This window comes from Gracilinanus agilis, chromosome 2, assembly GCF_016433145.1.
Source record: "Gracilinanus agilis isolate LMUSP501 chromosome 2, AgileGrace, whole genome shotgun sequence".
NCBI lineage: Eukaryota > Metazoa > Chordata > Mammalia > Didelphimorphia > Didelphidae > Gracilinanus > Gracilinanus agilis.
In genome coordinates, this window is record NC_058131.1 from 165,756,029 (window position 1) to 165,817,109 (window position 61,081).

Consider the following 61,081-nt stretch of genomic DNA (forward strand, 5'->3'; position numbering starts at 1 on the left):
ATAGGAGGTCCTAGGTTCAAATCTAGCCTCAGACACTTCCCAGCTGTGTGACTCTGGGCAAGTCACTTAACCCCCATTGCCTACCCTTACCAATCTTCCACCTATAAGTCAATACACAGAAGTTAAGGGTTTAAAATTAAAAAAAAAAATCATAAAAAAAAGCCATTGAATTAATAAATAAGAAAAGGCTGGAAAGTTCTATGTGAACTGGTGCAGAGCAAAATAAGCAGAACCAAAAGACTACATATAGTAACAGCAATATTGTGTAATGATCAACTGTGAAAGACTTGACCGCTCTCAGCAATGCAATGATCTGGGACAGTTCTGAAGGACTTATGATGAGAAATGCTATCCAGATTAAAGCATACTATATTTTGTGAACATCAGTGTATCTTTGGTTTTATTTTGGGGTTTTGGTTGTGTATGAGTGAGGTCTTATAACAATGACCAATATGGAAGTGTGTTTTGCATGATAGTATGGATATGGCCCAGATGAAATTGTGGACCATCTCCCAGTGGGGGAAGGAGGGAGCAAACTGATTTGGATCTATAACTGTGGAAAGCACATGTTGAAAATTATTATTACATGTAATTGGGAAAATAAAATGTCTTTGAATTAAAAAACAAACAAACAAACATGTTCTGTGATTTCAGAAGCTCTTGGTCAGAAATTAAGAATTGCCTCTGGAATTGTGACCCTTGAGCCCTGGTCCCATTTTAGGCCACAAGGTGGAGCAAGGAAATAAGAAAAGACAAACAAAAATCATAAGTGCAGAGTGTCAACTCCTGCCTCAGACATGGGAAAATACCCTGGCCTTACTTTATCAAAATGTAGGTGAATGTTAGGTGGTAGGTTTTTGTTTTTGTTTGCAGAGGGGATTAAGTGGGAATATAAGATGGGCTAGGATCAGACTTGTAATTTCAGTGGTCTAGGGAACTCCCGATGTGGAAATTCCTTCTTCCTATGTGATCAGCCATTTATTCCCTTATAATTTATAGTCAAAGAGTTGCCTAAGAGGCATTGAGAGTTTAAGAAACTTATCCACATCATACAAAAGTATGTATATGTTAAGGTAGTACTTGACCTGGTCTTTTGTCTACCATAATACAGTGATGCCTTTCTTAATTGTAACACCTTCCCCGGGTTTCCCTTTCTGATTTACCCTTTGTAAGAGAGTTTTCTTACATAATACATCATCTCTCACATCTTCGATTGTATTTAAGAAAGTTATCATAGTTGTATTTTTGTCCAGTGGGTTTACCTGCCAAGTTGAGATATGCTTTTGTAGTTGAATTAAGAAGGTTATGTTTTCTATTAGGCAGAAAACTGTTTTTTTTTTGTTTTGTTTTTGTTTCTTTGTCTTAAATCATGGAATATGAGAGGGGGCCCTAAGACTAATAGGTAAAATGTCCTAGTTGCTAAAATGGGAAAGGTGAATTCTCAGATAATTGGGCAAATTGGCTTTGGTTTTTGGCAAAATTTTGGAAAGCATTATTAAAGCCATGGTTTGTGTATACTCTGAGAGTAAAGTAATCACTTGATCATGTTGGGCCTGGATAGATTTTATTTTTTTATTTTTATTTTTTGAAAAAAAAAGTTTTTTTAGAAAAATTTTTTACATGGTTCCATGATTCATGTTTTTACTCTCTCCCCGCCAACACCTCCCCCATCCCCCTGTAGCCAACACGCATTTCTACTGGTTTCTTCATGTGTCATTGATCAAGACCTATTTCCATATTATTGATAGTTGTACTAGGGTGGTTATTTAGAGTTTACTTCCCAAATCATGTCTGCATCAACCCATGTGTTCAAGCATTTGCTTTTCTTCTGTGTTTCCATTCCTGTAGTTCTTCCTCTAAATGTGGGTAGAGTTCTTTTCCATAAATCCCTCAGAATTGTCCTGGGTCATTGCATCGCTGCTAGTACAGAAGTCCATTACATTCAATTTTACTACAGTGTATCACTCTCTATGTACAATGTTCTTCTGGCTCTGCTCCTTTCACTCTGCATCAATTCCTGGAGGTCATTCCAGTTCACATGTAATTCCTCCAGTTTATTATTCCTTTGAGCACAATAGTATTCCATCACCATTAGATAACACAATTTGTTCAGCCATTCCCCATTTGATAGGCATACCCTCGTTTTCCAGTTTTTTGCTACCACAAAGAGCACAGCTATAAATATTTTTGTACAAGTCTTTTTCCCTATGATCTCTTTAGGGTACAAACCCAGCAGTGGTATGGCTAGATCAAAGGGCAGGCAATATTTTAGTGCTCTTTGGGCATAGTCCCAAATTGCCATCCAGAATGGTTGAATCAATTCACAACTCCACCAGCAATGCATTAATGTCACAATTTTGCCACATCTCCTCCATCATTCATTATCCCCTGCTGTCATTTTAGCCAATCTGCTAGGTGTGAGGTGTTTTGATTTGCATTTCTATAATTATTAGAGATTTAGAACACTTTCTCATGTGTTTATTGATAGTTTTTATTTCTTTACCTGAAAATTGCCTATTCATGTCCCTTGCCCATTTATCGATTGGGGAATGACTTGATTTTTTGTACAATTGATTTAGCTCCTTGTATATTTGAGTAATTAGACCTTTGTCAGAGTTTGTTTTTTGTTATAAAGATTTTTTCCCAGTTTTTTATTTCCCTTCTGATTTTGATTGCATTGTTTTTGTTTGTACAAAACCTTTTTAATTTAATGTAATCAAAATTATTTATTTTACATTTTGTAATTTTTTCTAACTCTTGCTTGATTTTAAATTCTTTCCTTTCCCAGAGATCTGACAAGTATACTATTCTGTGTTCGCCTAATTTACTTATAATTTCCTTCTTTATATTCAAGTCATTCACCTATTCTGAATTTATCTTGGTATAGGGCAGGGGTCGGCAACGTATGGCTCTTTCTGCAGGAGCCATAAAGTAAATTTTTTTTCAGGCACTATTACAGGAGCGCGCACTGTTACAGGAGTACGCACTGTGAGCACTGTACGGCTCTCACGAAATTACATTTTAAAAAATATGGCGTTTATGGCTCTCATGGCCAAAAAGGTTGCTGACCCCTGGTGTAGGGTGTGAGATGTTAATCTAAACCTAATCTCTTCCATATTGTTTTCCAATTTTCCTAGCAGGTTTTGTCAAATAGTGGAAAGTTAGGCTCTTTGGGTTTATCATGGTTTGTCTTGCTGATGTCACTTATCCCAAATCTATTCCACTGATCCTCCCTTCTGTCTCTTAGCCAGTACCATACCATTTTGATGACCACTGCTTTATAGTATAGTTTAATATCTGGAACTGCTAGGCCACCTTCATGTTTTTTTTTTCATTATTTCCCTTGATATTCTTGATCTTTTGTTCTTCCAAATGAACTTTGTTATAGTTTTTTCTAATTCAGTAAAAAAGTTTTTTGGTAGTTTGATAGGTATGGCATTAAATAGGTAAATTAATTTGAGTAGAATGGTCATTTTTATTATGTTAGCTCGTCCTACCCATGAGCAATCAATGTTTTTCCAGTTATTTAGATCTAGTTTTAATTGTTTGGAAAGTGTTTTGTAGTTGTGTTCATATAATTCCTGTGTTTGTTTTGGTAGATAGATTCCTAAGCATTTTATATTGTCTAGGGTGATTTTAAATGGTGTTTCTAACTCTTGCTGCTGCAATGTGTTGGAAATATACGGAAATGCTGATTACTTATGTGCATTCATTTTGTATCCTGCAACTTTGTTAAGTTGTTGATTATTTATTTCTATTAGCTTTTTTTTTTAAACCCTTAACTTCTATGTATTGTCTCCTACGTGGAAGAGTGGTAAGGGTGGGCAATGGGGGACAAGTGACTTGCCCAGGGTCACACAGCTGGGAAGTGTCTGAGACCAGATTTGAACCCAGGACCTCCTGTCTCTAGGCCTGACTCTCAATCCACTGAGCTACCCAGCTGTCCCCTTTCTACTAGCTTTTTAGTTGATTTTCTAGGATTTTTTTAAGTAGACCATCATATCATCTGCAAAGAGTGATAGCTTAGTCTCCTCATTGCCTATTTTAATACCTTTAATTTATTATTTCTGCTCTTTTGCATTTGTTTGCCATGTTTCTATACCCTAGTACATGGTCAGTCTTTGTGAATGTACCATGTGCAGCTGAAAAGAAGGTATATTCCTTTTTGTCCCTATTTATTTTTCTCCACATATCTATTAACTCTAATTTTTCTAGGATTTCATTCACCTTATCTCTTTCTTATTTATTTTTTGGTTTGATTTATCTAGATCTGATAGGGGAAGGTTGAGGTCCCCCACTAGTATGGTTTTGCTATCTATTTCCTCCTTGAGCTCTTCCAGTTTCTCCTTTAGAAATTTGGATGCTCTATCATTTGGTGCATACATATTGAGTACTGATATTTCTTCATTGTTTATACTGCCTTTTATCAGGATGTAATTACCTTCCCTATCTCTTTTAACCAGATCTCTTTTTACTTTGGCTCTGTCAGAAATCATGATTGCAACCCTGCCTTCTTTTTCTCAGTTGAAGCTCAATAGATTTTGCTCCATCTTTTCATTTTTTACTCTATGTATGTCTACCTGTCTCATGTGTGTTTCTTGTAGACAACATATGGTAGGATTTTGGCTTCTAATCCTCTCTGCTATTTGCTTCTGTTTTATGGGTGAGTTCATCCCATTCACATTCAGAGTTATAATTATCAACTGTGTATTCCCAGACATTTTGATTCTCTCTCCTTGTCCTGCTCTTTCTTCTTTCACTATTTCCTTCTTTACCAGCGTTTTGTTTTTAATGATGTTTCTCTGATCCCCTCCCTTATTGTACACCTCTTTCTCCCCTCCCCCTTCTTATTCCCCTCTTTTTCTTCTTTAGGGCCTTTTTAAGCTACCCCCCTCCTTGCCCTCTCCCTCCCTAGTGTTGTTTCCTTCCCCACTAGTCCTTTAGTTACCCTTCTACTTCTCTATAGGGTGCAAATCAATTCTCTGCCCCAGTGGATCGGATTGTTCTTCCCTCTTTAAGTTAATTTCAATGCACTTAAGTCTTAAGTATTTCCTCTCTCCAACCTCTTTACCCTTCTAGTGTATCAATCTTCTCCCCTGTTCACCCCATGCACTTCTTTATGGAATATAAATTTACTCCATTTTGTCTGTTTTCCCATTTTTCTTAATATCATCTCCTTTTTTCCCCCTCTAGTTTTATATATATTTATACACATATACATACATACATATTCATATATATCTTGACATTTCATCCTATACAGTTTGTCACTGTTCCCTCTAAGTAAACTTCTTCTATTTACCCTGTTGATAATCACAATTTTTAATATTTACCAATATCTTCTTTTCTTCTAGGGATACAAATCGATTAAATTTATTGGGTCCCTTAAAGAAAAGATTTTTTTTTCTTTCCCTCCCCACCGGCTCTCTTAATTACCTTATTGTGGTTCTCTTGAGTTCTATGTTTGGGCAGCAAACTCTCTGTTTAAGTCCATTTTTTTCTTTATGAATGTTTGGAAGTGTTCATTTTTATTGAATGACCATATTTTCCCTTGCAAAAATATAGTCAGTTTTGCTGGATAGTTGATTCTTGGTTGTAGACCCAGTTCTCTTGCTTTCCAGAATATTGTATTCCATGCCTTCAATGTAGATGCAACCAGATCCTTTGTTAGCCTAACTGTGGTTCCCTGATATCTGAATGACTTCTTCTTAGCAGCTTGTAATATTTTTTTCTTAGTCTGGTAGTTTTAGAATTTGGCTATAATATTCTTGGAAGTTGTCAGTTGTGGATTAAATGTAGGAGGTGATCTGTGGATTCTTTCAATTTCCACTTCTTCCTCTCGTTCGAGAATGTCAGGGCAGTTTTCTTGGATAATTTCCTGTAGGATGATGTCTAGGCTTTTCCATTTGTCATAATCTTCCGGTAGTCTAATAATTCTCAAACGGTCTCTCCTGGATCTATTTTCTAGATCTGAGGTTTTGTCAATGAGGTGTTTCATATTCTCCTCAACTTTTTTACTCTTTTGATTTTGTTTTATAGATTCTTGCTGCCCTGTGAAGTCATTTGCTTCTAGTTGTTGGATTCTGATTTTTAAAGATTAAATTTCATCCCTGGCTTTTTGGTTATCCTTCTCCTTCTGGTCTGATTTTCTTTGTAGATCATCTTTTGCCTTCTGTGCTTTGTTTTCAAGCTGGTCAATTTCGGCTTTTAAGACTTTATTTTCTTGTTTTAGTTCATGTATTTCCTTTTTCAAACTGTCTTCAGTGTCTCTTGATTGCTTTTTGAGTTCCTGAAGTTCTTGAGTTAATTGAATTTTGAGATCTTCCAAAGCCTGTGTCCAATTTGCTGAAGCTTCTTGATCTTCTTCTATTTCATTTGCTGTTTTTTCACTTCCTGGAAAGAAGATGTCAATTGTAATTTCTTTTCTCATTTTTTGTTGTTTACTCATATTTTTTCCTTTTCTATTCTGCTAGTTTAAGCAGATGGATTTAATGAGCTTTGGTGAAAGATCTTCCCCCAGCTGGCAATGGAGGTTTGTAGTTATGTTCTCTGCAGCCTATGGGGGAAGGGTGTTGGAGTTTCCCTGCCCTCTGAAGACTTCTTCTTGTCTAATTGATGGGATTAAGCCTGGATTAGTCTGTATTGCTTAATGTGCCCTGAGGCTAAAATCTGGAGAGAAAAAAAAGTGGAGGGGGACAAGATAGTGTTTTTACTAAGCTGTCCAGCAGTAGGGTCCCCCTGCTCTGTGCTGCTGTTAGAACTGGTTTTCTTTCCTCCCTAAGTGCTCTGTTCTTTATCTCAGTGTGGTAAAGCCAGTAGGTTTGAAGTTTTGCTCCATCCAAGCCGCCATCTTCCGAGCATTTTTGCTGTGTTTCTCTGGCTTTCTCCTCTAGCCACCTCCCTGGTGCCTGTGTTCAACTCCCCAAGTCCAGCGCCAGCAAGGCCCTCTCTCTAGGCCAGTGCGCCCACCGGCCCAGAGATTTCAGGGGTTGCTGGAGACTCCACCCAGCTTGTGGAGGAGGGGTCCTAGGATTCCCTTTCTCTACCCTCAGACTCAACAGTTCAAGAATTCAAGCCTTTTTCTTGGTGTACCTCTTGAGCTGTCCAATAGTAGGATCCCCCTGCTCTGTTCTATTATTAGATTTGGTCCTCTTTCTTCTTGAAGCACATTGTTTTCCATCTCGGTGTGGAAAGAGTGCAGAGATTTTAAAATTTGCTCCGTCTAAGCCGCCATCTTCCCAGAATCCCCCCTGGATAGATTTTAAAGAACAAGGGATGCCAGATCAACTTCACAGAGTTTTTGACCAGGTTTACTTACTGGAATGATTATAGATCACAAGAAGGACACAGATGTCAAATACCTAAGTAGAAGTGAGACTTTCAACCAAGTTTCTTATCATATCCTTGAAAACTAGATGAGCTGTGATAGTATTGATAGTGGCCCAGAATTAACTGGATGCCTGGGTTCAAAGAATGGTGATTAAGAAATCACTCTCAACCATGGGGAATCTCTAGGGAGGCTGTTACAGAGCTTTGTCTTTGGCCTGTTAATAATAGTTAATCACATTTATATAGTATTTTAAGGTTAACAAAGCATTATCTTTTCTGCTTGTTATTTTTATTCATGACTTGATTCATGTTTATCAAATCTGTGAAGACACAAAGCTGGGAAAAGTCACTAACATAGGATAACAAAAATGAAAGCCCCAAAGATCTTGAAAAGCTAAAATAATTGGATAAATTTACATGAAACAAGTATGGAAACGATATTCAAGTCCAAAAGATCAGTTGTACAAATACCAGAAAAGGGAGATGTGAAGTGTTTGTGTGAAACAGACTTTGACATTTCAGTGTCAATTTAGGTAAATGGCATTAGATGATGGCTCTCCCTAGCAGGAGGATGCAGTCTTAGCCTGCATTAATGTAGATATAATGCCTAAAATGAGGGAGGTAAAGTAGTGTTATACTTCACTCTTCTCAAAACAGTTGTGGAGTAGTACTTTGTACCTCTGTGGAAGGACAATGACCGTGGATTCACATAGCCTCTAAGGATAAAGATCTGAACTGTGACAGGACTTAAAACTATGCTCTTCAGTGTGAGTCAGTTTCCCCATAGAAAGGCCACATCTCTGGGATACCCCAGAGGTGTTGGGGGGACAGGATTCTTTCTCTGATGCTATCAACTCAAGTATCCATGTTGGTGTTTTCTCCCCAGTGTCAATGCCCAGCAATTAATTCCCCAATTTCATTAAACTTTATTTAGATTAAAAAAACAAACAAACTTACCTTCCATCTTAGAATCAATATTACGTATTAGTTTCAAGGCAGAAGAATGGTAAGGGCTAAGCAATGGGGGTTAAGTGACTTGCCCAGGGTCACACAGCTAGGAAGTGTCTGAGGCCAGGTTTGAACCCAAGAACTCCAATCGCTAGCTCTGGTTCTTGGTTCACTGAGCCACCTAGATGCCCTCTCATTTAGCTTTTACAAAGAGATATTTAAGCAAGAACAGAAGTACAAACTTCTTCCTAATATCCAGGGCCATGTACCAGGCTCTGCTACCTTCATCCTTGGTGGGGAATGGGCTCAAACTTAAAAGAACTGATATATTAGCATTTGCCCCCACTGAATTCCCTCCCTAATACAGCATAGCTAATGAGGAAGTCTCCAGCACTCCTTTTTTTTATGCTGAATCTAGCAGGTAGATTGACCCTTTGACCCTCATCCAGGACTCAGCCTTCTGCAAAATCTGGCAGGGAGTCCGGCTTCTGCCTCTGGGGACTTCTAGAATGTGGAAAGCTCCTGGCCCAGGGCTACCCAGCCTTCATGAAATAAGCCTAAAGAGTCAAAGTCCAAAGGGCTGTCAGGATGCAGGGCCATACGGGGCTATGTGGGAGGAAGCTAAGGCGTGAGGCCTCTCTTCCTGCCAGGATGGCTGGAGCATGTTTTGTCTCCTTCAGAGCCCAAGAAGAAGGAGGAAGCCCCCTGGAAGGCCAGGGCGGACTGACTCAGCAGAGCATGTGGGAGGTGCTCACTGGCAGGCCCCATGAGAGAACAATCAAAGAAGGTGAGGCGAGCCCCTGGCCCTGCTGAGGTGTGTCTGCAGTGGCCCGGCTCCCTAACTAGTCAGCCTTCTCTGAGAACCAGATCAAACCTAAATCCGTTTGAGCCGCAGGCTTCAAGCAAAGAGTGGGAGGAAGAAAATGAAGCATTCTGCTCTGCAGGAGAAGGGGCCAAAGAGAACAAACTATTCCTTCCCTCTTCTACCTTCTAAATGAGGACCAACCTAGTGCAGAAGCAAAATAAATTATTAAGATGATTTAAAGGTTATAGAAAAGGTATTTCCATCCCCAGAATTCCACTGTGATCTGATTATATGGTTGTACCCCTAAAATGAGATCTTTGGAGAGGAAAGGATGAAAAATTAAGATAAGAAATGTGTTTTATGCTGCATATATTTCATATTCTATATATTATTATACCACATATTTTTATTGTTATATTCTAAATATTTTATTTTTTTTAGGAAAAATTTCCATAGTTACATAATTCATGTTCTTACTTTCCCCTTCACCCCCTCTTCACCCCCACCATAGCCGACACACATTTCCACTGGTTTTAACATGTCATTAATCAAGACTTATTTCCATATTATTGATAGTTGCATTGGTGTATACCACATATTTTTAAATATATACAGCATCAAATATATTTATTATAAAAAGTTCTTCTTCAGCATTCCTTCCAAGGGAAAGAAAATTTATTTATTTTTATCGGCACCACTCTCTTTTTCTACAGTTATTCTAGGTGGCATGGTAGAGTGTTGGATTTTGAATAAGGGAGACAGAGATGAAAATCTCTCTCGGTTTCAGTTTCCTCTCTGTAAAATGGGGATGATAATAGAACCTACCACACAGAGGATCCAACGAGATAATGTATATGAGATTTCAAAGGACTCATGATGAAAAAATCCATCTCCAGAGAAAGAACTGATGGAATCTGACTGCAGATCAAAGCTTACTATTTATCACTTTATTTTCTTCATTGACATATATGTTTAATATGTTAATAGATATTATATCAGTATAAATATATTTATATATTCCTACACTGGTCATGTTATAGAAGAAATATATGTGTATATATGTGTGTGTATATATACATGTGCACATATTATATATATAACTTCTCAAGGGCAATTCAGCCCACTTTCCTCCTCTTGTTTAATTCTGTGCCTTTGTTTCTTCTTTCTTTTCCTTCTCTTCCAGGACCTTATTCTAATAATCATTCCCCATATCTCATTTATTCTGCTCTCCCTCTATGCTACTGCCTTTCCCCAAGCCTACAAATATGGTCCAGATGCCTCTGTGCAAGACAAGCTTCCTTCTACTCCAGGGGTTAGCATGCTATATCTCTCTTCCCAAAACTTCTGGAAAGAGTAATGTCTGCTGCCTCCCTTTCATCATGTCCCTTTCCCTCCTTCCAATCTTGCAGCCCCTTTTCAGTCCGACCTCATTTCCCAGCACGCTTTAAAATGGATCTATCCCAAATCAAACACTGAACTCAGACGTCATTTCATGGGATTCTTCCTCCTGACCCTGTGGGCTTGCCCCTTCTTGATTCAGCCAGCTGTGGTCCCTGCTCTCTGACCATCTCTGTGACGACCCCTTCCCTGCCTTCTCTGCTGTGCCTCGTCTTCCTCTCGCACACACAACAGAGATTCCCCACCATTCTTTCCTAAGCTCTCTTCCTTCACCTTCTTGTCTCTTTCCAAGGTTTCAGTTATTATTTCAGTGCGGATAACTCAAATCTTATCTCCACCCTTGACTTCCCTCCCAGGCTCCAGAGCTTTATTTCTAGTTGCCTTTTGGGCACTTCCACTTGGGTGGCCTCTTCATTACAAACTTGTATTCAAAGCGGAACTGATCTACTATTCTTCTGGTTATTATTATTAATAATGGCAATATCATTTTCCTAGTCACTGAGGTTCAAAATTCTAATGTGTCTTTGAGTCCTTCCATTTCCTTTTATCTGCTACAGCCAGTTAATCACCAAGTCCTACCGCATTATGTTTTTGTTTTTGTTTTTTTAAACTCTCATCTTCCTTCTTTGAATCAGTACTGTGTATTAGTTCCAAGGCAGATGAGCCATAAAGGCTAGGCAATGGGGGTAAGTGACTTGGCCAGGGTCAACCAGCTAGGAAGTGTGTCTGAGGTCAAATTTGAACCCAGGACCTCTCTCTGGGCCTGGCTCTCAATCCACTGAGCCACCCAACTGCCCTCAGTCTTATGTTTTGACTCTGTCCTTGCCTTTCTATTCCCATTCCCATCACCTGAGTGCAGGCTCTTACTACTTCTTTCCTGAACTATTGTAGTAGCCCCAGTTTGGTGTCCCTTTAATCAGAATCTCCCTGTTCCAATCTATCCTTCATTCTGCTCCCCAAGAAATCTTCCTAGTAGACTGCTCAAAATAGATCCATTCTGTGCTGCAAATCCCACAGTGGCAATGGACTCTCTATCTTCCTTTTCAAAACTTGACAATCTGATTTCAGCCTATTTTCCCAGGTTTACTTCACACTACCTCCTTCACACACTGTATACTCTAATCAATTACTTGCCATTTCCTGACTATATCTCCCCTTTGCTTCGGTATTTTCCTATATCTGGAATGTCCTTTCCTATCTTTTTTTTCCACCTTTAATTCAATCCTCTCCCTCCTCTACTTCTTCCCAACCCATTAAGAAAACAAGATATACAAAGTGCATTACAAATATGAAGTCAAGCAAAGCAAATTTCCATATTAGTCATGGTCTGAAAAGAAAGGAAGAAGGAAAAAAGTATGCTTCAGTCTCTACTCTGAGCCCATCGCTTTCCCATGTGGAGATGGACAGTGTTTTTCATCCTGGCACTGTGCATTACAATTATCATCTCATTTAATCCTCACAACAACCCTAGGAAATAGATGCTATTATAGAAGAAGAAACTAAGGCAAACATAAGTGACTTTTCTGGGTAACACAACTAATAAGTCTGAGGCTGTATTTGAACTTGGGTCTTCCTGACTCCAGGCCTGGTCCTCATACCACTGAATTACCTTCTCTACTTTGTTTAGACATTCCCCAGTTGATGGGCATCCCCTATGTTTCCAATTCTTTGCCCCTCCAAAAAGAGTTATTACAAATATTTTTGCCCATTTGGATCTTTTTTCTCTTTCTTTGCTCTCACAGGGATTTAGTATTGTTATTACTGGGTCAAATGGGTATGCACAGCTTTCTAGCCCTTTAGATAGAGTTACTAATTGTTTTCCAGACTGACTGGACTAGCTCACAGATCCTCCAGCAATGCATTAGTGTACTTCTTTTCCCACATCCCCTCTAGCATTTGCCCTTTTTTCTTTTCCATCCTGTTAGCCAATCTGATGGCTATGAGGTAGTACTCTAGATTTATTTAATTTGCATTTCTCTTATTATTAGTGAACCAGAGCATTTTTTCATGAGTATTGGTAGCTTATATTTCTTCTTCTAAAAACTGCCCATTCATATCCTTTGAAAATTTATCAATTGGAGAATGTTTCTTATTTTTACAAATTTGGCTCCATTCCCTATATATTTGAGAAATTAGATCTTTATAAGAGAAACTTGCTGCCAAGATTTTTCTTCCAATTTCCAGCTTTTATTCTAATGTTAGCTACATTGGTTTTGCTTACACAAAATTTTTACTTTTTTATAATTAATAAATTTGTCCATTAATTATAAATTAATAAATTATCCATTTTATATCCTGTGAATCTATCTTTTGTTTGGTCATGGACTCTTTCCCTATTAACAGATCTAGCAGGTAATTTCTTCTCTGCTCCATCCCATTTTGAGCTTTTTTCTTATTATATATAGTGTAAGATGTTGGTCTTTGCCTAATATTTTTCAAACTGCCTCCCAATTTTCCTAACTGTTTTCCTCAAATAGTGAGATCTTACTACAATAAGTAAAATCTTTGAGACTTTCAGAACTAGATTACTAGGTTCATTTGCTTTTGTATATGTGTGCCTAATCTGTTCCATTGATCAACCACTCTATTTCCTAACCTCTGCCAATTATTGTGATGATTACATTTTTAGTTTATAATTTGAGATCTGTTAGGTTCCCTTCCTTTGAATTTTTTCATTAATTTCTGTGATATTATTGAAATTTTATTCTTCCAGGTGAATTTTATTGTTTTTTCTAGCTCTATAAAGTAATTTTTTGATAGCTTGATTACTTTGACACTGATTAAGTAAAGGGATTTAGGTAGTAATATCATTTTTATTATATTGGCTTGGCCTACCCATGAGCAATTAAAATTTCTCCAATTATTCAGATCTCTATTGGTGTAATTGTGTTCATATAGTTCCTGTGTCTTTGAAGATAGTCTCCAAAATATTTTCTCTTTCCCATCTCTACTTGTTTCTACCCACTTTCAAAGCTCAGCTCAAATGCCTTTCCTTAATGTAGAGGGTTTTTTTATTCTCCCAGCTGAAAGCATTGTCTTCCCTCTAAATTCACATAGCACTTTGGTTTCCCAGGAAGGATGTGATCTGGTGAGTTTTCTAGATCTCTGGAGGAGTTTTTTTTTTGGTGGGAACTTTCCTTATTTCTTCCTGCTGCTTCATCATCTTTTGCTCCATCTCCCCATGTAGCTCTCGGTACCCTGCTTCTATATTTGTCACCTTCTCCTCTCAATTAGAGTAAGTTCTTGTTAGCTCTCTCTCTCTGTCCCTCTCTCTGTCCCTGTCCCTCTTCCTCTCCCTCTCTCTCTCTCTCTCCCTCTCCCTCTCCTTCCCTCTCCCCCCCTACTTCTCTGTTTTTCTTTCTCTGTCTCTATGTATATACAGATAGTAAGACTGCCATAAGCACCCTTCCCTCCCTTCTCCTTGTTGCGCTCTCATGATTCTGGTTTTTCTTAGACTGTGCCGGTAAAGTGCTGCGGAATGATATGGAGATATATTTGTCAGCAATTTAGGTGTAAATTCATTTCCCTGCCCAAAGGCAGGAGAGTGAAGAGCAAGAACTAATAAAAGCCTGTGCGTTATGGCTAGAATGTTGTGTGAAGAAGAGTCTAATGAAATAAGTAGAGAGGCAGCATGTTGTCATGTAAAGAATACTGGCCTTGAAATGAACAGAGATCTGCATTCAAGTCTTGCTTCAGATGCTTAATAGCTACATGACTTTGGCCAAGTCAATTAGCCTCTCTGAGCCCCTGTTTCTTCATCTATAAAATGGGGACGAAAATCCTCATAGCAGGATTGAGGCCATGTTTGTAAAGTGTTTGGAGAACGAAATATGGCCAGAAATGTAAGTAGCTATATATTCAGAAGTTCATATCTGCAAAAGGATCAAACTAGAAGGCAGCTGGTTTCTGAAGTTGCTCCCGAACTGGAATCCCAACAAAACAACAATAATAGCTAGCATTTCTATAGCCCTTTAAAGTTTGCAACGCACTTTACAAGCATCTCATTTGGTTCTCACAACTCCAGGAGATAGGGGCTGATATTGCTCCCATTTTATAGATGAGAAAGCTGAGGCAGACAGTTTAAGTACGCACAACCTAGCCGGAAGGCTATTCCCCAGTGTAGCCCCCTCCCCCATTTCCACGACGGCTAAACCTCCCTTAAGCAGTCTGAAACTACCCCCACCCCCAACCCCAGCCCTTCCTCCTTTTTAGGCTCGGCTGCCCCTTGCCTGCGCCGCCGCATTCCCGAAGCCCGCAGGCGCGGCGCCCCGCCCCCAGTCTGGAATCTGGTACCTCTCCATCCAGTCCTGACCTGGGTAAGCCGGCAGCCGCGTCCCGTCTGCTCCCGTCGGGTGACGCGCCGTGCCTTTTCATCTTTTTCCCTTCACTCGTCAGTTCTTGTGAGATTCTGCCAGGCGGTGACTTCCCCTGGTTTCTTTGATGTTTTTTTTTTTTCTTTAGAGAAAAGTAAAGTTTATTACAAATAAACAGATTTCTACACAGGAGCTCTAACAAAATGAAAATCTCCGTCCCTAAGCGAACCATAAATCACCCGTCTGACTCTGCTTTTGACGTAAGTGATAGCAGCTGTAGTTCTGCGGGCTACACGTGTACAGCTCCCGAGTCTGTCGGGGACTCTGCCCTGCGAGCAGGCTGACTCCAGGAACCCGGGGAAAGGGGAGCCGCCCAAAGACCATCGGGACGGCCAGGTTCCCGCACTCCTTCGGCCTTCCTGCACAGACCTGAGGGACTCTGGAGGATACACCGGCCCGGACTCAGAGTCCTTGCCGGGACGTGGCCGGTCATTGTGTGTGTGTGGGGGGAGGGTTGGGGGAATGGGGGGGGAGGCCTCGGGGCATGGGAGCTGCTAAACCTCATTTAAGCAGTCTGAAACGTAGGGCTCGCCAGCGTGGAAAGCTGTTGGGAGAGGGAGCCATGAACTTTAGTAGCCTCAAACTATTCCCTCCTTTCTAGCAGAAATGAGCATTTGGAAACCTTTCACAATTTCCCTCGGGTTCTTTCCTCTCTTCTCCCCCCCTAATCCTCTAGTAACTGACGTCCCAGATTGAGTGTCAGGGGGCTTCTTTAGGTAGGAATAGTGACCTACTATGTGCAGGGCATCAACAGAGCATACCAGAGGAAATCATCCCCCTTATTCCAAAAGAAGTTTTCCTAGAAGCATTTTGTGGAATGCCTTCTTTTCAAAATAGCTTTTAAAATTATTATTCCATGTAATTGGGAAAATAAAATATCTTTGAATAAAAAATAAAAATAACCTTTTCTTATTAGGAGACTAAAACAGATAAAGGGCTTAACAATATTTTGTTTTTTTAAAAAATGAGATCATTCATGTAGGTCCATTTGAAGGGTAAATTAGAGAAAGAGGAAAGAGCTATACTTTGGATTAAAAAGTGGCTGACATGGTGGGGGGTGGAGCTGGGTGGCTCAGTGGATTGAGAGCCAGGCCCAGAGATGGGAGGTCCTGGGTTCAAAGCTATCCTCAGCTACTTCCTAGCTGTGTGACCCTGGGCAAGTCACTAAACTTCCATTGTAGCCTTTAATCACTCTTCTGTCTTGGACCCAATATACAGTATTGATTCTAAGATGAAGGTAAAGATTTTTTTTTTAAATGTGGCTGATTTGCTGATTGCATTCTTAGCACACATTTATTAAATACCTATTAGTTGGGGTTATTTCCTCATGTGGGAGTTCATTATGCCAGTGACATCATGGGTCTGGTCCTTATCTCTATTCCTACTGTATGTGGAACATTGTGTTAGGATCTGGAGAGATATAAGAATTAAGGAACTCACAATATAGTATAACAGGAATAGATGAGCTATGACTCTGTGTTAAGAGCATTGGGCCTGGAGTCAGGAAGACCTGAATTCAAATCCAACTTCAGCTACTTCCTAGCTGTGTGACTTTATTCTTAGTCACTTAACCTCTCTATGCCTAGGAGGCAGTTAAGTACCTCAGTAGATGCTGGGCTGCAATCAGGAAGACCTGAGCTCAGATCTAGGCTCAATCAGTTCTAAGTTGTGTGGCCCTGGACAAGTCACTTAACTTCTGATTGCCTGACAACAGGATCTGCTGGAGAAGAAAATGACAAGAAACCGTCTGGAGAGCTATGGTGCTCAGGATCACAGAGAGTCAGACACAACTGAACAACACTCTAAAGTGGCATATAACTCTAATGAAAAATGACATGTGGTAAATACATAGGAGAAAGGTAGATGCATTTTTTTTAAACCCTGACCTTCCATTTTAGAATCAATATTGTGCATTGGTTCCAAGGCAGAAGAGCAGTAAGGGCTAGGCAATGGGGGTCAAGTGACTAGCCCAGGCTCATAGAGCTGGGGAGTGTCTGAGGTCAGATTTGAACCCAGGACCTCCCATCTCTAGGCCTGACTCTCCATCCAATGAGCTGTCCAGCTGCCCCTGTAAATGTATTTTTGAGGCGAGAGGTTGAAAGGGATCATTATTGCCTGGAATGGAATTGTCAAAAAATGCCTCTTGGAGGAGGTGGCATTTAAGGAGGATAGAATAGGATTTCAACCAGTAGAGATAGAAGTGGGAAGAGTATTACTGGTGCAGGGAACTTTTCATTCAGAGGCACAGTGTGGGGGGCTCCAGCTCAGTAGTTCATAGAACATGGAATAAATACATAGAGGAGAGAGTCATGAAACAAGGCTAGAAATGCAGAGTGGCACGAGGTTGAGGAAGATCTTCAATACCAGGCTAAGGAATCTGAATTTGACTCAAATCATCTTTGAGCCGAGGAGGCCTGTTCTCAGGCTTCTTAGGGACAGGAAAACAAAACTGTTTCTGCTTCTGGAAAGCACCACAAATAAAAGAATCTCGGGCTTCTGCTTCTCCAGTAGAGATCAATCAATGAGACTCAGTCAATAAACATTTATTAAGTCCCTACTGTGTGCCAGGCACTGGGGATACAAAGAAGGCAAAAGGCAAGCCTGCCTTCCAGGAGCTCCCCATCTAACGGGGGCAGGAAATACAGACAAAAGAGTCTGAAAAGGGAAAGGAGGCCCAGGGAAAGGGATCCGGAGGCATTCCTACCGCCAGGCAGGAAACCACCTGAGAGGTGTGTAGGATAGGACTGATTTTATCTGGCAGAATGATAAGTTTCTGGAGATCACGAAATCCACAACAGTCACGTAGGAATGTTCAAATCCTTGCTATCTGATAAGGTGAAATGTAGAGCATGGTTCAGAAAGTGACAAATGTTCCTGTCCTCTGAGCAAGAGACCCTCCTACTATTCTATGAAGGTAATTCTGTGAAGGTAAAAGATAGAAATAAGGGCAGCGATCAGACATAGACACCAAAATATTTAAAGCAACACTTTGTGGTAGCCAAAAAAAAATGGAATCCAAAGCTCATTGATTGGAAGGTAAAAGATAGAAATAAGAGCAGCTATCAGACCTAGACATCAAAATATTTAAAGCAACACTTTGTGGTAGAAAAAAAAAATGGAATCCAAAGCTCATTGATTGGAAGGTAAAAGAAATAAGAGCAGATAAAAGACATAGACACCAAAATATTTAAAGTATTTAAAGCAACACTTCATGGTAGCAAAAAAAAAAAAAAAAAAAAAAAAAAAAAGGAATCTAAAGCTCATTGATTGGAAGGTAAAAGATAGAAATAATGGCAGATATCAGACATAGACACCAAAATATTTAAAGCAACACTTCATGGTAGCAAAAAATTGGAATTTAAAACTCATTGACTAGAAAATAGCTAAATAAATTGTGCTACATGAATGTGATGGAATATATTGGTGTGAATTTTATATAAATTTGTGCTCCTCTTTCCTTTTAGAAAGTTTTGAAAATCCATTTTGGCCTCTGACCCTGCTGGAAGAGACCCAGAAGTCTCAGGATGATAAGCAGTGAGGGTCTGGGCTTGGGGCAGGGCCCGGTGGGGCAGCTCATACTGGCTATCCCTTGGTTCTGAAGCAGAAGAATGAAAGGAATGAAAAGAATGAAAGGAGAAGAGATGTGAGCAGAGAACTCAGAGGAGCTAGGCCAGGTGGTTATGTGCCTTTACTCTCTCCAATGGGCTTTCCCTTTCTAATAAATAATTATAAATTAATAGGCAGCCTCCAGAGAATTTTAATCCTGTTACTGGACAACAAGACGTGACAAATATGAAGAATACAGAGAAGCCAAGGAAAACATACGGACAGATGCAAAATAAACATTTATTAAATGCTTGCTATGTGCCAGGCACTCAGTGATAAATGGTAAAACCATAAACCAGGCCAGAAATGGTCTATACTCTCGCAGAGCTGTCAGGGTCTGTGGAGGCCAGGAGGGAAGACAGCTTCCATAAAGCATTGGGGGACATTTGAATGGAATCTGGGAGCTGGGAGACAGCTGAGGGAGGAGAGAGAAGAGGGTACAGGACCTAAATACATGCAGAGATCCCCACCTATGTATGGGTCTACACACAGACAAGAAATATCAAAAAGGAGCTCCATGCAAGGCTCTTGGGGGGGGAGTTGAGACGAGTGCCATATAGGAAAGGGGGCTTGCACTGAGTTTTGAAAGCCGAGAGGGATTCTAGGAGGCAGAAGGAGAACAGCATGGACAAAGGCACGGAGAGGAGAAGAGGAAGGGTTGTCTGTGTGGATCAGAGGGCCGACCAGGAAGTGCCTGGGAGGAGAGTCCAGTGACACTGGACACAGAGGTCAAGGCCGGGTCCTAAAGGGCTTTAAAGGCTAAACAGGGAAGTGTCTGGTGAGGATCATCTGTTGGAGAGGGGAACAGCGGGCTGTGGGGGACTTGGAGGAACAGCAAGAGGACCCCCATTGGCCGGCAGGGAAAAACCAGGAAAGCAGCAGGAGGATCCTGGAAATAGGAGAGATGTAGACGGGGCAGTGACCGGAGAGCTACTGGCCAAAGAGCAAGGAGGCTTCAGGGGGACGTCTGACCTGGAAGAGCAGACATTCCATATTGGGGTCCCACTCAGAGTACTATTATAATTTAAAAAGATCATATCAGGGGTGGCTAGGTGGCTCAGTGGATGGAGAGCCAGGCCTAGAGGCCGGAGGTCCTGGGGTCAAATGTGGCCTCAGACACATCCTAGCTGTGTGACCCTGGGCAAGTCACTTAACCCCCATTGCCCACCCTTACCACTCTTCTGCCTTAGAACCAATACACAGCATTGATTCCAAGATGGAAGGTAAAGGTTTAAAAAACAAAAAGATCACATCCATCTCTGGGGTAGGATAACTCACTGGGAATCCCATGCTTCTTTATGGGCTTGGCTAGAAATCCTTTATTATTTGTCCTTTAATGGGCGAACAAAAGTATCCCATATTTTAAGGCCTGGTGAGCTTGAGTATATGTAAGAAGAGCCCTGACGCTGAAGTTTCCCTGGTCTACCCAGGAGGTGGCAATGAGCCAGAGAATCTATCTCCAAATCATACTCAGGCTCTTCATCTCAGAATCTCTCCTGAGGCTCCTACCTTTGATACAAGGGCTTTATGAACGGGTGTGCTGATAAATGTTTAACAATCAGCTTTAAAAAAAAAAAAGGTCCTGACATACTTTTAAGTTTAATCTGTATTATTAACATTTTCTCCATCACTTAATTCTATACAATCAACAGAACAATAAATCAAACCTCAATTTCCAAGGTATAAATGCTGACACTGAAAATTTAATAATTGGTTTGTGCAAGTTCAAGCTGGCTGCGGCATATCCTGGTAATGATACCATCCTACTAATCATCTAGGCTCCAAAAATGTCATTTTAGAAAAAATTCCTCCCTCTCCCTAGGTTACTGCTAACTCCATTTAATTTTTTTAAAAACATTTTTATTTCATCAACTTCTATTTCTCAATTACATACAATTTTTCAAACATTTGTTTTTTTAAATTTTGAGTTCCAAATTCTCTCCTTCTCTTACTCCTCAAGAAGGCAAGCAATATATCAATTATACATGTAAAATCATACAAAACATATTTCTATATTAACCATATTGTGAAAGAAAACAAGAAAAATGAAATTTAAAAAAGTATGCTTCAATCTGCACTCAGAATTCATCAGTTTTCTCTTTGGAGATGGCTAGTATTTTTTTTGTCATGGATTCTTTGGAATGGGCTTTGACTTGCTGGAGTAATTAAGTCTTTCGCAGTTGATCCACCTTACAATATTGCTGTTACCGTGCACCATGTTCTCCTGGTTCTGCTCACTTTACTTGGTATCCCTTCATATAAATCTTGGGTTTTTCTGGAACCATCTTGCTCATCATTTCTTATCGCACAATAGAATTCCATCACAAACATATACTACAACTCATTCAGCTATTCCCCAATTGCCCATCTAATTATTTGCCAGTTTCTGTTGATTAAACCATAGCATTCCTTGCATCCTTAGAACTAGAAATGTACAAATTGTTGGGTTAACCTTTGGAAACCCAGATGTCCTCCAGGCCAGGAGAAAGCTTTATTTATTTTTTTTTTAAACCTTAACTTCTGGGTATTGGCTTATAGGTGGAAGAGTGGTAAGGGTGGGCAATGGGGGTCAAGTGACTTGCCCAGGGTCACACAGCTAGGAAGTGGCTGAGGCTAGATTTGAACCTAGGACCTCCTGCCTCTAGGCCTGACTTTCAATCCACTGAGCTATCCAGATGCCCCCCAGGAGGATGCTTTAAGGAGAATTGTACACTTGTTTGTACCGGTATGTGATTTGGGGTTTTGGTTTTAAAGGATTGCTCTTTTACAAAAATGAATAATATGGAAATGGGTTTGAGCAATAATATATGTGTCACCCAGTGGAATTGTTTGTCAACTCCGGGAATGGGGAGGGATGAGGGGAGGGAGAGAACATGAATCATTATCCATGGAAAACATTTAATAAAAAACAAACAAAAAAAGGATAACTTTAGAATTGGAATTGTAGAACGACTTTAGTCCTGAAATTTTAGAGATTATCTAAACCAGTGGTTCCCAAACTTTTTTGGCCTACCGCCCCCTTTCCAGAAAAAATATTACTTAGTCTCCATGGAAATTAATTTTTTAAAGATTTTAACAGCAATTAATAGGAAAGATAAATGTACCTGTGGCCATCACCGCTCTCCTGGATTGCTGTAGCACCCACCAGGGGGTGGTGGCGCCCACTTTGGGAATCACTGATTAATCCAAACTGATTTTTTACTTGGGAAAATGGAAGCCCAGAGAAGTATCTTTTATTTCTAGTCATTGCCACTAACCAGATATGACTTTAAGCAAGCCACTTAATTTTCTTAATCTACAGTTTCTTCATCCATAAAAAGGAGTGTTGGATTACATGAATTTTAAGGTCTTTGGGCTCCTTCTGTGATTCTTTAATGCATGGCTTATTGGGGGCAGACATGTGACTAGATCCCATCTCCTGACTCCCTGGCCAGTGCTCTATATATCTCTTTGCCTCCATGGACCCTGATCTTGGCCTCCTTGTTTCCTTTTTTTTTTTTTTTTCTATTTTTATTGCCAGCATCTTAGTCCAATCTGTCATTACTTCTGGGCTTGAGCGACTGCAATAAACCTCCTCACCAGTTCCCCTACGTCTAGTGTTTCCCACAACCAGTTCATCCTTTACTCTATGGCCTGATCGCCTGACTTTCCTGCTCAAAAACTTTCGATGACTTTCTTATTAATGGCTAAATTTAAACACTAACTCTGTTGGTGACTACCCGTGCCATCTTGGGCAAATAAAAGTATCTCTGGGCCTTTGTTTCTAGGACTAATTCTGTGACCCTCTCTTTGTTGTGGGAGAAAAACCCATGTTTGTAGCAGAGGCTCTTTCCAAGAATGGGAGACTCAAACTCCCTTCATTCCAGAAATAAGAAGAGAGTTTTATTTGAAGAAGAGGTTTGTGTTGGTATTATAGCCTCAGGGCTGATGGATTAGCCCAGGGATTCCTAGAGTGGCCTCTCCAGAGCTGATAGAATAGCAACTATCCAGGTGTGGAGTGGCAGCTCTGAGTGTGGAGAAATAGCTCAGAGCTCTGTGCATCAGGGTTGGGCGTATTTATTAGGGCGTGAGGGCTGGTCATCTCCCATTCCAGAAACCCTGGAAAATGGACATGGCCAAATTCAGGTGGGTTTGACATGTACATCACAGGGAATGAGGAGCATGAGTAGGTCTGGGAGATTCTTCTGGAATTCTAAGGTTCTCTGTGCACAGGTCCTTTGTTCCCTGCTGTCCACTTTGTCATCATTGGTCAGTGTGGGAGAGGTCTCTCTGCCTTTCTGCAATGAGAATATGGGGATGGTGGTGGCACGCTGGAGGACCGCCATAGATAATTAACTTTAATAAATATTATTAATTATTATTAATAAATTACTAATAAATAATTTATTAACTATTAAATTGACTAAAATTAAAATAATTAAATTAAATGATTTAAATTGTAAAATAAATAAAAATTTCTTATTTTAATAAATAAAGTAAATATAGGAGTAATTAATAAAACAGATTAGGCACAAAGCCAATGGCCAGTCTAGAACATCACAGATCCAAAACAGAATGGGTAACTGATTCGTCTACCATTCAGGCTTGACTCATGCTGAAACTACAGTTGATGTTTAACCAGTGCTAACTGGTGAGGACTACAAGATTTTATATTATGATGATCTTGTTCCTGTTAGTACCCTTCACTGCCTCCATCATCTTGGTTTTCAAGGCCCCTCCCAATCTGGATCTAACCCACCCTATCTTGGACTGACCAGCTATCTACGGCATCCCACCTAACCCTGACTATTGACTGTTGTCTAACAGAGGCAGTGCTTTCTTTCCTCCATGCCTTTTCAATGTTTTACATATCCAGAGATATTCCTTCATCTCTCTGAGATTCCTCCCAAAGGCTTCTTCTTCCATGAAGCCTTCCCTTTTCCCCCCATTCCGATAATATTTACATTTTTAAGCTACTTTTTACACTCTACTTGGTACCATGTTTTTTTCCATACATCTCATCTTTCCTTTTAACATCAACCCTTTGGCCAAAGGGACTCTTGTTATTTATCTCTAAGGCCACATACTTGCTATCTTATTAAAGTGCATTTTCTCCAGTGAGAGGGAAAAATGAGCAAAAATGGCTACCATTACACTTTATAAGCAGTAAATAGTCTGGTAAGGCTATGGAAGGGAAGAAAGAATCTTACAGTAAAAACTTGGATCTTGCGTAATCCGTGTAACTCATTTTATGTTGGTTATCATCTATGGTTGGTTTCAAAATGGAGAGATCTCATATTTGTCAAGGAAGATTTAGATAAATTCCAAAGACAATGATACACGTATAACCCAGTGGAACTGCTTGTTGGCTTTTGGAGGGGGAAGGAAAGAGGCAGGGAGGGGGATCATAAATCATGTAAAATGGAAAAATATTCTAAATAAAAAAAGGGAAAAATGAAAAAAAAAAGGGGGTAAATTCCAATGTATTGATATATTGTGATAGCATCTGGAAACTCGATAAGCCACAAATGAAAATGTGATCACAGTTGAAGTCAGTTAGAAACACCTCACATCTGAAATCCTGGAATGAGTTTAAACTGAAAAACGATGACAATGAAGAGGGAAAGGAGCAATTACTTTGACCTCTCTTGAGGCTCCAATTTTAAAGTACTTAAGATATGTCCAGCTACCTGACTTCTTGACTGTGCTGATGGAAAAAACAATTGGATAGGAAGGAGCTGGAGCTGGAGTAAAGCAATTTCTAATTAAGAAGCTTGGAAATGGGTCAAGATAGTTCTGAAATCAGCCAGTACAAGGAGTCTGCTTCCATTTAATTCGAAAGAATGTGATATAAATTACATCACATATAAAATAAACCAATAGCCTTCTGTTAGTTCTTTCAAAAGCGGTTATATAACTCAGTAAAAAATGGGCTTTTTGCTACCATCTATAACATCAAAAAGAGATTTTGATTTTTTAATGGATCTCATCTTTTTCTGAATTAATTAACCTTAACTTCAAACAATTTTGTTTCATTTTAAGGTACATCGCAGCTTCTTTCCAAATTGATATTTAGTTGGAACAGGTGTTATTTTGGCAGTTGCTTTTAAGCTGGTAGGATTTTTACATCTGGATCCCAGAGCTAATCAGAAGGTGTTTTCTACCTTTTTCACTATCTGAGGCAGTTTAAAGGTTCTCAGTATATTTTGTAACTCATTAATTTTTGGCATCCTCTCTTGCATAGAGGCCAATATGAATCATTCTTTCTTTGAGCACAATTAGCTGTGAAAACAGATCTTAGACTTTCTTTCTTTCTTTTTTTTTTGCAAAGGATTATTGAAGGTAGGAAATGCAGGTGATTATCAGAGTTTGCCTTTGATACAGACATCCTGCTCCTCTTGGAGCCCTTTGAACTCACTTTGATATGCAATAATTAGGAGGGATTCAGCCCCAGGAGGAGAAGAGGCTGCTGCTGCCCGGCCTCCTCTCTCACTCTATTGAGTCCTTGTTTTGAACTATTGATCAAACAGATTTGAAGGGATTTGTTGAAGCCTGTGTGGGCTGAAGAGGAAGGAAATGTTGGGAGGGGGGGAGAGGATGAGAGAAATGGGCACATCTGGCTATAAATACTTCAGGAAGGAGCCTACTGGTCAGGTTTCATTCATCACATTTCACACACATTACTTAGCCTTGAAATTGTCTTCTGCTGCAGAAAAAACTCTGTGAGGCTTTATATTCTTAAGTCTTGGCAAACCCAATCCCAGTTTGTAGAAGCCCCTGTGCAGAGAGGCAGAGAGTGAGGGAAAACTGTAGCCTCCTGAGAACAGCAAACCTGGGATCTGGACACCTGAAGAATGGTGGTAGTTTTCTTGCTGGGACTAAGCTATCTGTGCTCTCCCCTGGGAGCCTTGGTTCTGGATTCGAACATCATCAAGAGTTCTGCTGAAGTGCAAGACCCTCGCAAGGTAAAGCTTGGTCTGGGCTGGGGTTAAATGCTTGGCATCTGGCATGCTGGATCCGGATCACTGTTGAAGTCGCAGGTTTTAGAACAAAATCGTTAAAATGGATAGTTGTCTCCATCTGAGCCAGGGCACTGACATAGGCAATAGGAATCTAGTAAAATATGGTGCCTTGGCTCTGGTGTCCATTTGTTGATTTACACGATGAGATTTGTCTTTTTCCATACATAAAGTGAGCCTAATATTCTGGGCCCTCAACAATGAGATGCTGAGACTCATTCTTTATTTTTTTAAACCCTTAATGTGTATTAGGTCCAAGGCAGAAGAGTGATAAGGGCTAGGCAATTGGGGTCAAGTGACTTGCCCAGGGTCACACAGCTAGGAAATGTCTGAGGCCAGATTTGAACCCTTCTTTAAGTCTGGCTCTCCATCCACTGAGCCACCCAGCTGTTCCCCCTAAGATTCATTCTAAAATTAAACCTACAGTATATTGAGGCTCATAGAAAGAAAAGAGCTGAACATGGGGCACTCTAGAAAAGCCATTTTAAGGATAAAGAGCCTAACAAATTCATTTTGTTCCTTGGCATCCTTTACTATATGCCAAAGCACTGCATTTTTTGGAAGGTTCACAAAGAGCAATGGCAATTCCATGAATGGTGTAAAGACAAATACAACTGCATGACATTCCAGGATCTTCAGAAGCCCGGCCTCTTGGATGAAGGTGGCATAGAGTAGATAATAAATGCTTGTTGGAGGGAATTTTAAAGTGCAGCCATATAACTCATCCTGGCTTTGCTTCTCTACACCTCAGGTCCTTAAGGAAAAATGAGGAAGGTGGATTAGACAGATAACCTTTAAGGTTTCCTCTACTCGAAGCCCTTTGAGATATTTAAAATATTGATTCTCTTAGTCTGTATTTTGTATTCAATGGAAATATTTTTTACTCCACAGGGTTCTTCACAGTGTTTGAATGACAGAGACTGTGGTGCCAAAAAATTCTGCCTCAGATCCAGAGATGAAAAGCCAATCTGTGCCATGTGCCGGGGGTTGCGGAGACGGTGCCATCGTAATGGCATGTGCTGCCCAGGGTCTCTCTGTGTCAATGGTAAGCAGGCATGAATCCATGCAAAGGCAGTGCATTCGGTGGTATAGACAGCCTTTCTGACCCTGTACATGAACCATGTATAAAAGAGCTAGACGGTTCCTTGTCGTTTTCACTTTAACTTATGCTTCCTTAACTCAAATAATGCTTAATGAGTCATTCTTAGTTGTATCAGTGTTGACAATTTGTCACTTAAAAGTTAATGATCTGAAATTTAATGCTGTATCTTAAAATTAGTCCACGTACTTCATACATTCCTCTCTTAATGACAAGAGGACTTGCACTGTCTAGATCAGTGATGGGCAAACTACGGCCTGTGGGCCAGATGTGGCCCCCTGAAATGTCCTATCTGGCTGTGTGACATTATTCCTAATCTGACGAATATGATGAGTAGGATACAATACAATGAAACTTCTAAAGAGTTGCCTTAGAAACAGACTGACAGATGAGTATTTCCTTTCTTTTGGCCCCCTCTTTAAGAAGTTTGCCCATCACTGCTCTAGGACATATATAAAAAAATCTTCCACCGAAGTCACCCTCTATGTCTCATCATAGTGCATTAGTGACCCGTGCGGGTTATGCCAATGGACCACAAGTAGAACCTTTACCAACCTGGAATAGCTTGAAGCGTATACTGTATAGATGTGTGTGTGTGTGTGAATTTAATAAACATTTATTAAAAGTTACTGGAGATACAGAGATAAAAACAAACAGTCTTGGTTCTCAAGACCTTGCATTGTACCAGGATAATACAAAATATGTAACAAACTGTCAGGCAATCCATTTTTTGGCCAAAGCAGTTCAAATCTATCGGAGTTATGTTCTGCATCACTGGAGGGTGTATGAATAATGATGAAATAATGGTTTTTTGAGGTACTGAAACATGCAATGAGCATAAAGTAACATAGAAGTAGAAAACACAGGTGCTGCTAAAACTAGTATGATATGCTTGTGTGCTTGCCTCCAAAATCTGTAACTAGTCTTGAATGACTGTCCCTCAGATGTTTGTACACTCATTGAAGACACAACCCCAGTCCTGGAGAGAAATGATGACCAGGAAGGCCTGGATTCTAAGGGGACAACTCAGCACCCAATTCAAGAAAGCAAGCCCAAAAAGAAGCCCAACACTAATAAACCTCAAGGCAGTAAAGGTAAGGGTAACACCGTAACATAGTATTTAGTAAAACAATTTTCTTTTTTCCTCTAGGCTTCTGGGATTAAGGAACTAGTTGAAACAAAACCTGCCTTCTTCAGTACAGTATTACAGTAACTTTTTTTCTCTGTATTCTCTCTAACCTGGTCCTGTAGAAAAGCAGCAGGCTCAACCTTATGGGAGATAGTGGATAAAGAACAAATCTGGGCTGAGGGGGTAGGGGACGTGAAATTGGAAAAGCAGAAATCAGTGCAGTACAACATGAATACGCTAATCCCAAATTAATTGTTGACAAGAGAACCCACCAGCTGATATCTCCTGACCCTTAGACTGCACTAGTAAAAGAATTGTACTCTTTTTATTTGTGGAAAAACAAAAGAAACAACCAAATTAAGTGACTTTTTCTTTATGTTTCATTTTCTTTTAGTTTATAATATATATTACTAGAATAGAAGATCCTAAGCTATCCCACAGAATTTTGAGATAACTCTATGATTAGAATGTTTTCTGTAAGAAAACAGATGGCAATAATTTCCCCTCTAAAAATGGTACACATAAAATCATTTGTACTAAGACTATTTCATGGTAATTTTTAGGTATGAAAGCTTAATGCTGGTCCAGCCCCCAATCCCATGGGAACCTAAAAGCATTGATTTTGAGAGGTGGAAGGGACATTAGTAGCCTAATCTAATCCAACATATACCCTTAAAGCAGTCATGTTAAAATTGTGGCTTGAAAAACTAGCAAGGGCAATCAGATTAAAATGTAATTGGGAAATAACTGGGAAACAATAAAGCAGATAACATTGTTTTTTTTTTTTTTTGAGTCAGAATATGGCCTGCAGGGAGCTGTTTCTATTTGATTTTGATATTAATGCCTTAAAGATGTTTCTTACTGAAAGTTTTTTAGAAACCTATAGAATTTTTTAAAAAAATGTTTTGACACAGACTAAATACTGCAAAATACAGTCCCTCAAAAGTTATACAAAAATACCTAACAGAATGCTAAGCTATGGAATTCATTAAGCCATTTAAATTATAGTGCACTGAATAAAAAGGCAGCCTAACCATTCTAGACCTGTCTGACAGGTAGCATTGCAGCCCCTCCCACTCTTTACAACTTTAGCACTCTCCATTTTTCATGCAGTACTATTAAAAACCTATCTTGATTTTCCTACAGGGCAAGAAGGAGAAAGTTGTCTACGAACTTTTGACTGCAATCCTGGACTTTGCTGTGCTCGCCATTTTTGGACAAAAATTTGTAAGCCAGTCCTCCTGGAGGGGCAAGTTTGTTCTAGACGTGGCCATAAAGATGGTGCTCAAGCTCCAGAAATCTTCCAGCGCTGTGACTGTGGTCCTGGACTGTTTTGCCGAAGTCAAAGTACTGGGCCTCGACAACACTCTCGTTTAAGAGTCTGTCAGAAAATCTAGTCTCTTAAGAATCTTGTGGAAATACAAAACTCAAACCGATTCTTAAAGCCTTTAATATAGACATTTCTTGTAATAGGATCATGCACCATTTGAAGTAACTGAAAGCTAGACTAACTGTCTGATACTTTGGAATTACTACTGTAAACCATGGTGGAAAAGGAGCTGGTTCTTTGTCTGTCTGTGTTCTTCAATGTACATGAAAACTGAGGTCCCTGAAAACAAAAAAATGTAGTTTTAACTTGGTGACTCACTTAATAATAAACCTTTAAAGTGGTTTCTTGACAGACATGGAAGAAAAGTGAAGGAGTCCGAAGGCAAGATTATTAATTCCTGCAGACTAATAGTGAAAATAATCCCTGTAAATATTGGTAAACCAAATAACTGCTGTTTTGATACTGATTTCTCTTCCATTAAGGCAAAAATGCCATATCATCATGCATAGGTGAAACTATTTGATAGTTTAAATTAAATGCAGTATTAGAAAAAAGGTTTTACTAAGCAGATGACTTATTTTTATGTGTAATGGAACTATAACTCCCAAGGTATTCTAGAACTGGAAATAGACATTTCACTTCTAAAAACCTACAGTTTGTACTTATGATATTTATCCATAACACTTGAATGATAAGGCCAAGAAAAAGGGAAGACAGTTTTAATCCTTGTAAAACATAAGCAGATGAACTATTTTGATTTAGAAACAAACTTATGATTGCTAGTTCTTTTTCAAGGGAAATTGCAGCTGTTTAAGTTATAAGTTTTAGTCCCCCCAAAATATGGGATCAATAGGGGAGTGAGATGGATTTATGAAAATCTCTAATTTCTAGACAAATAAGCTATTTTCCCTTCCTGAAGCCTACACACAATGTATCTGGTGGAAGTACAGTTGGGGCCTAGGAAGAAGCACTGAGAAATCTTTTTTAATTGGATAAAAAGTGGTAAATTAGAATCTCTATCAGAAATCAATTGGCTTTCTTTCTCTCTCTTCATGGCATTTATCTTAATTCTTTAGTAAAAAATAAACATGAATAAAATGTACATATTTAAATTGACCTATTTGCTAATAAAATAAGAATAATACCATTTGATTGTGCTGGACATTTTAATGATTACAAGGCTAAAAAGTGAAGAAGAAGCTATCATTTATAAACAGTAAAGACCCTTACAGAAGTAAAGTTCAAGAAATAAACATTGCTATGTGGTGGTTCTTGGTACTGTCAAAGGCATCACTCGCTTCTGTCTTTGGGTTCTCGGTATTTCCACTGGATATAATCAAAGATGTCTTTCTCACTGTCCACTGGGAGGGGTTCTCCAGCAACTCCTATAACATAGGGAAGGTGGAAAAAGATTTCTAAAGACAAGATTCTGGAGTTTTATTCTTATGGCTTCAGAATTGAGAGTTGTGAGGGGACCATTCTTCAGAACAAAAGGTGATGCAGCAGAGATTAGATCTCTCTTCTCTGCCTGGGTTTTTAAGGAATTCTGTTAGGTACATACCCAAACCACAAATGGAACTTTTGGGCTCTTCAGCCATAGTATCGAGACTCTTTTAAATGGCACTAATTTATCTTCCTATTGGACCTTCACTGTAGCTACTGTGAACTTAGACTTAACTTAAATGTTAAGTAGTCACAAAATCCATATTTATAAACAGCTCTAACTGCATTTTGTATATATAGATAAGTACATATGTGTGTATACACATAAAATATTATAAGCTTTTTTCTTCCCAGAAAGGTAGAATTATATAATAAGGCACATTTTAACGAGGTTCATACAATATAGATATGGACAATGGTAAAAAAAATTTTTTTTCTATTAATCTTTTATTTTTATATCACCATAATTTCCAAATACAACCCTCCCCTCCCCAACCATGAAAGACACCCCTTGAAGCAGAGATTGAATGAGGGGGAAGTAGTCCAATAAAATCAACCTATCAAATATATTTGATAGTATAAACAATATTCCACACTCAAGAGTCTTCCCCACAAGAATTCCTAGAAGGGGAAGGAAGAGCATTTTTCCAACTAATCTGCTGGACATATCTACTAGATATGCTTGGGCATTATAATTATAATTTTTGTTTTCTACCTTTTTCATTTGCACTGTGATTACCATGGATTTTGTTTTCCTGGTTCCATTTACTTTACACTTTGTGAGTTCATATATATCTTATTGTCATGAATTAATTAATGTCCTTTGAAGGGTAGGCAATGCCTTCTATTTAGATGTCCTTAACACTTAATTTGAAGGTTAATTTGGACAACTGCTTGATCACATGGGTTGATGGGGATATGATTGGGGATGTAGACTCTAAACGATCACCCTAGTGCAAATATCAATATGGAAATAGGTTTTGATCAATGACACATATAAAACCCAGTGGAATTGAGTGTAGGCTACGGAAGGGGAGTGGAGAAAGGGGAGGGAAAGAACATGAATCTTGTAACCATGGGAGAACACCCCAAATTAATTAATTAAATAAAATCACCCCCCCAACAAATAAATAAATATCATGAAGGTTAATTTGGTATGTAAGAGCTATTCTGTGAATTAGAAAAAAATCTTTAAAGTAATAAAAATGGGCTTCTCCTTGTTATTACTAATTGTTCGCTGGGTTTTGATGTCTAGTAGACATCTCAAACTCAAAACAAAATTTATTATCTTCCTCTCAAACTTGCTCCTCCTCCTGTTTCTGTTGGGGGCACCTGTCACCTAGGTTCATAACTTTTAAGCCATGTTCAACTCATCAATTTTATTTATTCCACATACCAAATCAGCTAGTTGCCAAGTAATGAGATGTTAGGATGTAAGCATCCTGAGAGTAGAACTGTTTTATTTCTTGCATTTTGATTGCCCAGTGCCTGGCACATAAGTGAATGCCTGCCGATTTCTCTCTCTCATCTGTCCTCTTATCTTCACTTGCACAGCCACAACCTTTGTTGAGTCCCTCCCTTATCACCTCTTTACCTGGAAAACTTCCAAAAGCCTCTTGTCTTAAGCCACCTAATAACATACAGCCTCCAAATTAATATTCCTAAGACACAGGTCTGACCATGTCACTCCCTTATTTGATCTTCGGGGGTTTTTCTATTGCCTGAAGCCAAAATATAAAAATCTCCTCAGCTGGGCATTTAAAGCCCTTCCCACTTAATGTTTCAGGCTTATTTCACACACTCTACATTCAAGTCAAACTGGCCCACTTGCTGTTCCCAGTGCTCCACATTTCATGTACAAGTTAACCCTGACACCCTTTCTAGCAATGTACTGTCTCTTCACAAATCTCTCTGAAAATGCTTTATTTCTTTTAACATTCAGGTAAGGTGCTACAGTAAGCCTTTCCTGACTTCCTAGTTCTAAGTGATTTTTCCCTCTTCAGATTTTCTTGTATTCGCTTATGTCCAATTTCTTATTAGAATGTAAGCTCTTAGAGGACTCCTGAAAAACAGGACTATTTTTATTTTTGTGTTTATACCTCTACATCCATTGTGCCTTGCAGATTAGGTTCCTAATAAATGCTTATAAGTTGACAGGAAAAAAGTAGGTAACTTGCAAGTGTAAGAAAGGTTACCTTAACAGGCATTATGCTTTGATGGGAATGGGAATGTTTCCTGGGTCCTGAGTACTGAGTACTGCCTCTAAGTCACTGATACAGAGGCTTGCTAAAATGATTTTATTTTAGCACATTTATTAGAAAGCACACATCATTTACTGGAAAGTTTCCTAACAGGTCAAATTTGCTAAGAATAAAATTTCTCTGTAAATGACTTTCTTGGTTGAGAACAAATACTCACCAGTGACTCCCAAAGGCCGGATCGTATACTCATTGATTGTAAAGCCCATTTCTAGGGCATGGGCCCTCATATTCTTATTGAAAATATCGCTGCCAGTAAAGTAGAGAACACCACAGTAATACTGGTCCTTGGGAATCAATCTAAAAATATGGGCAAAATGTTTTAGGATTTTTAAAGGGATCATTGAAGGAAAAAACAAACACCTGAAAAAAGTTGCTAATGATAAAAACATCATATGTAGGTAGTGCTTTACGACCCTGATAGTGCTCCAATAGCCCACTGAGATAGGCAGGTAAGACAGACATTCCTATTATGTCTATGTTAGGGATAAGGAAGCATTGACTTCCAGAGATGAAATAACATGCCCATCATGGCTCAGGGAATATCCAAGTATAGATGGAATTCTATCCAGTCTATTGATACTAAGGATTCAAAATACTCTGCTTGCCTAGATGGCCAGATAGCTTGAAGAAAATAGTGCCATGAAAGTGAAATTTTGTTGATCTGAACTTAAATATACCCATGCTAGGGCTAAGGAAATTCACTACAGGATGCTAGGAGGCAGTGGGTAAAGCAAGAGTGAAATGGCAACATCCTTGAATGTTTTGCTCTAGCAGGCTACACCTTCAACACATAAATCTTTTTAAGAACTAAGAGGTAAGATTTATAGTTCATTATAATATATTGCTTCTTTGTAGAGAACAGAATATTTGTTTAATGACTGAAGTCAGAATTTAGAATCAGATTTCTTTAAAGACCTTCTCACACTGAATAACATCTGCAGAAGGAACAGATGATCTCTTGAAAATCAGAAAACAAGCCTAGTATGAACAAAGACATAAACTCCAGGGTTTGTCTAATTTCTAGAAGAGAACTAGATAAGAAGGAGAAACAAAGAAGAACATTTCTTAAGTAGGTTAAAGACATATTGTGGACAATACCTGATATCAATTCTTCTGTAAGGATATGGAGCTTCATCATCTTCACTTGACAGCTGACAAACACCCTAAAAATAAAGCAAAAAAAGTTAAAGAACAGAAAAGAGAATTTCTAAAAACTTAATGTTTACTTTTAATCCACATATTTTTTTAAAATGCAGATGTTTAAGTTTATACTTTTGAAAGCTCAAGTTTTAAATCAGAACCCTCTGTCTATCTTATTAGCCTTTTACATTACTACCTTCTCAGTGAGTTCCAACCACTGAAAGATCTCATTAACAAAATACAATTCTTTTTATATTTAAGACTTCCCATAACATGGCTCCAATATTCCCTTTTAATCTTATTACAGTGTATTCCTCTTTACATATTCTCTATTCCAGCTAAGATGGAGTAGGTAGATAGGTAGCTCAAAGGATAGAGTCCCAGGTTTTGAGTCAGGAAGTCCTGAGTTCAAATATGACTTCAAATACTTACTGGCTGTGTGACTCTGGGCCAGTCACTTAACCTTTGCTTCAATTTCCTCAATTGTAAAATGTAATAGTATCTACTTCCAGGAACTGTTGCGAGGTTCAATCAGATAATATCTGTAAAGTGCTTAGCACTGTGCCTGGCATAGTAGGCACTATATAAAGGTTGCTATTATTATTAATATTCCTTTGTTCCCAGATCTTGTCCTGACTTTTCCTGTGACTCTTTATATAGCACTTAAAATTGTGTGAAGTTCCTTCTTTACACACTGAGCCTCACAACCCTTAGATCTGGGTGCTTTAGGTATTATTATCTTCATTTTATAGATGAGGAAGTTGAGTCTTTATGGCTCCTGTAGAAAGAGCCATATCTGGCCCATAAAAGAGCCAAATATGGCTCGAGAGCCATGCGTTGCCAACCCCCGATCTAGGGCCATATGGTACATGTGCCAGAGAGGGCTGCACTCCTCCCCTTCTCCATGCATGCCTGAGGACATTTCATCACCCGTCCCTTTGCTTAGCAGCCCAATGGGAGCACTTCCTCCCTCCCTATCTGGGGTAAGGGGGCAGCTCACATGTGACAGTTTGGGAACTTGGTCTCTAAAAGTTTTGCCACCACTGATTTAGGGGAAGGGAAAGCAACTCCTACAGTGAAGGGATCAACTGCCCCTACTAAACTGAAAGCAAAGCAGCCTAGCTAAAGTAGCAAGGAACTCTAAGGGAGAGATAGGAGGCAGTTTATGATTTCTCCTGAAATCTAGATGGAGATAGCCCAGGATTCTGAAACCAAAAAAGCCTTGGAAATAGCAGTGGCCTCTAGGCCACCAGGCCTGCCTCTAGCTCATGCCCCATAACTATCAATGAGAGGACAAACCTTTGCAGAGAAGGGGTCTACCTTCTTTGACACCAACAACAGATGACCAACTATTGACAGAAAGGTAAATCCAAGAGCCCTGGGAGTGCCAGGCTCCTAATCTTCTGATCTTGCTTTTACCTTAGCCTAATGGGTAGCAATACCCATGAAGATGTGGCCTGTCAGTTGCTTCTTCAGGAATTTCAGACACAAAAAACTACTAAAGATCCCCCCAAATCCTTGCCATCAAAGTCCTTGGGCACTGTTAAATGATTTAACTGATTGGATTTTATTGGTAGAACTGACATTAAAAATAATGAATTATCGTTTGCTTTGCTGTTACATCCTATGGGACCTTTCCATCTTACTTTGAAGCTGAAAAGTGCTATACGTGCTGTCTCTCTCTGCATTAGTATGCTAGCCCCTTGAGAGAAAGAACTTTTTACTTTCTATTTATATATCTCAAGCACTTACAGTACAGTGCTCTGCACATAACAAAACACTAATAAATGCTTTTTCATTCATCTATTCTTCATTATTTAAAAAAAAACCCTAAAATCTCAGGGGTATAATTTGGTCTAAATTGTTGTACTTTAATGAGTCCCAAAAGACTAGATTTTCTTAATTTGGGAGACTTTGGTGAAGACTTTCTTTCTTATACAGAAAGGGCCAGTGGCTAGAGATTAATAAAACATTAGGCTAACTTCACAACAAGAAGCTCATCTTCCTGAGGCATTAACAAGTTTCAACTCAACTTCTTTCCTCAACTGGATAAGAAATTATTTCCATTTGGAATTACCATGCGGTAATACCTTACGGATATGACTGTTTTTGTTCCTGAAGCAAAGATCTTGCTGTTTGTCAAGTTAGTAAAAGGATTTTATCTAATGGTTTTACTACTTTCCTCAAGGCTAATTTGATTTCCTGCATTTTTGCTGGAGAGCTAGTGTTAAAGAATTTCTGTGTATTATTGTAAATTCCTTGCTGGATAGAATGGATTAGTTCTGTTTGGCATTTCAATTGGATGGATTCATGTTGAGTGTTTGAAATAAAACCTCTTTCATTTCCTTAGGGGATTCTAGGTACCTCCTATTGTCCTTGAAATTCTTACCACTCTACTCTATAGAAATTATTTGATGCCAAGCTCACACTTAATACTACAGTTTAACTGATTCCTATTATAGTTTAAATTAACAGACATTTAAAAGAAGAAAATCTAATTTTTTTCTTCTAAATGATATGTCTAAAGAAGGAACAGTTCAATTACTAGACTGATTAAACAAACAAACAGATCTGGAATTGCCCCAGCTTTTAAAAGACTGATTTATTGCTGCTAGCAGGACTTAAAAAAAATTATAACACATTCTGAGGATAACTTTAACACAACCTGGATGCTCACACCTTAATAGATATTTAGGAACAATGTTAAACTATTTTGTTGTAGGAGATCAGAAAATGTTCATGATTGCCAGTCTGTATGTTAGAGCAAGGGTCGGCAACCTTTTTGGCCGTGAGAGCCATAAACACCACATTTTTTAAAATGTAATTTCGTGAGAGCCGTACAGTGCTCATAGTGCGCGCTCTTGTAACAGTGTGCACTCCTGTAACAGCTCCTGAAAAAAAATTGACTTTATGGCTCCTGCAGAAAGAGCCAGATATGGCTCAAGAGCCATATGTTGCCAATCCCTGTGTTAGAGTATTGAGAAGTCAGGGAATGGTTTTTATGATAGGACTTTGATAGTTTAATTATACCTTTTAAATTTAAATTTACTTTAAAACTAGGTAGGCACCTGTATCTAGGGAATCCTAAATCATCTCTTCTATTGTTTTACCATCTGTTCCTATGCCTTAGTAGTCATTTTCTCCATTTCAGTCCTATGATTTCATTCTCACTTCTTGTTTTTCATTCTTCAATGTTTTCCTCAGCAGCTTTTCTCTGTTTTATAGTCCATTCCCAAATATTTCATCAGTCAACAAACATTTATTAAGTACATATATGTTCCAAGCACTGTGCTAAACTAAGGGGGTACAAAGAAAGGTAAAAAATGGTCCCTAACCTCAAGGAACTCACGTTCTCATGGAGGAGACAATAGGATGCATAAAAGTTAGAGTAGATGGGAGGTAAGTGATCACAAAGGGTTAAAAGCACTAGAACTAAGGGGTCAGGAAAAGGCCACCTGAAGACTATAGGATTTGAACTAAGTCTTTAAGTAAGCCAAAGAAACTTCCAGAGACTGAGGGGAGGAGTATAAGCAATCCAGGCATGGGGAAGAGGCAGTGCAAAGGCACTAAGATGGAAGACAGGAGTGCTGTGTACAGGGAACAGCAAGTAGGACAAAGGAAAGGGATCAAAGAAGGTGTGAGGGTGAGTAAAATATAAAACTGGAAAGGGAGGAAGGAGCCAAGTTGATAAAAACTTTAAATGCTAAATAGAGGGTTTTAAATATGACCTTGGAGATAACAAGGAGACACATAGGCAAACCCATGTTTTAGGAAAATAACTTTAGCTATATGGGTTATAGTGGGGAGAGCCTTAAAGGTGGGAGATCAATTAGAAATCAACTACACATAATCATCAAAACAATTTGGTACTGGCTAAGAAATAGAAGGATGGATCAAGACAACAGATTAAGGGTAAATGATTTTAGTAATCCAGAGTTTGATAAACTCAAAGATTCCAACTTTTGTGATAAGAATTCACTATTTAACAAAAACTGCTTGGAAAACTGGAAAACAGTATAGCAAAAATTAGTTATAGATCAATAACTCACACCCTATACCAATATAAGGTCAAAATAGGTAGATAATTTATATATAAAGGGTGATATGAGTAAATTAGGGGAACACAGAAATTTACCTGTCAGATCCATGAAAACAGGAAGAATTTATGACCAAAAAAGAGATAAAGAACATTACAATGTATAAAACGAATAATTTTGATTAAATAAAAAAGGTTTTGTGCAAAAAAAAAAAAAAAACAACAAACCCAAAGCAACTTAAGATTGGAAGGGAAACAAGAAACTGGGAAAGAATTTTATAACAAATTTCTCTCAGAAAGGCCTCATTTCAAAACATATAAAGAACTAAATCAAATTTTTAAGAATATAAGTTATTCCCCAATTGACAAGTGGTCAAAAGATAAGAATAAGAAGTTTTCAGATGAATAAATCAAAGCTATCAATAATCATATGAAAAATTGTATTAAATCCCTCTTGATTATAGAGAAATGTAAATTTAAACAACTCTGAGATAACATTTCACATCTATCAGATTGGCCAATATGTTGGTAAAAGAAAATGATAAATGTGGGAGGAGATAGGGCAAAACTGGGACAATAATGCATTACTGGAGTTGTGAATGATCCAATCATTCTGAAGGGCAATTTGGAATTATGCCCAAAAGGCTATAAAAGAATGCATATCCTTTGATCCAGTAATACCACTACTAGGTCTGTATCCCAAAGAGATCAAAAAAAGGGAAAGAACCTACTCGTACAAAAATATTTATAGCTGCTCTTTTCGTGGTGGCAAAGAATTGGAAACTAAAGGGATATCCATCAATTAGGAAATGGCTGAACAAATTGTGGTATATGATGGTGATGGAACACTAGTGTGCTATAAGGAATGATGAAAAAGATGATTTCAGAAATAGCTGGAAAGACTTATGTGAACTGATGCAGAATGAACTAAGAAGGACCAGGAAAACACTGTACACAGTAATAGCAATATTGTGGGATGATCAACTGTGATACTTAGCTACTCTCAGCAATACAATCATCCAGAACAATTCTGAAGTACTTATGACAAAGAATGCTATCCACCTCCAGGAAAAAAACTGTCTGGGTTGGAATATGGATCAAAGCAAACAATTTTTCACTTGTTTATATGGGTTTATGTTTTGGGGTTTTCGTTTTATAAGATTATTCTCTTACAAAAATGAACAATATGGAAATAAAAAAATAGAAGTCAACTGCAACACTCTAAATTGAGATGAGGAGAGCATAAACTAGGGTAGTTACTGAGAGAGCGGTGAAAAGGGGATATATACAAATGTTGTAAGATAGAAAATGATAAGATTTGTCAAGAGACTGGATATATGGAGTGAGTGAGAGTGAGGAGTTGAGGTTAGGAGCCTGGATTACTGGGAGGATAGTAAAGCCCTCCATAATACTTGGGAAGAGGGGATTTGTTTGGGGGAAAAGATAATGAGTTCTATTTTGCACATGTTGAATTTGAGATATCTATGTAATACACAGATTGAGATGTTCAAAAGGCAGATGATGATGTAGGAATGGAGTTCAAGAAAGAGCATAGGATTGGCTATATAGATTTGGGAATCATCTGTGTAGAGATAATTGAATCCCAGGGAACTGATGAAATCACCAAGTCAGATAGTATAGATGGAAAAGAGAAGATGACTTAAGAGAGAGCTTTGAGGGACCTCTACAGTTAGTAGGTATGACATGGGTGAAGAGCCAGCAAAGTAAGCTGAGGAGAGGTCAGCCAGACAGACAGAAGAATCAAAAAAGAACCATCACAAAACATAGAGAGTGTATCTAGTGGGAGGATGTGATCAATAGTGTCAAGTACTACAAAAAAGTCAAGGAGGAGAAGGAGAAAAAGACTTTAGATATGGCAATTATGAGATTATTGGTATATTATGATGAAAATAATACACAAAAAGGTAAAATTAAGCTTCCCCCAGCTTTACAAATAAACAAACTGGCTTTGGTACTTTACACAACAGTATCAAAAAAGGGTCTCTATGAGTTACAGAAACTAATAATATATCTGTGAAAGTCAAGTGCTTCCTATCTTGTGGATCGTAAAAGTCTTATAGTTTCCTAACGTTATACCTGGTCTGAGTTACTCTACTTAAAAGTAGCCTCTTTCCCCTTTTATTACTTTGTTTCCTTTTGAAAAATGGTTCTATATGAAGCTCCTTTAAAATAAAATGTAATATATAAATGAATAACAATTATTATTATATTATTTAGCTAACTGCAACATTACCTGTATATAATTTTTTATGCTTTTGGCCTGCAGTTATGCCATTCAGAGTAGAGTCTCTGAAAGTTTAACTACGATAGCTAAGTAATTGTATAGTGTAGTTAACTCATTATTCCTGAGAGGTTTTTACGAAGGTAGGGGTGGTTGTCTGTGTATGATGTCCCCAGATGACGAAGTTCTTACTCTATTTATTATGGGGCAAATTAATTTAAGAAAGAAATGGAATTCAGACCAGAGGTTTTACACTCCTAAAGAGAGGCTAGAAGGATATAATTACAAACATTAATGAGCCAAAAGGAAAAGGATTTTCTAGATTTATGAAGAAGCCTTTCCGCTGGTATTTATAAAGAACTGTTTGATAATCTATCTTTAATCCATATGCAGTTTTTTCTTCTTGCATCTTTATCCCCTAAGCTTCTAGGAAGACTGAGGGATTATGATGAATGATCAGACTTCATTTTATTGTAAAAAACTCTTGTAACAGTGTCTTTTTTCCTTCTCTAATCATGCCTCTTTTGTATTCCCTATCTCTTCCCTCATGCATCTTTCTGAATGCCTCCTATTCCTTTTCTCCCCTGTATTGCTCTAATAGACTAATACTTTTCAGATTAATTCTAGTCTTGATGATGGAAGAGGTCTTCCAGAAATTTCAAATTAGCTGTGAATTTTAGGAATGCGGCAATTTCACTAGAGTAGATATTTATGCTGACACAGATATTTAACCCACTATAACTTTGTAGGCAGATGGGCTTTGAGAGCTGTTGCAGCCAAAAAATTAATCACTTTACAGTCAACTCTGGATGAACCTTTCTGAACTTGCTAGATTTGTTCTTGGACACAAGACATGCAATTTACTATTGCTGAAAGCGTTTCCAGTTTCATAGAACCTGTCAGAGATTATAATATGCTTATCTAGCTTTCAATAACTCAGGGTCACCTTCATATTATGATGAAGCATGAAAGCAAGCATTAAACAAAGAATTTTTGTAATAAATTTACTTTAATGATAACAATCTTGTATCTAAGTAATCTTAGTAATTTTTAAAATAGCAGTTGCATTAAGAAGCATTGCTAAATTCCCTTGAGTATCTTACTTCAACAGTAAAGATCAATCACAAGTGGGAAATTTTAGGCAAATACTTAAATAAATTTTTCCTTAATCTGCTATAAATGTCAGTCTTGTTTATTGTAATACTTATATTTCAGTGCATTTAGACCAGTAACCAATCTGGTTGATTACTGAGAAGGTTAATGAGAAGTCTCCAAGGTTTTTTCAATTGTGCTACTCAAAAAAAAAAATCCAAAACCTTACCATAAACTTTGTGTCCCCCTTTGACAAAGTATCTGTGATGAAGTGGACTTTCTGTAGTTGTTCAACAACTTGATGCAACAGCTTGGGCTGCAGGATCAAAATTAGTGAAACAATTAAGAGGAAAAAAAAAAGGTTAAAAGTTAATGAAGAGGAATTAAAAAATCAAATTTCTGAAGATGTAGGAAAGAACTCCTGGTATTATTTTCTTCATTAAGTAATTTTTTTCTCCAGCAAAAACTGATATAAGTAAATGAAATACATACATACATACATACATAATATACACACACACACACAAGAAAAGACAGTTGTTCATTAACATCACCAAACCAGGAAGCATACATAATTCATATTTTTATTTGAATAAATCATATTAATAAACTAGGTGATAATTAAAGCATACATTTCCTAAAACAAATTTGATATATTTGAACCTCTTCTGATGGTTAGTGGTATTTTTTACAGAAACACGTAATTCAGAGTTGGAAGGGATCTATCTCAATGTCACTGTCTACTAAAATACCTCTTTTTAAATTTAAAAAAAAAATAATTTTTTTTTAAACTCTTATCTTCTATCTTAGAATCAACACTATGTACTGGTTCCAAGGCAGAAGAGCAGTAATAAAGCTAGATAATGGAGGTTAAGTGACTTGCCCAGGGTCATACAGTTAGGAAGTGCCTGAGGTCAAATTTGAACCCAGGATCTCCTTTCTCTGGGCCTGGCTCTCAATCCACTGAGCCACCTAGCTGCTTCCGCCTAGATCTTTTTAAAACTGCTATGTAATTAGGTTTCCCCTATATTATAAAGTTGACTTCTTGAATTCAAATATAGAACCTTACATTTATCCCTCCTTCTTACTCAATTCAGACCAGTGTTCTAGGTTGTCAAGATCATTATGGATCCTGTATTCCAGTGTGTTAGCTAGACCTCCTCAACATTTATGTCATCTGCATTTTCATTTATATCAATTTTGTTTTAACTGAAAAATCCTCATTTCTTGAAAAACTAACTATAATATTTAGTACTAAATCTTGACACACAGTCAATCAGCAATGGGAAATATTTTACCAAAACCAAACCCCTTCACAGTTTAACTGCTCTTTTCAGAGCTTGTTAGGGAAAAAGGTATCATTAACTACTTTGTCACAGAACAAAAACTCTTAAAATGAGTATCTTGTTTATTTTTATATGTTTATAACTACTCAAATGTCAACAAACACAAAAATGCATGAGTATTGCTATGAGAAACTGACTAAACTTAATGGATGGACTTAGATACCTGTTTAGCTGACTCAGAAGTGAAACTAGGATGGGTGAGGAGAATATCCATGTCTCCACTTGACTCTGCACCTGTGGATATAAATACCAATAAATTAAATTCTTAATGCAAAGTTATGAAATCAGGTAGACATGGAACCAGGTTGATGATAGGAAGATCCTATTTTTTGCTCAACTTTCTATTTCAACGATATTCATATTCAGAGCAAGTTAAATGCTCTTAACTGTCTATCTATTCAGATATACTGATGATGTCAGCAGAATCTAGGATAAATACAATAACTAGTACTAGTTTTATACAAACAACCATTACTTCAATGTATTAGAAAATGCATCTATGGTTTAAGCTCAAAATAGAAAATCTTAATTAACTGGAACATTCATGTATTTGGATAAGTTAATATTAATCAGAAAACCCTTGTTCAAACCTTATGGTTGGAAACTTTTCATAAATATATTGGTACACTTTCCTGTCCTGGTAAGTACAGCATTGTGAACATAAGATTTTTTGGTGACTGAGGATCTTCATCCTAAACATCAATGAATGATCTTTGTCCAGTACTGTAAACAAGGAAGAGATTAGATTGAATATGGGCTGATTCTAGGACAGATCCTAGATGTTGCTTTTAAAAATAATTTCTTCATAACAGCTTGCTTTCCTGCAATTTGCCTCTTCTCCCAAACATACTGAATTCACTCCATGCCCACCAAATTTAAAACCATTGAGAATTCTAGTCAATGGGTGCTCACTGTAGTTATTTTATTTTAAAGTTCATAACTCCACAGAAAAAGAGAATGAAGGCAGAATTCTTTCCTGGATAATGGCAAGCAAATAATTCTGTAAATGGGCTCCTGACCAGATGCTTAACTAGAAATGATAACATCCTTCATATATTTATTTACATTCCCTCCCAACTGGGTACCAGGGGAAGAAATAAGATTTCTTCTTCCTAATGTTAATATTTCTAACCCCTTCTCTCAATTGTTGCTTCCAAGTTTTAACTCTAAGAAAAGAAAGGCAAGGTATTATTCCTTCTGGTTTCTCCTACAGTAGGTTCTTATTGCAGTTGCCAATATCACTTCTGACTACCTAACTTCTGCTTCTTAGGTAAAAGTGGCTAAATATGGTCAGATCAGTTTTCTAAGAGTATTTTCACAGATTCTGAGAAAGCTACTATAATATCATCCTACAACAAAAACAAGGTAAAACTTGATTCTAACCAACTTGAAATAATTATACATTTTTTCAAGCTAATACTATGAGGTTTTAATGACTTTTCAGGGGTTCACAATATTAGCCCCAAAAGGGAAATCCAATTATTCTTATAATAACATCACAGAACTGGGAATCACTCACCTCGTCGGAAACTTCCACAGACTGTGGCAATATATTTTGGATCAACTTTTTTAACTTCATTCAATACAATGTCCTAAACAAGAAGAAAGAAAAAGGCAATCAAAAATCTAAAAATTCTTTGTTTTACTTTAGTCACTTTCCCCTTAACACCAGACACAGTAAAGCAATCTCTTACTTGCATTTCCAACATCTCCTCCCTGGGAATTCTCTTCTCAAAGTCGTCAAAATATCTACAAGAAAAAAAAGAATCAAAAACAGTGAGCTGCAATTGTGTTTAAAATTAAACACTGAAGGTAAGTGGCCTCCCATTAAAAGACGTTTTGGAAATCTAATCTTGCAAAATTAAGCTTCATTCATTATGTAACAGTAATTTATTTCTTAATATTAACTTCTAAATATGAGCCAAATCCTTAAGAGCTGTAAGAATTCTGAAAACTTTATCTACACTTGATAAGTAAATATTATGTTCAGACTTTTTAAGAATGAAAGAAAAATGAATTAATGAATTCAAGTCAGTGAGTTTTGTTTACAAATTAGACTGCTCTCTGCTGGTAATCCACAGAGTTACAGCTATTTTCTTGAATCCGCATACATTTTCCTCTCTGTATTTATTTGTTATGCCAATTGGCTTTACAAAGGCATCAATTAATTAATATGCTCCCCCAAAACAACCAGGTTCTTTAGAATATCTCAAATTGTTGGATAAAAAGCTTGGAAAGCAATGACCAAACAACAGTGAACTCTTTCTGGAAGAAAAACTAGGAAGATACATGGACATGTATCTAAAAACTATGGATATGTTTAGATATAGAAATGAAAGAATATTCTAAAATCAAGTATTATACAGTCAGAAATAAATACAGCAGAAAATATCCCTATTCCATGAAGGGGAAATTTGGGAAGCCTAATACTACTTTCTAAAAAACGGTTCCTTCTGAGGGGCTTACAATAAAGAATGATATCCATCTCCAGAGAAAGAACCACTAGAGTTGAAATATAGATCAAAGCATATGATTTTTCACTTCAGTTTATTTGGGTTTTTATTTTGGGGCTTTTGGTTTTATATGAGTATTCTCTTATAAAAATGAACAATATGGAGATATGTTTTGCATGATAATACGTGTATAACCCAGATCAAATTGCTTATCAGTTCCTGGAAGCAGGAGAGAAGGAGACAATTTGGGATCATATAAGTTCAGAAAACGTATATGGAAAATTGTTATTACATGCTTTGGTAAAATAAAGTATCCTTACCAAAAAACCCAGTTCCTGCTTTTTTTATACAGATAAACATAAAATTAGGCCTTCCTAAAATTATAAAGAACCAAGAAAATTTTAATCATTAATGCTTATGATAAGAACAGTTAATATTTATACAGTGATTCAAGTTTTTATTTTCTCTACAACAATCTTGTGGTGTAGGTAGTATAAGAATTACTTTCCCCATTTTACAGATGAAGAAAGTAAGGTTCAGATAGGTGAAATAACTTGCTCAGGGTCACATAGACTCAAATCTAGATATCCTGACTCAAATACCAGTTCCCTTTCCACTATGCTACCCTGTTTCTCTTACAGTGTGATAATATAGTGGTAATTTAATTCAAATCACAAAACACTTATTAAATGCCTACTATAAGCAAGGTATATAGACAGACTGCTTGAGTAAATGCATGGAGACGAGAGACATAAATGTTAAGTTCATGGTAAAAACAGCTTGCAATTGGACTTGAAATATAGAGTTTGTGAAGGAGAGTAATACAGAAAGTCTGTAAAAGTAGGTTGGCTAGGGACTTTATATTTTACTCTAGAGAACTATGCCTTAGGAAAATTATTCTGGTAAATGTGTAGTGTTCAGACAAGAGAAAAGGGAACTTTGGAAGCAGAATTCATTTAAAAAGGCTACTAGAAGAATTCAGATGAGAGGTGATGATATCCTGAACCAGGGTGATGGCTGAATAACTGATGTGGAGGAGATAAATATAACAGATGTTGCAGATGTTCCAAACGAACATTGGAAGGACTTAGCAACTAACTTAGCATTGGTTAAGGAGAAAACTAGAAGAGAGCACTGTCAAAGAAGTCAAGAGAGGAAAAAACATCTAAGAAAACTGGATAGTCAAGTGTCAAAAGATGCAAAAAGTCCAAGAGGATACGGACCAAGATGCAGTCATTGGATTTAGGAGAAGATAATCTTCCAAGACACTGAACTTAGAATCAGACAACTTTGGGGTTCAAGTCCTGTCTCTCTCACTAACTAGTTATGTGATTCACGAAGTCCTTTAACCCTTTCAAAGCCTCAGGAGATATTAAATACACTATGCATCTAATAAGATTGCTTTAGGAAAAATGTTTTATAAAATGTAAAGAGCTGTGTAAACATGATCTATAAATTGTTCTACACACTTAACTAAATATTTGAGTAACTATAATTTCTTTCCCTCCCATATTGCTATTAAACTTTTTCATATTCATGCCTTATCAACCCAACCAGTATAGGTGTATACATCATAAACATCATACATCACCATTGGGTACTCCAACCAAGTGATACAGATTGCAGACAACTCCACAATTTTGTAGACAGTCTTACCCAGAATTACTGTGCCTGAATTATGTAGTCAAGCTAACGATAAACTGCTCTAAACTCAATTTGGTTTCTTGCATAACAAACTTATGATTTCATCACTGATACTAAAAATGAAGATGGGAACTGTCAAAGAATTGCATTTGAGAATCAATGCTATAAGATATCAGAGAAGGATTTTAGTGGAAGGTAACACATATTTGAGAATATATATTCATATATATAAAATACACAGACGCACATATATCCTCCAATGAAAGCCTTTCTCTAATGACTCAACAAAATATGGAAGTTGCTAAGGGTTCCTGAAAGTTGTTCCAATGGATCAGAAGTTCTGGCAGATCTTATCAAGCTGGAAAGGCTTCAAGTGTCAATGTGGCAAAAGACACTATCACTCTAGGACCATTTTAAATTTAGGGAGATTCATCACCAAAAGGCATGAAGGGGTTCTTATGCTGGTATGAATCTTTTGAAGTATGTAAGTTTATGTTTATATCCATTTGTATATATAGCTAATTCTATGAAAATACAAGAAAGTAATAGCACATAGTAATAATACTGGGCATTTCGGCAATGAAGAATTATTGAGTTCTACTAAATCTGAAGAGATTTTATTGATGTCTCAAAGAAAAATTCTGGAATTGGCCTTCGAATTTCAAGTATCAACAAAAAAGGTAATGTCTTACCTCAGCCCAATTCGCTGATGATGATTCAATTTGTTTTCATTTTTCCTAAGATCTATATAGGAAATAGAAGAAAATTTATATTTAGTTTTAAGTAAGAACAAACCAAAATATTAGTTTATTGAAATGATTTTCAAAAGCTTATCAGAAAAGAAATTAAATAGAAAAATATTGTGGTAAAATCATTACCACAGACTTCAAACTGCTGATCTAATAATGAATTTGCATTCGCTACATTCAAGTTTTATAACATGATTTCATGAAATTAGCAATGTGTTAGGCTAATTCCATACATATAAAAACTGATCTGGAGGCTCATCACTAGATTTATAAGCATTTATTAGAGGAGAGACAGGGAAAGAAGGGAGAAACTTAGGGAGCAAAAACCCTTCTAGATCTGATTCTCCATCTGGCTTACTAAGGCTGTGCTGCCAAAGTTCATCACAGATCAAGAGCCAAGATAAGCCACTGCCAGAGAGAATAAACCAGCCCTGTGACAGGTAAGGAAGCCAAGAGAGCCACTGGGCTTTCCACCCTTCCTTAAAAAAAGCGTCAGCTCCCCCTCCCTTTCCTTGGCCAATGGTTTTCAAATGTCATGCTGTCTGCCCTTCCATGGTGACAGTTAAGCTGGCTCTTAGGGATGCTGATGCTGGCTGCACCAGGACACGGTGTACTTGGGATCAATGTTCCCTAAATAATTTACTTCACAGAGTATAGGACAGTACTACATGGAACTTGTACTGGAAGTTATTTCTTATATTCTGGGATAAACATGTGGAATGTGGTCAATTATATATCTTCACATAAGAAACTGGTTTGATATAACATTCTTTAAACTTGTATCATAGGCTCTTAATTAAAACTGCAAAATGTAGCAATATTAATGTGATTCAAATGCTAATTGATAAACCCTTAATCTGAAGGATAAAAGGATGCAAGAGAAAAATATAATGGGAAAAATTGAGCACCTTCACACCACCAAAAGAAAATCAATATGGCAAACAAAGATTCAAAGTGCTCGATGTAGTTGAGTTTTCATGTGCACCATGAGGGAAAAAAATGTATTTGCACAAAACTACAAAATAATGACTATATGCAGCACTGAATGAAAAGAATGAGTGAAAGGGATTTCAGAATTTTCAAAAGTAATTGGAAGGGATGGAGAAAAAAACAGCCACCACAGTTTTATTTATTGCCTCTTGCCTTGAACATGCTCAGACTTCCTCATCTTTAAAAAGAGAAAAAGAAAAAAAGCAAACCTTGTTTGCATCTTGTTCCAATCACTCTCCTTTCTTCTTTGTGAAATTCCATGAATAGATAATCTATACCCATTTCCTTCTTTAAAATCCCCAACAACAACCTTATTTCCTCACTCACTACTCTAATAAAACTACTCAAGAATCATTGTCTGGGATGGCTAAGCGGCTCAGTGGATAGAGAGCCAGCCCTGGAGATGGAAGATCCTTGGTTCGATTCTGGCCTCAGACAATAGCTGTGTGATCCTGGGTAAGTCACTTAGACCTGTTACCAGTTTTTTCATCTGTAAAATGAGCTAGAAAAGGAGATGACAAACCAGTCCAGTCTTTTTGCCAAAAATTCCTCAAATGGGGCCATGAAAAATCAGACATTACTAAAAAATGACTGAACAACAACAATTTATGATACCCACCTTCATTTTTAAACCCTTAGGGACATGCACTAGTGGGCACTTAGTCAGTATTTAAACAGTTTAAAAATGAAATGGAAATGTGGATATAAATTATTAATATATTCAAATTAGTGAGCTGAAAAGTATTGTGGAAATTAGTTGTATGTCCTTGAACCAAGGTAAATTTATATCCTTGTAAAGTATGAAAAGATGCACATCATATTTACTGAGTATCTCCACGAAGTTTTTAAAAAGCTTTACAATTACTTGATTTGGTTTGACTTCTAAATTCATTGTTCTGATATAAACAAACTTGGGATTACTCCCCAGAAGTAGTTTCTCCCATAACAACACTTTTTATAGAGCCTTTCTTTACATATAAATCTGAATTCTATAGTGACTTGTAAAGATCTAGTAATCCTGAAAATGTGATTTACAACTTTAAAAAGTGAGTACAAAAATATTATAAAATATGTCATTTCCTTTAATAAAGTTTGAAAAGGAAATAATTTTTTTCTAGCCTTAAACTTAGGAAATATGTGAATAGAAATTATGTTGGATTGTAAGTTTTACTGCCAAATGAGTTTCTTTCCTGTGAGTTATAAACTCATATACTACAACTTAAGTCTTATGTAGTAGAGCTTTAGTCTATCTATCACTTGTATATACAAGTGATAAGTTTTTCAGGTTCCTTATAACACCAATGACCTTTCTTTAAGACTAAATTTAGCTTACTACTCTGATCAAGAAAATAATACAAGGCAATTCCAAAGGACCTATGATTAAAAATGTTCTCCACCTCTGGAGACAATTTATAAATTCTGAATGCAGATTGAAGCGTACTTTAAATTTTTTTATTTTCATTATTTTCTTTTTCAACATGGCTAATATGGAAATGTTTCACATGACTATACATGTATAACTGGTATAAAATTGCTTGCTTTCTAAGGAGGGGGGCAAGAGGAAGAGAGAAATTGGAACTCAACATTTTGAAAAATGATTGTGGAAAATTTTTACATGTAATTGGGAAATATTTAACAAAACTAATACAAAATTTTTTTAAATTTAGTTTACAACTAATGACTTAGTTTTCTTAAGGTACTTACCTTCCAATGTTTTAATTCCTTCATCTACAAACTTCCTTGCAGCAGATGGCCTACAAAAAAAAGAAACCATCAGCTACATAAAAAAGTGAAAGCTTCATGGCTTTTAAAAAGTATGCTTTACAATCTCATGTCCTTATAAACAACTTAACCTAAGAGTTGCTAATGAGGGGCTAATAGTGTTATTACAATAATTAGTCATATACTCTAGTAATTTCAATCATAAGTAATACTGTTGTGAACCTAGAATTGAAAAAGGCTTATGCTGGACCACTTATCACAAAGTTTATGCTCCTAGCAAGCCCCTATCCTATATTAGATGCAACAGAGATTAACCTGTTCAACTGAAGAAGTGATAGCTGATAGGAGGAGGAAGAAGTTCAGCTCAATTCAACAAATATTTAATAAGCATCTTCTATGTACAAGACACATAGGAGTTAGGAGTTAGATGGATATGAAAATGAATGCCCTCTGCCCTTAAGGAACTTATATTTCTGTGCAGAGATACAATGTATATGCAGGTAAGTACAATACAAAGTAAAGAGGGAAGAGGCAAAGTAAGAGATCAAAGTTCTACAGGGAAATATGGGGAAGGAGAGCTCCCTAAAGTTTTAGAGGGTTGGAAGAGGTTTAGGGAAGGCTTAATGGAAGAAGTGGCATCCAAGTGAAGCTTTGAAGGAAGATAAGACTCTGAAAGGCATAGATAAATAGTGAGTATATTTTAGGCATATAAGATATTTGTGTGAATAGATAAAGCCAAAAGACTGGAATGTTGAATGCAGAGAATACCTTGAAGTCCAGTTTGGGTAGAACAGAGAGTAAAGAGGAGAAAAGGGAAATAAGAAAGTAGACACAAGAATTATAAATATATAACACAATTGGTTCATTTAATGGGGAGGAAGATAGCATTACACTATAATAAACCTTCAGGTTTATTATAAATAAACCACTATTCTCTAGTAACTCAAATTTGCAATGGCAGAGGTGATATAAAAACATCAGAAAGGATTCCAGTTTGAGTCTACTAGTTAGATAGCCTTGTATATCACTGTATCTCTATGAACTTCATTTTTCTCATCTAGAAAGTGACAGGACTGACCTAGATCAGAAGTTCTTAACTTATTTTTGCATTATGGTCTCCCTCTTTGGCAAACTGGTGAAGCCTATAGACTTCTATGAATAATTTAAATGTATAAAACAAAATAAAATACAAATGAAATCAATTATATACACACTAAGAAAGGAAACACATAGACTCCAAGTTAAAAACTCCTTAATTAAATACTTCTAGGATCACAGATTTAGAGCTGGAGAGAATATAGAAGTCATCCAATTTTATTCATTATAAATTCATTTAACAGATGAAGAAAATGAGGATTGGAGAGGTAAAATGATTTCCCTAAGGTCACACAGGAAGTAAAGAGCAAAGCTGGATTTTAAGCCAGTCCAGTATTCTTTCTTCTCTCTTACAATGCCACTTCCTTGAAGATGATGTATCTAGAAGTATAGGGTAGTCATCAAGACAAGATTAACAAACCCAGTATAGGTATAGTAAATGTAAACTAATAAAAACAAGTCAATACATATTTTAGTAAGATGTCTATTAAAAGTAGTTAAAAGTTTTGTCTTTTGAAATCTGGAAAAATACTTCATTCTTTCTGTAAAGATGTCAGATGTCTATATTAATATTTCATTCTTATATTTTACTTTGTCCAGTTCCAAAATGATCTACTTCGATACAAAATTAGAAGATCGTGTAAGGTTACATATACTAAACAAAAATAAATTATTATTCTTACCCAATACCACTAACTCGTGTCAGGAAATTGATGGATGAACTTGTATCATCCTGCCTAATCTTCAAAAAAGAAAAAGAAAAAAGGCATGTGTGAAATTTGGACTACCTTCATAACTAAAATGATTTCATTTAAGTCACCGTCAGTCAATAGATATGCACAGCCATTTCAGGTAACAATAGATATGCAGAGAGAAAACATTCAAGTAACAATGTATAATGTAGGAAACTTTCTAAACCAGACTCCCCTTAAAGATTTCCTATTTTCAATGTATACAACTCTATACAAGAATCTACACCTAAGAAAATCAGAAGAGACAAAGCTACTAATTATCATAAGACTGAAATAAAGTTGTAAAACTATCTCAGGTAAATATAGTTCTTCACTTATCTAGTTCTTATATTCTCTCTCCTCTGGAATAGCAATGGGAATATGGAGAACTCACTTGATCATAGCAGCTGAAACCATCTCTTAAAACAGTTAAGTAAAAAGTGAATGTTTTATTGGAATGATAAAAAAATTTTAATTATAATGATTTTTTTTCCTAAATCTTTACCTTCTGCCTTGATTGATTCCAAGGCAGAAGAGTGATAAGGGTAGGGTAATGGGAGTTAAGTGACACTTATCCAGGGTCACACAATTAGGAAATGTCTGAGGCCATATTTGAACCCAGTGCCTCCTGACTCTAGCCCTGACTTTCAATCCACTATGCTATCCAGCTTCCTCCCTAATGATGTTCTTTTTTTTTTTAATTTAAAAATTTTATTTTATTTTGAATATTTTCCCAGTTACATATTTCATGTTCTTTCCCTCTCCTCCAAAATCCTCCCCCCACCCACCCCGTAGCCGATGCACAATTCCATAGGGTTTTACATGTATCATTGATTAAGACCTAATTCCATATTGTTGATAGTTGGACTAGAGTTATCGTTTAGCTTTTACAAACTCCCCAATAATACCCCCATCAGCCCATGTGTTCAAGCAGTTGTTTTTCTTCTGTTTCTCCTCCCACAGTTCTTCCTCTGAATGTGGGTAGCGTTCTTTTCCATAAATCCCTCAGAATTGTCCTGACTCATTGCATTGCTGCTAGTACAGCCTAATGATGTTCTTAATGGATTTCACTGTAAGTAATATCATTTTCTCTTAGTAATCATTAATATTTTTATGAGACATTACTAATTCTGAATGTATCATAAAAGGACAAAAAGTTATAATGAAATAAGCAAATCAAATGAAGGATTTACCTTTTCTAGTTTACGCAATTTTCCAGTAGTTAAAAACTCATCAATCTTCTCAGCAATTTTTGCTCCTACTCCATCCTAAATTGGAAATAAAGATTTATTGATAAGCATTTACTAGGCCTTGAGTATGTGCCAGGCAGTACACACATAAATAAAATATGAAACCTTTAAAGACTGTTATATTAACTAAGACTAAACTAAAAAACAAAAAAGCGATAAGCCATTGTCAAGTGGCAAATTTTGAAATAAGGAAGATAAAAATGCTCCAATTAAAAATATCTTCTCTAAGGGGATATTTAAATATGCATCAAAGCATAGAACTATTGAAAATAGAGTGATTCTCCTGAATTAAATAGCAAATAAATTTCCCAAGCTCATTGGAGGCATGCCCAAGTTACTGTAAAAAAAAAAAAAATTAAAGGCTGGAAGTAAAAAAGTGAGAAATGGGGAAAAGAGAAATTCAAGACCTCTGACTTTCTATAGCAGGAAATCAATTTTTCCCCCTCTTAAAACTAAAAATATGCTGATTTCAAATAATAAATGAAGGACATGATCAGATAATTTAAAAAAGAAATGCAAAGTATTATGAAAAAATGTTCTAAATCACTAATTGCAAGAGGAAGGCAAATTTTTAAAATTCTGACATTTTGCTTCTCTGCCATTACACTGGCAAGAGTAACATAATGAAAATGGTAAATATTGAAGGGATTTTAAGAAAAAAGGCAGAGGAAGCTAAGGAGCACAGTGAATAGAAAACCAGGCCTGTATTTGGGAGGACCTAGGTTCAAATCTGGCCTTAGACATTTCCTAGCCATATGATCCTGGGCAAGTCATTTAACTTCGTTTGCCTAGTCCTTCTCCTTTTGTCCTAGAATTGTTAGTAGGAATGAAAGTAAGAGTTAAGTAAAGGAAAATAAGAAAAGAAAAATAAAGAAAAGAGGCACACCATTGCAGTGAACTGTGAATTGGTCTACTATTGTGGGAAACAATTTGGAACTAAACTGTATATACACTCCCTCACAATGAAACCACTAAAGGAATTAAACTACAAGGAAGTAAAAGACTGAGAGAAAAGTTGCATGAACACATAGTGTTTTTGGAGGAGTTATCAAATTGTTGGAAACAAAGTGAGAAACAGCTTAACAAATTGTGTTAGAAAAATGAAACAGTATCACTGTGCTTTAAGAAAAGACAACCATAAGGAATTCAGAGGAACTAGGGAAGATTTATATAAAGTGAAGTAGCAGACATCAAAGGATTAGATGATGAAACTTCTTAGCAAAAAAGTGAAAAGCTTTAGGTGCACAATGAGGTTATCATTACGCATGCTGATGTATTCAAAGGATCATCAAATTAGAGCTAGACTGTGTAAGTTGTTTAACCCCACTGCCTTGGAACCAATACACAGCATTGATTCTGAGATGGAAGGTAACAGTTTATTAAAACAAATAAAGAGTTAGGAAGGACCTCAGTGGTCACCTAGTCCAATCCCCACATTTTACTGATGAGGAAATTGAGGTTAAGGGCTTGTTCAAAGTTATACGGGTAATTAAGAGAAATAGCCAGATTTCTAACCTAGGTCCTCTGACCCTGAATTCTGTACCTCTTCCACTGTGCTGCCTTCTCTCTAGTGAAAAGAATATTGGTGACAACCCATTTTCATATTTAGGAGCTTTAAGTCGTCACTAAAGGGAGAATACAGTGGTTTGTATTTTTGTGAGGAAGAAGTACTGTTATAAAAGGTAAGGTACAGTACTTTATGGTAGATTTGAAGTAAAAGTGGCATGAATACAACAGGAATTATATAAATAAAGCGATATTCATGGGCAAAATGTTTTCCATCATAACATTAGAAGTGCTTTAAAAACTCTAAAATTTCCTAAATACATGAGTGCTTTCAAATGCACTCATCACACAATAACAAATAGCTCAAGAACTCTCAAAGCAACAATGAAAAAGGAAATTGGTTTTTAGTTCAGATTTGATCTTTAGACTGTAGATCAATAGGTATGTGGAAGTAGTGGGAGCAGGAGTGATAAGTTTAGCTGACATTTACATAATAATTTAAGGTTTGCAAGATGTTTTACATTCATTATCTTATTTGAGCTTATGTGAGATAGGTACTGCAAGTGTAATTATTTTCCTTTTAGAAATGAGGACAAAAACTAAGAAAATTAAGTTCCTTTGCCCATGGTGGCTTAATTGGTAAACACTGTAAGATTTGAAACTGTTTTTTTGACTTGATGCACTATAAAGTATGAGGGGACAGCTAACAAGTATGAGGGGACAGCTAACTACTTTTATATATTCAAGACCTAATAATATTATTTACATTAAATTTTTTTAATTAAAAATTTTAAAAAATATGTATTGTATTTAAAAATGTGAAAATTGTTAGCTCAGTTCTTGGGTCATACAAAAACAAGTCCCTGCTGGGTCGCTAACCCTTATACTATACTACTGTCTACTCCATAGGAGATTTTTAGAAAGTCTTTTAGTGTTTTTAATTTAAACATTTTTAAAATTAATTTTGGGGTTCTTAGCAGTTTCAGCAGTCCCGATGATATATTAGAGTTATTTTAAGAAAAGGGATGGTCTTTAGTTTACTATCTGGATATGATGAGAATTAGGATATTTCTTTATTTTAATTGGTTGTTGAATCTTACCAGTTTCTTTGCTTCTGCTCCACTCTTTATTTTGCTTGGGTATTTGGCTATCACTGAAGCTGCTTTTCTTTAAAAATAAAAACAAAAAAGCAATAATCAGATTTTAAGCTTTTCTATTAGGAAACTAAGATACACTGAAACATCTACCTTCAATTTCTACCAAAATAATATAATTTCTATCTCAAAAGAGAACTTTTACAACTCTCAGATCTGATACACCAACCATCTGTTGAACCTTCACTGCTATGTCTATCTGCATAAGTACAATACCCAAACTCACATTTAGAGATGACACTACTTTGGAGAACTGTTCTATATTTATCCAGTTCAGTGAATGTATTAGGTAGTAGACTAAGGATGTTCTAGAACATTGATGGTGAACCTTTAAGAGATGGAGTGCTGGGCCTTACTTCCCCAGACCACATGCCATGCACCCCCTACCATGTGCCAGGTACACCCTGCCCCCCTTAATCCACATGGGGAAGGAAGTGCTGGGCTGCTGGGGGGAGGGGTGGGTGAAGTAAGGAATGTCCTCAGGAGTGAAGAAAGGGGGAGGGGAGTGGCTAGAGTGATCTGCTTCCCCCCTCCTCCCAGCTCTGCCACCTGTGAGTCACCCACCTTACCCACTGTGTGTTCCCATTGCTAGGCAGAGGGGTGGAGAATGTGAAAAAATGTCATCAGGCCCAGTGGCGGAGAAGGGGAGGAGAGCAGCTCTGTTTTTCTACTAATGAACTCTCTGGGGTAGGGTGTTGGGACCAGACTGGCTGCATGCCCAGAGATGCTCTGCATGCCATGTTTGGCACCTGTGCTGTAGGTTCACCATCACTGGTTTAGAACTTCACTGCAAAATTTAGTCTTTCCACTTAATAGTAACTCTATTGTTAAATGAAAATGTTAAAATTGCTCAAAAACTATATGCGTCCTGTGAAAGAGAATTCTTTATTCTATTGTCTATCCTGAGTTAACACTAACTTAAGTACCTCACTAGAGACTGAAGACAGGATTAACTCTCCTTTGTCTACCTTTTAAATTGAGTCAACAAAAGATTGAACACCCTACTTAGTGCTAGGTGAGAAGCCAGCAAGATACTTGGAGAGCTCCATCCCTTTTTTAAAAAACTCAGTCAGAAACTTATGAATTCTTTTAAGAAGTTCACACCCTCAGAAACTGTTCAACCAGGAAACTATAAACCATTTTGATGAGAAATTGACCTTCAGAAGGTGAGAAGCAGATCCCACAGACACTGCCCCCGGGCAGTGCTAGATAATTTGGAAATGGTGATTGGTCCCTGGAAGAGGGGAGGAGACCAGAAGGTCTTTGAGAAGATAGTCTGAAGGAATTATCTTCTGGAGACAGTCTTCTGACTGGGGAGAGTCTTAGAGGGGGCTTTGCTGGAAACTCTGGTTTGGATTGTAGGTTTGGGGCTCAGTTACAATTTAGACTCTGACTCCTAGACTACTTCATTGGGTGAGTGAAAGGTTGACTCCCTTCCTAGTTTCCTAAGAGACTAGTTTCCATCTTGGAGGAGGCCTCATGGTTATTCACTGCCAGCCCTCCTGCTTGAGGATTAGTATAGGTATTTTCTCTAACCTCTTTCACATTTCTCTACTTTATTGTTTCCCCTCTATTTTGGTAAATAAACTTCTGACTTGAGATATAATAATTTCAGTGGCCATGTTATTTCATATAATTTAAGTCCAACCATTAAATTTAACCTTTACAATTGTCAACAGTAAGTCTCTTGGTGCTTTTAATATGTAAGACGGATATTTAATTAAACAGCCCCTCAATCTGTATTAGGTTAAGAATCCCTTTAGTTTGGTAATAACTTGTAACTATATGATTTATAGTAAGAATATAGTCCCAAGCAAGGGTCTGTGTATGTAAGCAGATTAATAAATATAGTACCAGGATAATACCTGAGTTTTAATTTCAAATGTGTGTATTGTTAAAGTAATTTAAGTATGTGTGTTATAGTAATCATAAGCTAATATGTTAATCCTTAAGTGTGTGAATCCATACCATACTTCATACCAAACCAATTCAAGGTTTGGAGACAAGGAGGTCCAGAAATGGTCTCCAATACTTCTTGGAGACCTTTTGAGTGTGGTGGGGGAGTTGGGGACAGGCATGAAACTAATAAAGTGTGTGTGTGTTTCGCCATTTGCAGTCACAGATTCATCTGGGTAAACTGCAGACCTCTGGCTTTATGATTTCTCTGTCACAATAAAACCAGATTTCTACCCAGAAAGATTTCCCAGAACCTTATTTTTATAAACAGAGCCTTACTCTGTTATTCTACCATAGAAAAAAAGACTTCTTGATTTGTACTGTTACTTCTCTAACAGGATATCACTGATAATATTCTGCTATGTGCAGAATTCAATGACATTTTTTCATTCTCTATAGTCAATGAAAAGCTTTGGCTGTATACATGATTACAGTGGTAGAGACTCTAGTATACAATATTGTTTTTACTTATCATGTCAACATTGCTCTTGGATGTGTAATTAAGGCAAAGTAAGCCATAGGAAGAATTCTTGAAAAGTTTAGATGATTCTTATATAGTTCTAAATTTCCTATATTATGTGAAAAAAATTTGCTGTCAACTTTTGAGCCCCTTGTTGAATTCTTTGATATTATTATATCATTGTATCAGAACTCAATGACTACAATTGTGTTGGGCACACAGGAATTTAACTGAATTAATACCTGTAAAGTGCTCCATAAGTAATGGGAAATGAACTTGGCAAAGCCATCACCTCTGACATGATTGTCACATTCTTATAACAGTAAATTTTCTCAAGTAAGTCAAAACTGATTAGCAGCTGCCATAGCCCTATTCTACAAATGGACAAGATAGTGTAAGTTGCAGGCTCAAAGAAGTAGACTAGAAGAATTTTAGAACTAGGAGTTTTTTATCTTATTTTCATCACTATTTACATCTCTACTCTTCAAGATCGCATCACTTGCACTGAATTATGGATTAAAAGACTCAATGTGATTCTAATAGCATAAAGTAAATGACAGTTAATCCTAAAAGGTTCGGGTCATGTTTTATCCAGAAATAGTCAACCAGGAATATTTGGGCTCAGGTTCTTTGAACATGGTCCAATAATACTCAATCAACTCTGCTCACTTAAATGACCACTAATTTACATGACAAAACTCTGCTCAAGTATTCAGTGGGACCAAGTGTAACCAGAAACCACGGCACTGTCCTACCTGTAAGCATTGTATTTATGGATTGCTCGGTTCACATTCCTCTCATAGTTTGCAAGCTCTGGAAAAGCAACAAGAAGTATATAGTGAGCACAAATGTAGCAACTGGGCTTCCTGCAAAATATTTATACTATTCCTACTCATATCCACTGCTGTTTGTGGCAGAACAGACCCAGGCCAAGTTGATGGCTTTGGAAGTAGGGCATCAGTCAAGTAATCTTTGAACAGCAAATAATAAAAAATAACATTTTTATTTGCAAAGCATTTACCTACAAAGCAGAAAGGCATTATCCCAGTGTTATATGGGTTAAGGAAATGGAGTCTTAGAAAGATAAACAGCTAGATGACAAAATGGGAAGGGTGCTAGACCTGGAATCAGGTACAGCTAAGTTCAAAACCCAGCCTCAGACTCTTAAAAGCTATGACCTTGGTCAAGTCACTAAACTTGTGTCTGCTTCAGTTTTCCCATCTTTAAAACAGGGATCATAAATAGCGTCTACTTCCTAGGGTTTAATGAGGATAAAATTAATTTGTAATGCATTTTGCAAATCTTAAAGAGCCATATAAAGGCTAGCTATTATCCCCATCATCATTATTTATTCAAATGACTTGCCAATGGGTCACCCAGGAGGCATCTATCTGAAACAGAATTTGAAATCGGGTCTCCTGACTCAACCTATAGCTGTTTGTACTCAACAGGCCCAAACAGCTGGCGTTTCTAAACAGCACTTTGTAAGTCAACAAGGTACTTTCTTCACAGCTACCCCGCTGAGATCAGCAGCGTCAGTATCGGATGAGGAAACTGGGGATCAGGTAGGGGCAGGTAGAAGCACCTTGCCCCGCCCTCTTCTTGAATGAGCCCCTCCCAGGCCAGCGCTCTAGGCCACAGACCCCGCGATGCCCAAAACATAACAAAGTTAATTAACAGCATTATGTTAATAACGATAATAAAGCAACTGGCTTTTCGAGGAAGCCAATCAGGGTCAACTTGGCTTTTAAAGGACCCCCTTTCTGGGTCGGAGCGTGCAAGTTGTGCCAGGAGGGATAGGGAAAGTAGAGGAGAAGGGGATAGAAAAAGGGGGGACAGGGCGGCTCGCCACGTCGTCTGACCTGTCAGGAAGTCCGTGATGCCCGCGTTGAGGGTCTCCTGCGGCGCCTTCCGTTTGCTCATGGTGGAATGGGCTGGAGCCCTAGCCCGGGGCTTCCCCCACCTCTGCCTGTGTACGCCGAGTGGTGGGGCGGAGACTTCTTTAGGGGTGAGGGACTACGGCCCCCAGACGAGGAGCCGGGCATCAGTTTCAAAAAAGTAAAGAAGTCAGATGCGGTAACAATGGCGACACCCGTGCTCTGACAGACGGAGGAGGCGGGGCCTGCGCTCGCATCAGCACGTTTTTTGACGTGACCTCGTTCGGAGGAGGAGGAGTCATCGGGGATAAAAAAGGTGGTGGTGGTGGGGAAATGAGGGGGAAAAAAAAAAAAAAAAAAATATCGGTGAGATGTTTGCGCCTGCGCAATGAGTGTCTTTAAGGAGGACCTGGGAGGAGGAGAGGTTGGAGGAAGTTAGATTTGGAGGAGAGGGAATTGGAGCGGCTGAGAGAAGCCAGGAGGGGGCTCTCGGTGACTTGGAATTTCTTCCTGCAGCCGGGGGGGGGGGGTGGGGGGGGGCGGGGCGAGAAACAATTCCCGCTTCTTCTCCTTTTTACAAAATTCAGGTATATTCTCCCCAGTGTTGTTTTTTGGAACTTTGGTCATGGATTAAAAATTATAAGGCATTTGAGTACCCAGAAGCTTGCAACTCAGGAAAAAGAAGGAAAGGGCATGTTCCCTGGAAAAAGTACCCCGGGGGACAGGTTTGACATTGTCACTCCCCTGCTATGAAATTTTTGATGGCTCATTCTTGTGTCTACTATATACAGTAGTATTTAGTTTGGTACTGGACTGAACTCATCCTTCCCTCTCCTCTTCCCAATTTTTATATATTTTTTTAAACCCTTAAAACCTCCTTAGTATCAGTTGTAGAAAGAAGAGTGACAAGAAGTAGGCA

The 61,081-nt window shown here is 37.6% G+C and overlaps 2 protein-coding genes across 2 annotated transcripts; one reads left to right on the top strand and one right to left on the bottom strand.

The window, feature by feature from the left end:
* The first annotated feature begins 24,350 nt into the window (after positions 1-24,350).
* Positions 24,351-30,113, top strand: DKK4 (dickkopf WNT signaling pathway inhibitor 4). The gene is made up of 4 exons (XM_044663546.1): positions 24,351-25,403; positions 26,349-26,502; positions 27,501-27,650; positions 28,832-30,113. Exons 1-4 carry the CDS (start codon positions 25,293-25,295, stop codon positions 29,080-29,082), a joined length of 666 nt encoding a protein of 221 aa, XP_044519481.1. The 5' UTR covers positions 24,351-25,292; the 3' UTR covers positions 29,083-30,113.
* Positions 30,114-30,204: 91 nt separating this feature from the next.
* POLB (DNA polymerase beta) lies at positions 30,205-60,391 on the bottom strand. The gene is made up of 14 exons (XM_044663540.1): positions 60,148-60,391; positions 59,041-59,098; positions 55,816-55,882; positions 53,153-53,227; positions 51,912-51,970; positions 50,116-50,165; positions 47,365-47,416; positions 44,270-44,324; positions 44,095-44,167; positions 42,739-42,809; positions 41,459-41,545; positions 33,818-33,882; positions 32,877-33,016; positions 30,205-30,400 (listed from the first exon to the last, which is right to left on the bottom strand). Exons 1-14 carry the CDS (start codon positions 60,206-60,208, stop codon positions 30,306-30,308), a joined length of 1,008 nt encoding a protein of 335 aa, XP_044519475.1. The 5' UTR covers positions 60,209-60,391; the 3' UTR covers positions 30,205-30,305.
* Between the last annotated feature and the right edge of the window lie 690 nt (positions 60,392-61,081).

Coding starts and splice junctions, on each gene's coding strand:
- DKK4 (XM_044663546.1), top strand. CDS start 25,293: ATGGTGGTAGTTTTCTTGCTGGGACTAAGCTATCTGTGCTCTCCCCTG. Junction 26,503..27,500: donor AGGGTCTCTCTGTGTCAATG/GTAAGCAGGCAT, acceptor ACTGTCCCTCAG/ATGTTTGTACACTCATTGAA. Junction 27,651..28,831: donor TAAACCTCAAGGCAGTAAAG/GTAAGGGTAACA, acceptor ATTTTCCTACAG/GGCAAGAAGGAGAAAGTTGT.
- POLB (XM_044663540.1), bottom strand. CDS start 60,208: ATGAGCAAACGGAAGGCGCCGCAGGAGACCCTCAACGCGGGCATCACG. Junction 59,099..60,147: donor CATCACGGACTTCCTGACAG/GTCAGACGACGT, acceptor TTGCTTTTCCAG/AGCTTGCAAACTATGAGAGG. Junction 41,546..42,738: donor CTTCTGAGTCAGCTAAACAG/GTATCTAAGTCC, acceptor TTGATCCTGCAG/CCCAAGCTGTTGCATCAAGT.